This window comes from Mya arenaria, chromosome 7, assembly GCF_026914265.1.
Source record: "Mya arenaria isolate MELC-2E11 chromosome 7, ASM2691426v1".
NCBI classification, from domain to species: Eukaryota; Metazoa; Mollusca; class Bivalvia; order Myida; family Myidae; genus Mya; species Mya arenaria.
This window is the reverse complement of record NC_069128.1, coordinates 22,792,941-22,850,399: the sequence shown is the minus strand read 5'-3', so window position 1 is coordinate 22,850,399 and position 57,459 is coordinate 22,792,941. Positions and strand designations below refer to the sequence as shown.

Below are 57,459 nucleotides of genomic sequence, written 5' to 3'. Positions count from 1 at the left end.
GCATACATCAAATATCATGTTGTTGTGTTTATTGACAACTTTGCATTGATATTTCTTTTCCCGAAGATTCCAAAATTGTATTATTCCACCTACTTCTATATTTAACCGATGCGACGATAATCTTAACTGGCTTAAAGCAATTCTGAATTTCTGTACATTAACACACTTAAGATAGGGTTTGAATTCAAAATCAGAAATGTTTCTATGAAAAAAAAGCTCTTGAGGAGTCTGACAATCTGCTGTTTAAATTTTTAACATAAATGTCTCGTATTCTTTACTTCAAATATCACAAATTCCTTGTGCAAGCCAGACGTGATGAAACCCCATATTACTCAATATTGTTTAACATGTACTGCCCTGTTTGTTTTATTTGGGAATTTTACAATATCATTTATCATTACATTATATAGATGATTCTTACACATTTATCTGCATATACAAAGTCATTTTGTGTTTTAACCGAAAGTACATATTTTATGAAATGGCTGTGTTTCCTTTTAATTGGCAGTCGTTCTGAAAATACACAAACTACTGAACCATATAATAGGATAGGTCTAGTTAGTTTGTCTAAAAGTTCAAATTTAGGTGTTATATTAGCAAATTCGTTCATATATATATATTAATTTAAAAATTGCTTTATATGCATGTCCAGATAACTTTTTGGTAGCATGCATAAGTGAACCCTCAGAGCTAAAGACTATTCCTTAATATGTAAACTTGTTTACAACCTCCAATGGCGATCCCTGGTGCATTTTGCTGCAGCGACATATTTGTTATGCTTATCGATTCTGTTATTGCAATATTTTAGTTTAAAATTTCATATTTAACAACAAATGTGAAGAAAGGTATGATAACTTATACTAAGTCACATTTATTGGCACGATGCTGCGTGCTAGTGTGGCCTAGTGTAGGAGAAACTGGAGTACCAGGAGAAAACCCACAAGTCCGGCTTGGTGACCACTAACCAAATTCACATCCGCCCAGGCCGGGAATCTAACCCGATCGCCCTGGTGAGAAGCGAGTGTGCTTACCACTGCACAAACCGGATAGCCATAAAGGTTTTGCAATATTTTAACCTAACCGTTTTATAACCATGTTTTTTCTAGTGTCCATCGATCCCATTGGTGTCGTAGTATGATTGTATATGTGCCTTTCACGCTGGACTTTTTTCAATGCATTTTTGTAAAAAGTGTCATATACAGCCGAACATCGTTGGCTCGAACTCCTAGAGACCGGCGAAAATACCTCGAGACTCTGGTAATTCGAGCCAAGCAGGACTGCTTACCTTCAGTGTTAAGAAATCGGTCCTTTAAATTCAGTTCGAGTCAACGAGGATATCGAACCAAGCGAGTTCGAGCCGACGGAGTTCGACTGTATAGCTATTAGATAGGGAACCAATTGTCATTGATACGTGTGTGATTGCTGAACTTTCTTTGGATATCGGATGATAAAAAAAAAGATTTCAGGTTAAGTGTCGGTTTCAACGTCGCTATTTTGGCACTTCAGACTCATCTATTTGAACGTTGGTTTAACTTATCATGTACTTGAATGATCGTTTGTTTTGCCAAGTGCAAAACAAACGATACTAAAGAAGTCATTGTTGAACATTATCAGTCAAATATCATTGACATATCAGCAAGGACACTTCCGATTATCTAAAACTTGGCTTCAGAAACAATTATATCTATTGTGCTCATGGGAACGTTTCAACTACTTGGTTTGTAGATTGAAATATCCATGGTAGGGCTCAAGCAAAGAATTGACTATACTCACTCGCTGGCAGTTATACTGTATTCCTTGAAAGATTTATATTAATTGGGAACGAGTTGAAGTACATATAAACGAATAGATATGGATTTAAAACTTTATATTATTTTATTTCTTATAAAGAAATCAAACCAATTCTTAGTCGATGAGCCGACCGTGCAGTTATTGGTAAGTTATATTTACAGTTATCGCTCACAATTAGCATTAGCTAAACTCACGGCTGTGGTATCTCTGTACAGCAGGATTCAATTTATCTCTATAAACCGACAAATACTGCATTGTAATCACTTAATATTAGCGGTACATGACATTCAAATAATTCCTATTTTGAAAGAGCTGTACAAACTATCATAACGAATGCCATCTTTGGAAACAGCCTAGCCGCATATTTTATTTCAATATGACTCGTTATACAGAGCAACGAAGTGACAAAACTAAAGGTAGATAACCAGGCTCTTACTTCGGAACTCACTTCATTGAAAAACAGAGTTTCACGCCTTGAAGATTGTGCAGCAGATATTTGTGGTAAGAACGATAATAATAATAATTGAACCGTTTTAAACATAATTAATGTGATTTAAGGTATGTTCTTGCCTTTGAACAGCTACAAAACTAGATAGTTAATATGTATATTCACGCAAAACAAAGCTTATTTCTGTTCAATGTCTCAAAGTTATGAAAATAGCGGCATAAGCTTTATTGCTTTTGCTTGGAATTCTGCAAAATTGATAAGAGCGAACTCAATTTCTTGTTATTTAAGAAATTCATTGGCGGATGTGGTCAGAATGGACGGTGTGGTCTAACTGTGCTGGGCAATGTACTGGTGGGTACAGTACAAGACACCAGACAAGGACCAGAACCCGGGTGTGTAATATAAATGACCCACAAGGACAATTGTGTCACGGTGACACATCACAAAACGAGACAAGACCGTGCAGCTCAGTTGAATTACATGGTAAATTTTATGAATTATAGACATATACATGTGTGAACTTCAAGCTAACTGTCAATCGAAACCTTCACTTCGTACAATCATCTGAATTCTTTACACGATTGTCCGATAATCGAATTTTACATCCCCATTATAAGAAAGATGCTTTTTCTAAACGTCGGATGTAGCCTGTATTAAACTTCAATAGAGCTATCTTAAATGACTCTTTATAGACTTTTGCTAAAGATTTTTTACTTGTTCTCCGAGATCACTGAACATGAATTCATTGTTTGAAAACAAATATAACACCGCTTATGCCAGCGTCCAAAGTGTCGACAGTTCTGCTACTTCATTACTGTCATCAGTGTCAACCATAACGATTCTGCTGCTTTTAGGCTTTTGATGCAGTGTGTTGTTTGAGGTTTTGTCCTTTCGTAATGTTTTCTTTTTTTACTTTTGTTACCTGTTTCGTTTATTATTACGTTAACAGGTTGCCTGAATCCACAAAATGCAAAAGACAACAGCGACCCCTATGCGTATGGTGTGGCGTACAACTTCAGGGACGAGTTGGCACAGAGCACGTGCGCCGGGCTGTTAACAACACCTTCACATGTTGCTGCAATACGGCGTAATTGCTACAGCGGGCAGGCCGCACAGTGTTCTACTATCTGTCATAACAATGGGTATGTTCAACATAGACATATGCATTTGTTGGTTTTGCAAATAAAATCATGTATATTCGATTTATTTTTCCCTACTTTTGTTCATCAATAAATAATACCATAAGTTACTAAAGAGTAATAGTGTGTCTTTTCACACATTAAGAGTAAAAGTGTTAATCTGATTCGGAATTAGTTTTAATAATTTTTGTTTAATTATATTGATACGTGTTAATAACTCACTTGATATTTACTGACACAAAATTAATTTAGTTTGTAAAATAATCATTTTGTCCCGAAGTAAAGTACACGACGTTTATTCCTAACTGCTTTTGGTTGTATTCGACTAGAGTGACTTTTTCAGACGAGGTGCTAGTCGAATGAAATCAAAATCTGCAAATATCCAGGAAAGTTGAATAAAAAGACACACGGCATTAAAAAAATGTAATTTTTATGACGCACTGTTTTGACGTCATTTTAAAAACGCACGATAAAATTACTTATGACTTGACGTCGGCAGAGTGGAATACAGACTACCGTTTTTTGCCATATGCATTTCATTTGGATGTATGATAGGTATATCTTATTAACGGGCTGGGGTAAAATATTTATATCGTTTATAGGAAACAGACAAAAAATACCGCGCGTTTTTGGTAAACATCTTCGTCACACGAAAGCTATTGATCAGAAATATCTAAGTTAAAAAATGAAATTGAACGTACAAACTGTTCAAACGACTTTGTTGTAATTTTGATTGTTCATTATATCGTTTTAATGCCGATTCGTATAGCTTGTGCCACTATTTAATTAGATAAATATTTCCAGAACAATGTCTGATAAATGCACCAATACTTGGGTACCCTGATGAGAAAGGAGGTGATTTTATACTAGATACAGATGCAAGTTTGGATACAATTTCAGGAGTATTATCACAAATGCAAAATGGGGAAGAGAGAGTTTTAGCTTATGATAGTAAAACATTCAATGCTGCCCAGCAAAATTATTGTACCACAAAAAGAGAGTTATTAGCAGTGATTCTTTTTTTGTGTATATTAGATTTTATAATATTGGTGATTAGTGTATTTTTTACGAAGATAGCATCCATAAAAGTTTGGCTTATCCCAATAGTTTTCATTGTTTCTATAAACAGTTTTAAATTGTAGGTATGCATGTGTTGATGAGCTGCACGTTTACATTCCTGGAACAGTTTTAAACCCCAACAAAACTGAGGACACCCATGTAGGGCTGTCCATGTACCGTTATTTCTCATGCACATTTGGTGATGGGCATTGTGGTCCAAATTACTGTTGCTGTACATGGCCATAAACATCTCAGTTCGGTGAATGAAACTGCAAAGCACTATAGAAAAACACAATATAAAACACGTATTTCAAATTTGTTCTTTTTTTCCATCAGAAATAAATCTTTTAACCATCGAATGTGTGTATTCAATGCATTGTATACATGTATATGTTCATATAGTTATTTCATTGTCATTATTTGGTAGTCAATATTTAACTATTATTACTATATTGTGTTTGAATGCCTGGTGCTATTTGTGTGTTTTTTTCTGGTAATAATATGATTACGTTTAACCATGCCGTATCCGTGTATCTAAATTTGTACATGATCGGTATGTTACCATTTGCAATGATACCAAAACCTGTACATCCAATTTAACATACGCAAACAGGAGTCGTTTGAATTGTTGCAACCATAACATATTTCTTGGAGCCTGTTTATAACATTCTTTTATTATTACTATTTCAAATGAAATTGATGACTAGCTGTGATAGTATATATGAAGCTCATGCCCTGTCCTTCCAGTCCATTTGTTGATTCTACATACTTCTTAAGTATTCCGTAGTAAAGATGGCACGCAGTAAGCAGCAACGATTGGCAATTTTAAAGAGCAGTCTAACAGAACTGTTCGTAGAACAGCATTTCGCGTAAAAGTAAAAGGAAACAACGATACTAACAGGGGGGAGGGGGGCGGGGTCACTGTTTTTATAAAGAGTATAATGTCTATGGTCCCCTGTTAACCCGGAAATGAAGATTTTAAGAATAATAAATTTGACAGACAGGCAGACATAATAGTTTATTGTCGTAAACATGTAAGTAACAGTTTCTCACAATGAAACATATAAAAAGAAAAAAAACGTTTTAAGACCACTGGTCTCAGTCTCCGTCTTGTAGGCGCTCCTTTGTCGCAATTACTTGATAGCTGTGATGAAAATCCTTTCCTTAACGCTTCGTACTCTTTCATTGTTTAATGCATGAAAGCTTACTTCACTTAGTAGAATTATGATTGTTGTTAAGGCATATGTACAGTTCTTAATGACCTTTAGCATATGTTGCTGTTTGCCGAAACACAATTGTAATATATTCTCATGTCTTTAAGCAACGTTTGATTACTGACTCAATCATGTATTGTAGATTGTATATTGACTATACGTACATAGAAATCTTATACCATCTGGATATTGCACACCGGTTGAACGTATAGTGTTTTCTTTCTATTGTAAACGTGATTTATCCTGTGGTCATTCCGAATACCTTTCGTTAAGATATTTATCACATTGATTGCCTTGTATAGTTGCCTCATATTTAATATTTGGTTCATATATAACCAACTAACAATAGTTTATGTATATCGTATCTGTAATCGTATGTTTATTCAGCAATGACTTTAGTTCAATAAACCTGTACATACTTCTAATATAGAATGGTTTTTAAGCACAATATGGATTTTTTTCAAGCCAACAGAGTATGGATTTATCCACACATAAGAAAATAATATAAATATCTAACAAAGGGTTTACTTAATCATATCATTGTAAAGCTTATTTATAATAATGTCAACTGAAGAAATAGCCTTACACCAGATTATTGTTATTTACATATAATGGGTATCTACCTAGTTCACCGTAAACGGCCATGTAACATGAGCTCGATTCACCTCAAGTATATTTTTGCACATTTTTAAAGGAATACGCTCTATTCCTCGATTTGTACCCCCCCCCCCCCAACACACACTCACAGACACACACACTTCATATCCATAAGTGAATTTGGCACTTGCAAAAGCGTCAAACATTTGGCACACTTAGTATTATTAATAAGTACATTTAGAGTCTAACGACCCTTACCTTCAATGTTTTTTTCTTGGTTTGAGACAAAAGATCCGGTAATTAAGTTAAACACAAAGGCACAAAATTTCGCAATGTCAATACTGCTGATTAACTGCTCATTTTCTGTGCATAAAAATATTTGTTTTCATATTCTTTAACTTTGTCTTAACATAAAACACCTTTTGTAAAGAATAACGTGACTAGTAGTTTATATGCTTACATTTGTACAGCTATTTACACTAAACTTATATCAGTATCAATTTAAATTGACTTGCAAAACATGGTAAATTAAGTCTCATCAAAACCAAATGATTGCCAGAACAGCTTCACATAAGTTTAATCAAAGAATTTATTTAGTGGCATATACCTTCCAGGTGAATGTTTTGAGTGACAAACATACACTCTTTAAGACACGTTTTACGGCGTTGACCGTCGCAATTCGCAATTTTCTGCAAAAAAAAAGTCTGGACGGTGTTTCTTTACCTTTTTAGAGTTGGAATCATTTCTCTATATATTATCTGATATGTATCACATGTCGACAATTCAAACCATTCGGACACTAGTTGTGCCGCTGGTTGACCACGACTGAGTACCCTTTTTAAAGAATTTCTTGGTTTTGATGCCTTTATTTGCCGCCGTCTTTTGGGTTATTTTGAGGGTTAAAGTGTGTGTGACTGTTGTTTCTCCAATGTCTCCTTTTATGATGTACATACATATCCAATGCATTTATAGTCCATGTAATTGATTAATCAACACTATTATTTGATATTCGAAGGCGATGTAAAAATGTGTATATTTTCGGTAAAGCCGTTTCGCAACCTAAGCACAACCCGTGCGGCTTTTCGTTTGATCATTCCTACATTACAAATAGTTTTGTTTTTTAATACATCTATGAATTGATTGGGTTTGTTTGTGGTTGAGTTGAGTCAACAGTTTTTTTGTTTTTAATATTGACGAACGTTTCGCATATAAAGTTAAAAAATGTCCACATAAAGTCATCTTTACAGTCATCACGACATTAGTACTACACGCACTTACGTATCTGCATTTTCTCATGAAAATGTTCACACTTATCACGTTCTGGGAGTTTATAAGTTCTTGTCTTATTTATTGCCTTTTACATGAAGTCAACACAGTTTGACAAACTTACGGACTATATCTTTGTTTTGTTTTAACTTTCCCGTGAAGAGACTTGGAACTGTGAAACTTCTACTTCTTTAGCATTAGTTGGCATAAGTGTTTGTGCTTACACTAACGCTTTTCGGGTATCTAAACTTGTGAATTGTATGTTGATGAAACAAGAGCTGTCACAAGAATGCGACGAATTCATCAGATTTGGACTAGTCAGTGTTCTAACCAGTTGACCTCTTAATATGATCTTGACATGTGAGGCGAAAACACGACATTTTTGCGCCACATGCTTTCCCATTCTTATGTACATGTATATACACCTTTGTCAAAATTCAAATAAATTTACGTGAGAAACACGATTGTGGCCAACAAACGAACGAACGGACAATGCATAAACAATATGCATCCGTTCGGTCCATAAACACCCCCTACGATTATTAGCATTACAGCGGTTCGCGATATTTTTAAATTTCACCTCGACAGTCGAAGGAGCAAAACAAATATTTCGTTGGAAATACTACAACTTCCCCCAAATATTTACTTTACGATTTCTCCAATTGACTTCAAGACAATACAACTAGATAAAATCGCCTTGTTCATTTATTGCATATCTTATTCAGCTGCAATGCATTTTCAGCTGCATTGCGTATCGATAGATTCATGTTAAGCACCAGAGGCTTTGCACTGAATCATGTCTGCAACAAACAAGTGTGCACTCAGCTATGACTGTAGTTAACTTTAAACCCAAAGTTGTGACAAGTTATTCCGCCTGTTAGCCGAAGACCACACTTGTTATTATCTGTATTTTTAGCGTCATATTGACCCTTATATGGTGTTTAATTTTCAAACTGTTCCTATGCAAAAAGTAACATGCAGCTTTATCATTGATCCGGCTTTCAAAATTGTGTAATAATACATAACCGTCATGTCGTGATATGGCTACGAAAAAACAATTAACATACTTCCAGAGGGTGAGATTTGTTCTACATTTACACTTCAAACTTTCATTTTGATACATAAACGCAGACATTTTTTTTGTATCAACATGGGCAGATAACTATGGTGGTGAGCCTGTTTACAAAGTGATTGATTGAGCAATCATCATTATACATTCCTGTCTAGCTTGTTGATCCTAAATGTAACCGTACATTTTATTACATTGTACCTTGTCGATGCGAAAAAATGTTTTACAACAACTTACAAGCTCTTGAAAATCAATTTGTTGTTCGCAATTATTTGTCGACTCATGAACGTCGAGGATTATCTTATTTAAGGTTACTTATACAAGGTACAAATTACAATATACAAGATTCAAGAACCTTTATTTAAAGCGGGTATCTGATAAGATAAAAATATTGGCTACATGAACTTCTTTCCGACATGGGTACAATGCAAATCCATTTAGATGGAGATTGACGGTGGAGACATTCATTTGTTTATAATATAATCACCGCTAGGAACCTAGATTTCTTCTAGCTGAAATAACAATATCAGATATGTTGCCATTCACCATAAAGTCTCAACGTGATGGTCGCTGTTAGTTGTTAAAAAAGAGCTTTTTTAATGGGTTGAATTGTAAAAGTCATTGTCTTGACCACTCGAAGATTTTCTATTAATCAGTTTTAATTGTAGTTTTCCTGTAATTAGTGTAAGTAGAAAAAATAGAAATGGTATGCATATATCTACCTTAAATTGTAAAAAAAACAACATGATTTTAGAGAGTTATTTATTGTTAATTATAGATTATTTCTTCACAAATATTTTGAAAGTGAGTATTAAATTGTTGAGCAGCCCTAGCACCATCCTGGTGACCAGTTGCCGCCGAAGTTATTTGGGTCGGAGGCGGGGTCGGCGGGCGGATTATTGGCGGGTACCGATGTCGCCTTGTGGAAACTGAGGCGGCCCAGCATTTTGGAAACAACATCTGGATGGTCACTTGCTATGTCATGGTGCTCCGTCGGGTCCACTGTAAAATGAATATTTGTATTCTATATGTCATTAAAAACAAATCGCGTTTAGAAAAAAACATAAACACCGTAGGAAAGTTTTTTTGTAAATTAACATCTAAAACAACGAGTGCTGATTCAAAAAAACTCTTGTCTTTGTCTGGGAAATGCTGTGTACGAAAATTACTTGATGACTTACTAATTATTATGGCCTTATAAATGTTTGGAAAACCAGATAGGGCGGAGGGCGTGGTCTGGATGCACGCCAAGGCGCTCTCATTGGGTATCTTGTCCAACTCTAGCTTATCGAAAATCTACACAAGTTTTATCCCCAAACGCGATACGAAAATGATCTATATAAGCTATGCTTTCGATCAAATTCTTTGTTTTTCATTGATGTATATATGTTGTCTTGTGTTTTTTTCCTCAATAAATATGTTTAAACTAAACGCGATTGGGCAAAACTTTGATAGGTTTATAACAAGTTTAAGTTAAAATATTGATGGGCTTACCTTGAAGGTCGAACAATTGATGCTCTGGAAAGGGCCCATTTGATAAGGCCGAATCTGCCAGTGGCGGCAGTGGCGTCCATCCGTTAAAGATGCCCGGAGAGCCTTCAATCAGCTTATATTGGCCAACCCTGAAAGGTGTGACTAAATATATATATATATATACATGTTTATAGAAATATCGTTCTAGCTGTATTCCAACAAGAGGTTATGGTGGGGGGGGGGGTCATATGGTATCCCCAATCCACCGTTAATTGTCCAAGTTAAGTTTTTAGGTCAATATCGGGTAAAACAAGAAAAAACAAAGAAACCAAAAACACCAGTTCAGACTTAACGTATCTGAACTGTTCTATTGATAGGATCCTCAAAACCTCATTATCTACAATTAACTCATATTTCGATACTCAGGGAAGGGCTACATATACAACAATGCGCCCCCCTCTTACGCCAAATACTGGAGCCACCACTAATATCATCATTCTTTACAAGTATAAAATTTTACAATTTGCCATCACCCTCGGAAGTTTTCAAATAATACTCGTAATATCTTTTAAGAATTGGAGAATGTTTACCCTTATGCAAACTTCTAACTTAGCGAGAACAATAATCGGACCTGATGGCTGCATTCTTGGCAATTTCGTCGATGTTGTAGACAAACTCCGAGCGAGCGGATGGAGCTCCGGAACTGACGGTGGGCCACTGATTCACGCCGTCCATACCTGCGTCTACGGGAAAAGTAAGAAAATGAAAAACAGTCTTATAACAACAAGAAACAAAAAAAATCATCCACAACAACATAATTATCTTTTTGTCATTGAAATTAGAGTTTTTATAATTTTTAACATACCTTTTTAAAAAAAACGTATGCATTCAAAGAGAATGAGATATTACGAGTATATTAAAATAAAACTGTTAGTGTAAAAAGTGTTGGAAACCAGTCAAATATTGTTACACTTATTAAGAAAGAAATACCGGGATTTCCTCCTGCCAGTGTAAGAAGTGTTGGGAACCAGTCCACAGCATGAATCATTCTGTAAAGAGACAAGTAAATCAATCGATAAGGTATATACTGTACAGTGAGACTTTCCGAAGTTTGCCGAAGTACATGTATGTTTCTCGACTTTAGTCATAAATCTGTTGATGTCAGTAAATTTTTGTCCTAACCAGGCTTCAAAGTTTGACCTTATGAACATTGGATACTTTGAAAAAAAATGGTTCACAATTTTCAAAGAAAATTATAAAACAACCCGACCCACATGAATGTGAATTTAGGATGCCTGTTGACCCATATTATTATAGTTCAAGCCTTCACTGATTGCAAAACAACTGCAAGTATCATATTATTGTAGGTTCAAGCCTTCAATGATTGCAAAACAACTGCAAGTATCATATTATTATAGGTTTCAAGCCTTTACCGATTACAAAACAGCTGCAAGTATCATATAATTATAGGTTTCAGGCCATCACTGATTACTAAACAGCTGCAAGTATCATATAATTATAGGTTTCAAGCCTTCACTGATTACAGAACAACTGCAAGTATCATATAATTATAGGTTTCAAGCCTTTACTGATTACAAAACAGCTGCAAGTATCATATAATTATAGGTTTCAAGCCTTCACTGATTACAGAACAACTGCAAGTATCATATAATTATAGGTTTCAAGCCTTCACTGATTACAGAACAGCTGCAAGTATCATATAATTATAGGTTTCAAGCCTTCACTGATTACAAAACAGCTGCAAGTATCATATAATTATAGGTTTCAAGCCTTCACTGATTGCAAAACAACTGCAAGTATCATATAATAATAGGTTTTAGGCCATCACTGATTGCAAAACAACTGCAAGTATCATATAATTATAGGTTTCAAGCCATCACTGATTGCAAAACAACTGCAAGTATCATATTATTATAGGTTTCAAGCCTTTACTGATTACAAAACAACTGCAAGTATCATATAATTATAGGTTTCAGGCCATCACTGATTACAAAACAACTGCAAGTATCATATTATTATAGGTTTCAAGCCTTTACTGATTACAAAACAACTGCAAGTATCATATAATTATAGGTTTCAGGCCATCACTGATTACAAAACAGCTGCAAGTATCATATAATTATAGGTTTCAAGCCTTTACTGATTACAAAACAACTGCAGGTATCATATAATTATAGGTTTCAGGCCATCACTGATTACAAAACAACTGCAAGTATCGTATAATTATAGGTTTCAGGCCATCACTGATTGCAAAACAACTGCAAGTATCGTATAATTATAGGTTTCAAGCCTTCACTGATTAGAAAACAGCTGCTAGTATCATATAATTATAGGTTTCAAGCCTTTACTGATTACAAAACAGCTGCAAGTATCGTATAATTATAGGTTTCAAGCCTTCACTGATTACAAAACAACTGCAAGTATAATATAATTATAGGTTTCAGGCCATCACTGATTACAAAACAGCTGCAAGTATCATATAATTATAGGTTTCAAGCCTTTACTGATTACAAAACAACTGCAAGTATCATATAATTATAGGTTTCAGGCCATCACTGATTACAAAACAACTGCAAGTATCGTATAATTATAGGTTTCAGGCCATCACTGATTGCAAAACAACTGCAAGTATCGTATAATTATAGGTTTCAGGCCTTTACTGATTACAAAACAGCTGCAAGTATCATATAATTATAGGTTTCAAGCCTTCACTGATTGCAAAACAACTGCAAGTATCATATAATTATAGGTTTCAAGCCATCACTGATTACAGAACAACTGCAAGTATCATATAATTATAGGTTTTAAGCCATCACTGATTACAGAACAAATGCAAGTATCATATTATTATAGGTTTCAAGCCATCACTGATTACAGAACAACTGCAAGTATCATATTATTATAGGTTTCAAGCCATCACTGATTACAGAACAACTGCAAGTATCATATAATTATAAGTTTCAAGCCATCACTGATTACAGAACAACTGCAAGTATCATATTATTATAGGTTTCAAGCCATCACTGATTACAGAACAACTGCAAGTATCATATAATTATAGGTTTCAAGCCATCACTGATTACAGAACAACTGCAAGTATCATATTATTATAGGTTTCAAGCCATCACTGATTGCAAAACAACAGCAAGTATCATATAATTATAGGTTTCAAGCCATCACTGATTACAGAACAACTGCAAGTATCATATAATTATAGGTTTCAAGCCATCACTGATTACAGAACAACTGCAAGTATCATATCATTATAGGTTTCAAGCCATCACTGATTGCTGAACAACTGTAAGTATCATATTATTATAGGTTTCAAGCCATCACTGATTGCTGAACAACTGTAAGTATCATATTATTATAGGTTTCAAGCCATCACTGATTACAGAACAACTGCAAGTATCATATTATTATAGGTTTCAAGCCATCACTGATTACAGAACAACTGCAAGTATCATATTATTATAGGTTTCAGGCCATCACTGATTACAGAACAACAGCAAGTATCATATAATCATAGGTTTCAAGCCATCACTGATTACAGAACAACTGCAAGTATCGTATTATTATAGGTTTCAAGCCATCACTGATTACAAAACAACTGCAAGTATCATATTATTATAGGTTTCAAGCCTTCACTGATTGATGAACAACTGCAAGTATCATATTATTATAGGTTTCAAGCCATCACTGATTACAGAACAACAGCAAGTATCATATAATTATAGGTTTCAAGCCATCACTGATTACAGAACAACAGCAAGTATCATATTATTATAGGTTTCAAGCCTTCACTGATTACAAAACAACAGCAAGTATCATATTATTATAGGTTTCAAGCCTTCAATGATTGCTGAACAACTGCAAGCATCATATTATCATGGGTTCAAGCCTTCACTGATTGCTGAACAACTGCAAGTATCATATTATTATAGGTTTCAAGCCTTTACTGATTACAAAACAACTGCAAGTATCATATTATTATAGGTTTCAAGCCATCACTGATTACAAAACAACTGCAAGTATCATATTATTATAGGTTTCAAGCCATCACTGATTGCTAAACAACTGTAAATATCATATTATTATAGGATTCAAGCCATCACTAATTGCAGGGCAACTGCAAGTATCATATTATTATAGGTTTCAGGCCATCACTGATTGCAAAACAACTGCAAATATCATATTATTATATGTTTCAAGCCATCACTGATTGCAAAACAACAGCAAGTATCATATTATTATAGGTTTCAAGCCTTTACTGATTACAAAACAACTGCAAGTATCATATTATTATAGGTTTCAAGCCTTCACTGATTGCTGAACAACTTTAAGTATCATATTATTATAGGTTTCAAGCCATCACTGATTACAAACCAACTGCAAGTATCATATTATTATAGCTTTCAAGCCTTTACTGATTACAAACAACTGCAAGTATCATATTATTATAGGTGCCTACTCTTTACTGATTACAAAACAACTGCAAGTATCATATTATTATAGGTTGCAGGCCATAACTGATTGCAAAACAACTGCAAGTATCATATTATTATAGGTTTCAAGCCATCACTGATTGCAAAACAACAGCAAATATCATATTATCATAGGTTTCAAGCCTTCACTGATTGCAAAACAACTGCAAGTATAATATTATTATAGGTTTCAAGCCATCACTGATTGCAAACCAACTGCAAGTATCATATTATTATAGGTTTCAAGCCTTTACTGATTGCTGAACAACTGTAAGTATCATATTATTATAGGTTTTAAGCCTTCACTGATTGCAGGGCAACTGCAAGTATCATATTATTATAGGTTTCAGGCCATCACTGATTGCAAAACAACTGCAAATATCATATTATTATATGTTTCAGGCCATCACTGATTGCAAAACCACTGCAAGTATCATATAATTATAGGTTTCAGGCCATCACTGATTGCAAAACAACTGCAAGTATCATATTATTATAGATTTCAGGCCATCACTGATTGCAAAACAACTGCAAGTTTCATATTATCATGAGTCCAAGCCTTCACTGATTGCTGAACAACTGCAAGTATCATATAATTATAGGTTTCAAGCCTTCACTGATTGCTGAACAACTGCAAGTATCATATAATTATAGGTTTCAAGCCTTTACTGATTACAGAACAACTGCAAGTATCATATTATTATAGGTTTCAGGCCATCACTGATTGCTGAACAACTGCAAGTATCATATTATTTTAGGTTTCACGCCTTCACTGATTGCAAAACAACTGTATGTATCATATAATTATAGGTTTCAAGCCTTCACTGATTGCTGAACAACTGCAAGTATCATATAATTATAGGTTTTAAGCCATCACTGATTACAAAACAACTGCAAGTATCATATTATCATGGGTTCAAGCCTTCACTGATTGCAAAACAACTGCAAGTATCGTATAATTATAGGTTTCAAGCCTTCACTGATTACAGAACAACTGCAAGTATCATATAATTATAGGTTTCAAGCCATCACTGATTGCAAAACAACTGCAAGTATCATATAATTATAGGTTTCAGGCCATCACTGATTACAGAACAACTGCAAGTATCATATAATTATAGGTTTCAAGCCATCACTGATTGCAAAACAACTGCAAGTATCATATAATTATAGGTTTCAAGCCATCACTGATTGCAAAACAACTGCAAGTATCATATTATTATAGGTTTCAAGCCTTCACTGATTGCAAAACAACTGCAAGTATCATATTATTATAGGTTTCAAGCCATCACTGATTGCAAAACAACTGCAAGTATCATATAATTATAGATTTCAAGCCATCACTGATTGCAAAACAACTGCAAGTATCATATTATTATAGGTTTCAAGCCATCACTGATTGCAAAACAACTGCAAGTATCGTATAATTATAGGTTTCAAGCCATCACTGATTGCAAAACAACTGCAAGTATCATATTATTATAGGTTTCAAGCCTTCACTGATTGCAAAACAACTGCAAGTATCGTATAATTATAGGTTTCAAGCCATCACTGATTGCAAAAGAACTGCAAGTATCATATTATTATAGGTTTCAAGCCTTCACTGATTGCAAAACAACTGCAAGTATCATATTATTATAGGTTTCAAGCCATCACTGATTGCAAAACAACTGCAAGTATCATATAATTATAGGTTTCAAGCCATCACTGATTGCAAAACAACTGCAAGTATCATATTATTATAGGTTTCAAGCCATCACTGATTGCAAAACAACTGCAAGTATCGTATAATTATAGGTTTCAGGCCATCACTGATTACAGAACAACTGCAAGTATCATATTATTATAGGTTTCAGGCCATCACTGATTGCAAAACAACTGCAAGTATCGTATAATTATAGGTTTCAAGCCATCACTGATTGCAAAACAACTGCAAGTATCATATAATTATAGGTTTCAAGCCATCACTGATTGCAAAACAACTGCAAGTATCGTATAATTATAGGTTTCAGGCCATCACTGATTACAGAACAACTGCAAGTATCATATAATTATAGGTTTCAGGCCATCACTGATTGCAAAACAACTGCAAGTATCGTATAATTATAGGTTTCAAGCCATCACTGATTGCAAAACAACTGCAAGTATCATATTATTATAATTTTCAAGCCATCACTGATTGCAAAACAACTGCAAGTATCGTATAATTATAGGTTTCAGGCCATCACTGATTACAGAACAACTGCAAGTATCATATAATTATAGGTTTCAAGCCATCACTGATTACAGAACAACTGCAAGTATCATATAATTATAGGTTTCAGGCCATCACTGATTACAGAACAACTGCAAGTATCATATAATTATAGGTTTCAGGCCATCACTGATTGCAAAACAACTGCAAGTATCGTATAATTATAGGTTTCAGGCCATCACTGATTGCAAAACAACTGCAAGTATCGTATAATTATAGGTTTCAAGCCATCACTGATTGCAAAACAACTGCAAGTATCATATAATTATAGGTTTCAAGCCATCACTGATTGCAAAACAACTGCAAGTATCGTATAATTATAGGTTTCAGGCCATCACTGATTACAGAACAACTGCAAGTATCATATAATTATAGGTTTCAGGCCATCACTGATTGCAAAACAACTGCAAGTATCGTATAATTATAGGTTTCAAGCCATCACTGATTGCAAAACAACTGCAAGTATCATATTATTATAGGTTTCAAGCCATCACTGATTGCAAAACAACTGCAAGTATCGTATAATTATAGGTTTCAGGCCATCACTGATTACAGAACAACTGCAAGTATCATATAATTATAGGTTTCAGGCCATCACTGATTGCAAAACAACTGCAAGTATCGTATAATTATAGGTTTCAGGCCATCACTGATTGCAAAACAACTGCAAGTATCGTATAATTATAGGTTTCAAGCCATCACTGATTGCAAAACAACTGCAAGTATCATATTATTATAGGTTTCAAGCCATCACTGATTGCAAAACAACTGCAAGTATCATATAATTATAGGTTTCAAGCCATCACTGATTGCAAAACAACTGCAAGTATCATATAATTATAGGTTTCAAGCCATCACTGATTGCAAAACAACTGCAAGTATCGTATAATTATAGGTTTCAGGCCATCACTGATTGCAAAACAACTGCAAGTATCATATAATTATAGGTTTCAGGCCATCACTGATTACAAAACAACTGCAAGTATCATATTATTATAGGTTTCAAGCCATCACTGATTACAGAACAACTGCAAGTATCATATAATTATAGGTTTCAGGCCATCACTGATTGCAAAACAACTGCAAGTATCGTATAATTATAGGTTTCAGGCCATCACTGATTGCAAAACAACTGCAAGTATCATATAATTATAGGTTTCAAGCCTTTACTGATTACAGAACAACTGCAAGTATCGTATTATTTTAGGTTTCACGCCTTTACTGATTGCAAAACAACTGCAAGTATCATATAATTATAGGTTTCAAGCCTTTACTGATTACAGAACAACTGCAAGTATCATATTATTATAGGTTTCAGGCCATCACTGATTGCAAAACAACTGCAAGTATCATATTATTATAGGTTTCAAGCCTTTTCTTATTGCAAAACAACTGCAAGTATCATATTATTATAGGTTTCAAGCCTTCACTGATTGCAAAACAACTGCAAGTATCATATTATTTTAGGTTTCTAGCCTTTACTTATTGCAAAACAACTGCAAGTATCATATTATTATATGTTTCAAGCCGTTACTTATTGCAAAACAACTGCAAGTATCATATTATTATAGGTTTCAAGCCTTCACTGATTGCAAAAAAACTGCAAGTATCATATTATTATAGGTTTCAGGCCTTCACTGATTGCTGAACAACTGCAAGTATCATATTATTATAGGTTTCAAGCCTTCACTGATTGCAAAAAAACTGCAAGTATCATATTATTATAGGTTTCAAGCCGTTACTTATTGCAAAACAACTGCAAGTATAATATTATTATAGGTTTCAAGCCGTTACTTATTGCAAAACAACTGCAAGTATCATATTATTTTAGGTTTCACGCCTTCACTGATTGCAAAACAACTGTATGTATCATATTATTATAGGTTTCAAGCCTTCACTGATTGCAAAACAACTGCAAGTATCATATTATTATAGGTTTCAAGCCTTTACTTATTGCAAAACAACTGCAAGTATCATATTATTTTAGGTTTCACGCCTTCACTGATTGCTGAACAACTGCAAGTATCATATTATTTTAGGTTTCACGCCTTCACTGATTGCAAAACAACTGCAAGTATCATATTATTATAGGTTTCAAGCCTTCACTGATTGCTGAACAACTGCAAGTATCATATTATTTTAGGTTTCACGCCTTCACTGATTGCAAAACAACTGCAAGTATCATATTATTATAGGTTTCAAGCCTTCACTGATTGCAAAACAACTGCAAGTATCATATTATTTTAGGTTTCTAGCCTTTACTGATTACAAAACAACTGCAAGTATCATATTACTTTAGGTTTCTAGCCATCACTGATTGCAAAACAACTGCAAGTATCATATAATTATAGGTTTCAAGCCATCACTGATTGCAAAACAACTGCAAGTATCATATTATTATAGGTTTCAAGCCATCACTGATTGCAAAACAACTGCAAGTATCGTATAATTATAGGTTTCAGGCCATCACTGATTACAGAACAACTGCAAGTATCATATTATTATAGGTTTCAGGCCATCACTGATTGCAAAACAACTGCAAGTATCGTATAATTATAGGTTTCAAGCCATCACTGATTGCAAAACAACTGCAAGTATCATATAATTATAGGTTTCAAGCCATCACTGATTGCAAAACAACTGCAAGTATCGTATAATTATAGGTTTCAGGCCATCACTGATTACAGAACAACTGCAAGTATCATATAATTATAGGTTTCAGGCCATCACTGATTGCAAAACAACTGCAAGTATCGTATAATTATAGGTTTCAAGCCATCACTGATTGCAAAACAACTGCAAGTATCATATTATTATAGGTTTCAAGCCATCACTGATTGCAAAACAACTGCAAGTATCGTATAATTATAGGTTTCAGGCCATCACTGATTACAGAACAACTGCAAGTATCATATAATTATAGGTTTCAAGCCATCACTGATTACAGAACAACTGCAAGTATCATATAATTATAGGTTTCAGGCCATCACTGATTACAGAACAACTGCAAGTATCATATAATTATAGGTTTCAGGCCATCACTGATTGCAAAACAACTGCAAGTATCGTATAATTATAGGTTTCAGGCCATCACTGATTGCAAAACAACTGCAAGTATCGTATAATTATAGGTTTCAAGCCATCACTGATTGCAAAACAACTGCAAGTATCATATAATTATAGGTTTCAAGCCATCACTGATTGCAAAACAACTGCAAGTATCGTATAATTATAGGTTTCAGGCCATCACTGATTACAGAACAACTGCAAGTATCATATAATTATAGGTTTCAGGCCATCACTGATTGCAAAACAACTGCAAGTATCGTATAATTATAGGTTTCAAGCCATCACTGATTGCAAAACAACTGCAAGTATCATATTATTATAGGTTTCAAGCCATCACTGATTGCAAAACAACTGCAAGTATCGTATAATTATAGGTTTCAGGCCATCACTGATTACAGAACAACTGCAAGTATCATATAATTATAGGTTTCAGGCCATCACTGATTGCAAAACAACTGCAAGTATCGTATAATTATAGGTTTCAGGCCATCACTGATTGCAAAACAACTGCAAGTATCGTATAATTATAGGTTTCAAGCCATCACTGATTGCAAAACAACTGCAAGTATCATATTATTATAGGTTTCAAGCCATCACTGATTGCAAAACAACTGCAAGTATCGTATAATTATAGGTTTCAAGCCATCACTGATTGCAAAACAACTGCAAGTATCATATAATTATAGGTTTCAAGCCATCACTGATTGCAAAACAACTGCAAGTATCGTATAATTATAGGTTTCAGGCCATCACTGATTGCAAAACAACTGCAAGTATCATATAATTATAGGTTTCAGGCCATCACTGATTGCAAAACAACTGCAAGTATCATATTATTATAGGTTTCAAGCCATCACTGATTACAGAACAACTGCAAGTATCATATAATTATAGGTTTCAGGCCATCACTGATTGCAAAACAACTGCAAGTATCGTATAATTATAGGTTTCAGGCCATCACTGATTGCAAAACAACTGCAAGTATCATATAATTATATGTTTCAAGCCTTTACTGATTACAGAACAACTGCAAGTATCGTATTATTTTAGGTTTCACGCCTTTACTGATTGCAAAACAACTGCAAGTATCATATAATTATAGGTTTCAAGCCTTTACTGATTACAGAACAACTGCAAGTATCATATTATTATAGGTTTCAGGCCATCACTGATTGCAAAACAACTGCAAGTATCATATTATTATAGGTTTCAAGCCTTTTCTTATTGCAAAACAACTGCAAGTATCATATTATTATAGGTTTCAAGCCTTCACTGATTGCAAAACAACTGCAAGTATCATATTATTTTAGGTTTCTAGCCTTTACTTATTGCAAAACAACTGCAAGTATCATATTATTATATGTTTCAAGCCGTTACTTATTGCAAAACAACTGCAAGTATCATATTATTATAGGTTTCAAGCCTTCACTGATTGCAAAACAACTGCAAGTATCATATTATTATAGGTTTCAGGCCTTCACTGATTGCTGAACAACTGCAAGTATCATATTATTATAGGTTTCAAGCCTTCACTGATTGCAAAAAAACTGCAAGTATCATATTATTATAGGTTTCAAGCCGTTACTTATTGCAAAACAACTGCAAGTATAATATTATTATAGGTTTCAAGCCGTTACTTATTGCAAAACAACTGCAAGTATCATATTATTTTAGGTTTCACGCCTTCACTGATTGCAAAACAACTGTATGTATCATATTATTATAGGTTTCAAGCCTTCACTGATTGCAAAACAACTGCAAGTATCATATTATTATAGGTTTCAAGCCTTTACTTATTGCAAAACAACTGCAAGTATCATATTATTTTAGGTTTCACGCCTTCACTGATTGCTGAACAACTGCAAGTATCATATTATTTTAGGTTTCACGCCTTCACTGATTGCAAAACAACTGCAAGTATCATATTATTATAGGTTTCAAGCCTTCACTGATTGCTGAACAACTGCAAGTATCATATTATTTTAGGTTTCACGCCTTCACTGATTGCAAAACAACTGCAAGTATCATATACATCGATCCGACCTGTCAATCAAACTAATCATTATTGACCAATGAGAAAGCTGCAAATTATTCACCGAGTCCCGTCCGCCATCTTTACCCACAAACACAGCAGCGATAACTGTTTACAACCGGACATTTTATTGAAGTTTTAAGACTGATTTGTGAAAAGGGTTAAACGATGCGGATGGGGAATATGTTATGCAGATTAAGGTATCCGGAGGGACTAAATGGAGGCCGATTTAAACGATTTCCGACGTATAATCCGATATTGAGAAGTGCAAATGCTGGATTAAAGCCTGTGGACGGCCACAAGAGAAACTAAATGTCAACAGGATAAACAAGCACGAAGATGTCTGCTCGAAGGTTAGTAAATTAAAATTTGGTTTCATCGTAAAACGATCAAAATTCAATCATTTCAATTATAATTCTGAATTCTGCAAATCATGCCAAATGTTTATTTTGTTTACTTTCTTGTGTCCTAAATATTGACCTCCATATGGAGATCATGCTAGTTGACAGTTTCCATCAGGTTATGAATGTGTCAAGTTTAAACTACTGTTTTATTGTATAATATGTTACTGACTGGCATTGTGGAGTCTTGTCACACTAATTATATTTTACTATTATGCATATTTAAGCACTTTCATGGAGGAAATGGACCATCTAAAGTGTATCCTGACCCACCATCAGCTGATGGCTGGAGAATAACATCTTCAAGAACACTCCCCACAAAGCGGTCACTTGGAAAGGAAACTTATGGCAGCATTTATACACAAAATGCAAGTGTATGCATTTAATACAAGATATCACATGCCTGTGCGTTAGAGTTTTATTTATCTTTATGGAGTGCGCGGAAGACTTGAATAACATGTACCATGTAGGATAAATTGCAAAACTGAGACTGTATTATTTTGTAGACTTCTACTCATTTTTAAAATGCCACTGTTCCTTTTTCAATACAAAACAACAGCATTATAGTTACATATATTTTAATACAAGTATTTTGTATGTTACAGAAAAGAACACTCAAAAGAACTGAAGAAAACATTATTACACGGAAATTACACAGTTTTTTTTTGTGTGTAAATTTGCATATAAATATATCAACATAACAATAATTTCTTTCAGAGAAAAGCTGGTTCAGGATCCTGCAGACACTGTACCAGGAGTAGAAACACAGACCGAATGTCCATGTAAGTGAAACCAACACTCTAACAATGCCTATGATCTTGTTGTCAGTTCTGTTTTACTTGGGTCTTCACAGGTTGTGTGGTATTTAACGGTGTGAACTCTTTCGGTAAATCAATAGGTGCTGCATTTCAAACAGAGGTATTCCCACACTCTTGAGAAATGGTAGGAGTCAGTTTTAAACATCTTGTCTTAAATGTAAAATTTATTATGCATTTATTTTCAGGGACGTCACCTTTGGATGTTTGCACTTACCGCTCAAAATGCTTCCCTAAAAGAACAGTTGTCACAAAAAGAAGTCCAAGTTGAAGAATAACAGTCTGCACTTTCATCAAAGTGTTGTGAAATTCAGATTTTAAAGCAACTGGTGGGAATTTAAACAAACTGTAAATGTCGATATAGTTCTGCTCAAAGAAGCAATAGTTACAATTTGTTTAAATATTATACAGGAACCATATGATTTTATTTCTGCTTCTTTGATATAATTGAATAACTGTTAGTTTATTCATGTTTGGAATAAAGCATTGTAAAGTGAATTGTGTGTTTGTAGTTCATTTATTTAATTAGATTTAAAATTTGTAAACTTGGTCTGTGTATCTATCTGGCAAAGGACAGGTTTCCTTTACCGACTGTGCTACTATGACTTGGTTCACTGGAACTGGCTTGATCTTTGATCCCTTTGGCACATTCCATTGTTGGGGAATACTTGTGTAACTTTGTTGATCAGGAACATGGGTGAAGTTGTGCAACTTCCTGAAGTGATTTGATTAAGCCAACCACGTGTGAACAATGACCGCTCAATCTATAAAAAAAATGAAAACAGAGATTGTTGACAAGTTATCAAAACAAAAGCATGATATCATGCTGTGAAATTGGCATGTGTTTATCCTACACTGACCCATGAAGTATCATTTGACTTTCCAGATGTTAAATGTCTAAAACGAGGCAGTAACTAGAAATATGAAAACCAATAAATTGAAATACAACATACAGTATCTTACTTCTTTCTCTACTCGACGACTTGAAAATATTTTTTTCGCATTCCGTATTACGGCATGAAATGTAAATGACATGGCGATCCAAAATTGCTTATAATTCACAATGTATATTTAAGAATAAAATTACTAGTATAATAACATTTGTTAAATACAATTGGAAATTCACATACCCTGGTTTTCATGAGCAATACCTATATCGTATGGAATCCCTCTCCACATCGACACTTAACATATGATGCTTGTCGTTTTTTCTCATTGAAGGCCAGCATCTCGCGGTAACATGGCAGATATTTCCTCTTCCAAAACTTTAATGTCATGAATATAACCTTGTAGAAAGTAATTTAATCCCTTTTCTTACACCTTTCCCGATAATTTGGCTTGATCCGGTAAATATTTAACTGATATATTGTCCGAAATCTTCGCGAGAGAATCGGATTCTGATGCTATCGTAGCAGCGCGTGAGCCGCCATTTTGAATTTACGCTTGGGGCGCATAGTAACAATATCTAAGGGGGCGGAGCTTATCTTGGCATCTCGGATCGATGTATTATTATAGGTTTCAAGCCTTCACTGATTGCAAAACAACTGCAAGTATCATATTATTTTAGGTTTCTAGCCTTTACTGATTACAAAACAACTGCAAGTATCATATTACTTTAGGTTTCTAGCCTCCATAATAGTATAATAATGTAGATCTTTCTTTATCATTGATTTACTATCAACTTTTTCCAGTTATAGTGGTACAAATATCTAGGGTTCAGAATGGACTCAAGTCTGAGACCTTTTTTGGGGTTTTAAATCACGTGATCATCTTTTGTTTGTGTCTAATAAGTGAAGTTTGTTGAAACATTGCCATAGAAAAATATTCCCAGGATGTTAAGTATGCCTACTCGTTGTTTGTGTATCCGGTTTTCTGGAGGAGGTAGTCGCTGTAGACGAAAGCCGCCCCTCGGGTGCCACCCTCCCACAGCGTCGTCTTGCCGCCCCGAAGCGGCAGGTTGTTCGCGCCCGCCCACGTCGCTCCGCCGTTCTGTTAACGGAATTCTTATCAATATTAGATACATATTTGAAAAAAAAGACTTTTAGCTTTAAAAGAGGTAAAAAATACGTGATTTCAGACTTTGACATGAGATCAGTAGCAGTCCAATTTGTAAATATATTAAATCAATGTAACTAAAACCAACAACAATTGAAGGGATCTCGAACCCACTCACGTCAGTGGTGAAGACGATGAGAGCATTGTCCATGAATCCCCGGTCTCTCAAGGCGTCAGTTATGTTCCCGACCGCCTCGTCCAGTGCAGAAACCATGCCTGCAAAACACAACAGATTCAATGGGAAGATGTTTCGCAAAGTTTGTTTAAACTTTTAATAATCATGCTTGGAAACCTAAAACACATATGATTTTTTTTCATTTTGACTTTAATGTTCTATATACATTGATAATACATAACCCAACTGCCAAATCCCCCCTTTAGCATGTAAATAATACAATAAAACATCGTTAAATAAATAATTACAAAAAAGGAAACAAAAGCAAGGGTTGTTTATACAAAAAACTGAATGCGAGAGGATAAAAAACTAAGACAAAAATAAATCGAGTCAATGCGAAATAAGAGTGACAGAGATGACTCCTCTCCTATTATTTATGAAGCAAAAAACACATTTTAAATAACTTTTATTTTTCAAATCTTATAAATAAAATAGCTTTAGTGTCCCAAGCGGGTTCCCCAGCGCCTTAAACTGACCAGGGTATAAATACACCACAATGCACAATTTTATATTAAATAAGCAAGCGAAACTATGCGAGCCTTTACGTGAAGGCTTCTTTTTCTGGGGTGGAGGCCGCGCGATTTGTGACGCCCAAATAACATCAAATCCCGGACTTGCCCCTAATTGAACATGCACTTAGTTAAATATAGTCCGAAATCGCTTTAACAATTTTTTCACGTGATATAGATTTTATAGGTGCGATCATTTTATTTTGAAACTTTTTTTATGAAAATAATAATAAATATTTCAAACTATACATACCACAGTAGGTACGCCTGCTCTTGGTTGAAATATTTGCATAAATGCTTTCATAGCGTTCAGGAACCTACAATAACGAGAATTATGCCATAATGATTTCGGCCATAGATAGTTCTCACAAACTTTGCAATGCTTTTTAGAATATGCTTTCCGGTGGTTTATAAAGATTAATCTGTGAAATAAAATTAATATTTCACTAAAAGCCCGCTTTCTGTTCTTAATCAAACGTCAGCGCTCACAGGGTTGGGACACAATTCGACGACGTCATTTTCGAAATGTCGTTGCGTGCGCATACAAATGGGTGCGTTTAAATGACTTTTAATTGCACTTTATGTCATTTATTTAAAATCAAAAAATGTTTCAGTGTAAAATAGCAATATATATAACTGAACAATCTTGTATAAGAGATCTCTCCTGCTTCATAAAGGTATATTGATCTTGTAAATGAATTGACAAAAAACACTTTATTAGAATGGGAGTGGACTGGCCTTATACTTAGGCTGTGTGCTTAGGTTAAACCACGGGTAATTCTGGTTGTCTTTCAATGTACACACAAAACAACCCTGAGTTTAGGACTAACGAAAGGTGTTAACAGCTAGTGTTTCCGCTTTGGTTCCCCGCTTGCAAAACAGGATTACACAAAACAGTAACCGTGAGCGACTGTTAACGTTGAATGAACGTATGGCTGGTTCATAACTGCGTTCTTCACATTTGCTTAGAATGCAGTATCAGTTCCATTAGATTAAAGGTTGAAGCTAACGCTAGCATACTGTATTGAGTTGTAACCCTGTTGTATTTCAGCGCAGACACTGCAATTGGTGGATCAAATCGCTTAACATTAGCTGTACATACTGTAACAGCAAGCAGGGCTGTGATCACAATCGAGATGTATTTGTAGTTTTGTAAAAGTACAACCGTAGCCCACTTGTCCAGCTTGATGACAACCAACCAAACTCACATGCACTCAGACTCGGATTTGAAGCGCTAACCTCTGCGTCAACAGGGCAACCAACTTCCAGGTATTCTCAGTCGAGATAAATGTGTTTGTGTTATTTTAAAGAAGTATTACACCAAGCTACTTCATGAAGGTTAAAGAAGATTTACCTCAAGAGGTGCGTGCACGGACTGGAATGGCAGATAGAGGTAGAGCTGTTCATTCACTGGGTCTACAGTATCAAGAATCTCAATTGCACGCGCAGATATCACATTCTGGAACACCAAACGCACGTGCATTAAAAAGACCCGCATCAGTTAGAACTAATTAACAAACTTATTCAAGTTGTTAGTTTTAATAACATATGACTTGGCAAAAAGTAGCAATATGTTATGTCTTATAGCAATGCTATGTTGGCATATTACTCCAGTAAGATAACCTGATAACTGCTTCGTATTAAGCACTTAGTTTTCGCGATAATTATCTAGTTATATAGTTAATATTCTCACAACATTTTTGGTAAGATAAATAGCATCAGTCTTAAAACAGACATAAGTGCCCAGACTGCCAACTTGGTGGTTTACACGAAACAAGTCACGAACGTTATCAGGTTTCTGACGGCAGTAATATGCCACCAAACATTGTATATCATTAACTGCGTAAATGTACAGCCTAAAAGAATGTGCTTGAATCGGGAATTCTATCAAAAGCTAATAAGAGTGAGGTAAAAATAAAATTATATCAAAAATTCGAACCAAATTAAAGATTCTACTTTGACACTTCAAATAAATACAACTTTGTTTCGTCATGTCTATGAAGAAACCCTGGCAACATAAGAACTGTTTTAGAACACCTTCATAAGAGAACTGACTATAATACAAAATACGGAATATATTCTATTTTGACAAAGCAGTTTCTATTCCAATAAAGGACTAGAAGTTGACATAAAGACAAACAAAGATAAATAAATAGGACTATGATTAATAAAAATGAAATGATAAAATAATATAATTTTATATGATAAATAAAATATAACGATAAATATAAACAAATATATAAATTTCAAAAACACGTTCAACATTATAACGCAGATCGAAAACACCCTCCACGGGTCTTTCACAAATTAAGAAAAAATAGGTTAGTCTCTAAAATCTGAAAATTCATAACTCACGGCCGAATACTCGCCTTCCGGGGGATGGTGCACGGATTGGTTGAACCAGAAGTCATATCCGTTATCTGAAAAAATGTATGTTTGTTTTCCTGTTTTAAATATATCAAGCATGGTACTCTTGCATTGTTGCAATCTTTAATGACATCTTATCTTTCATCAAAGGAAAGTTTGTACATTTTGCAATATGCTTAAGCTTTTTTTCAAAGTAATAACATACTGCGGGTTGTAAACCGTTCACCTGATGCATGTGTCCGCAGCCAGGATTATCCTAACATCATGCTTTTAAGAAATTGTAATCTACCTCAAATTAATTAGTAGATATGCCAGCCGATGCGATACATGACAATGGTATCTTTTTACAATGTTGTGCATGTAAATGAATATTTTGCATTAGAGAAGACATTACCCGGGATATTTTTGGTTGTTAACATCGAACAAACACAGTCGGTCCCAATAGAAATACCTTACAGCATTACGCTTCCTATTTACCTCTTATATGTGTATTATAGTCCTCAGCGCCGCTGAAAAAGCCCATAAATGAGTCGAACCCCCGGAATGTAGGCGTGTACTTCCAGTTACAAAATCCGAGGTGCCACCTGTAGCCATAACAAAAGCTGCAATTGCTGGTAAGGTTACGGAATATAGAGCAGAATGCCTGCAAGGGTACGCATTAAATTCATCAATACGTAATGATTTGTATTCAAAATAAATCATGTCAAATAGCTTGAACAGCCGAATCTGTCAATGATTGAGACGACTTTATTGATAAATAAATGTATACTAACATAGAAGCAAAAAATATACATTTTGAATATAAATCTTACTACGCGATTGGTAAGTAAGCTGTGCTTCTCAGACAAAGGCACATAATATATGGTATAGCCAATTTACAGCGAATTGACTGTACAGCGAATTTACATATTCTCCGACCATACGGCGATTCTACGTATTGTCGGACCATGCAGCGATTCCACATATTCTCCGACCATACAGCGATTCTACATATTCTCCGACCATACAGCGATTCTACATATTCTCCGACCATACAGCGATTCTACATATTCTCCGATTATTTGGGTGTTATAGCTATAATAGTCAATTTGCATACATTCTGTGCAAAAAGCCGTAAAACCAACTCCATACATTCCAACTTTATGGTCTTATAACCAACAACGTACATTCCGACCATATGGCCGTATAACCAACTACATACATTCCGACCATAATTATTACGTTTAACCAACTACATACATTCCGATCATATGATCGTATTACCAACTACATACATTTCGACCATAATTACGATCGTATAATCAACTACATACATTCCAACTTTATGGTCGTATAACCAGCTAATACATTCCGACTTTATGGTCGTATAACCAACTACATGTACATACATTTCGACCATATGGTCGTATAACCAACTAATACATTCCGACTTTATGGTCGTATAACCAACTACATGTACATACATTTCGACCATATGGTCTTATAACCAACTACATACATTCTGACCATATGGTCGTATAACCAACTACATACATTTCGATCATATGCTCGTAACACCAACTACATACATTCCGACCATAATTATGATCGTATAACCAACTACATACATTCCAACTTTATGGTCGTATAACCAACTACATAACATTCTGATCATATGATCGTATAACCAACTACATACATTCCAACTTTATGGTCGTATAACCAACTACAGTGAAACTGCGTTCTCTCAAACAAGCGTTCGTTCGAGAACCGGCGGTCCCTCGAGGTCGGAGCTTGGTCCCGAACTTTTTTCCTTCTAATTCCATATAAAATATACCCACGCTGCATCGAAACCTAATTATGTCGAGCAGTCGAGCAATATCCTCGGTCCATAACATTCTGATCATATGGTCGTATAACCAACTACATACATTCCAACTTTATGGTCGTATAACCAACTACATAACATTCTGATCATATGGTCGTATAACCAACTACCTACATTCCAACATTATGGTCGTATAACCAACTACATACATTCAAACTTTATGGTCGTATAACCAACTACATACATTCTGACAATAATTATGATCGTATAACAAACTACATACATTCCGACCATATGGTCGTATAACCAACTACATACATTCCGACCATATGATCGTATAACCAACTACATACATTCCGACCATATGGTCGTATAACCAACTACATACATTCCGACCATATGATCGTATAACCAACTACATACATTCCGACCATATGGTCGTATAACCAACTACATACATTCCGACCATATGGTCGTATAACCAACTACATACATTCCGACCATATGGTCGTATAACGAACTACATACATTCCGACCATATGATCGTATAACCAACTACATACATTCCGACCATATGGTCGTATAACCAACTACATACATATCAACAACATAGTTGTATAACCAATCTACATACATTCCGTCCATAAGTTATAAAACCACACTTTCCGACAATATGGTTATTTTAACTAATCTACATACGTTCTAATCATATAGTTATTACAACCATTATAAAAACGTTCTAACCATATGGGTATTACTATAAAACTACATACATTCTGACCATATGGTTTTATATACAATCTTCATACGTTCTGACCATATTGTAGTATATTTAATCTACATACGCTCTGACCATCTGGTCGTATCACCAATCTACAAACGTTCTGACAATCTGGTCGTATCACCAATCTACAAACGTTCTGACAATCTTGTCGTATCACCATCTACATACGTTCTGACAATCTGGTCGTATCACCAATCTACATACGTTCTCACCATCTGGTCGTATTACCAATCTACATACGTTCTGACAATCTGGTCGTATCACCAATCTACATACGTTCTGACCATCTGGTCACATCACCATCTACATACGTTCTGACAATCTGGTCGTATCACCAATCTACATACGTTCTCACCATCTGGTCGTATTACCAATATACATACTTTCTGACAATCTGGTCGTATCACCAATCTACATATGTTCTGACCATCTGGTCGTATCACCAATCTACATACGTTCTGACCATCTGGTCACATCACCATCTACATACGTTCTGACAATCTGGTCGTATCACCATCTACATACGTTCTGACAATCTGGTCGTATTACCAATCTACATACGTTCTGACAATCTGGTCGTATCACCAATCTACATACGTTCTGACAATCTGGTCGTATCACCATCTACATACGTTCTGACAATCTGGTCGTATTACCAATCTGCATACGTTCTGACCATCTGGTCGTATCACCAATCTACATACGTTCTGAAAATCTGGTCGTATCACCAATCTACATACGTTCTGACCATCTGGTCACATCACCATCTACATACGTTCTGACAATCTGGTCGTATCACCATCTACATACGTTCTGACAATCTGGTCGTATTACCAATCTGCATACGTTCTGACCATCTGGTCGTATCACCAATCTACATACGTTCTGAAAATCTGGTCGTATCACCAATCTACATACGTTCTGACCATCTGGTCACATCACCATCTACATACGTTCTGACAATCTGGTCGTATCACCATCTACATACGTTCTGACAATCTGGTCGTATCACCAATCTACATACGTTCTGACCATCTGGTCGTATCACCAATCTACATACGTTCTGACAATCTGGTCGTATCACCAATCTACATACGTTCTGACCATCTGGTCGTATCACCATCTACATACTTTCTGACAATCTGGTCGTATCACCAATCTACATACGTTCTGACAATCTGGTCGTATCACCAATCTACATACGTTCTGACAAGCTGGTCGTATCACCAATCTATATACGTTCTGACCATCTGGTCGTATCACCAATCTACATACGTTCTGACAATCTGGTCGTTTCACCAATCTACATACGTTCTGACAATCTGGTCGTATCACCAATCTACATACGTTCTGACAATCTGGTCGAATTACCAATCTACATACGTTCTGACAATTTGGTTGTATTACCAATCTACAAACGTTCTGACAATCTGGTCGTATCGCCAATCTACATACGTTCTAACAATCTGGTCGTATCGCCAATCTACATACGTTCTGACAATCTTGTCGTATCACCAATCTACATACGTTCTCACCATCTGGTCGTATCACCAATCTACATACGTTCTGACAATCTGGTCGTTTCACCAATCTACATACGTTCTGACAATCTGGTCGTATCACCAATCTACATACGTTCTGACAATCTGGTCGAATTACCAATCTACATACGTTCTGACAATTTGGTTGTATTACCAATCTACAAACGTTCTGACAATCTGGTCGTATCGCCAATCTACATACGTTCTGACAATCTTGTCGTATCACCAATCTACATACGTTCTCACCATCTGGTCGTATCACCAATCTACATACGTTCTGACCATCTGGTCGTATCACCAATCTACATACGTTCTCACCATCTGGTCGTATCACCAATCTACATACGTTCTCACCATCTGGTCGTAACACCATCTACGTACGTTCTGACCATCTGGTCGTATCACCATCTACGTACGTTCTGACCATCTGGTCGTATCACCATCTACGTACGTTCTGACAATCTGGTCGTTTCACCATCTACATACGTTCTGACCATCTGGTCGTATCACCATCTACGTACGTTCTGACCATCTGGTCGTATCACCATCTACATACGTTCTGAACAAAATGGTATAATAACCAATCCACATACGTTCTGACTAAAAGGGGTATTATAACCAAACTACATACGTTCTGGCCATAAGTGTATAATAACCCAATTACACATATTTCTGCCGGATTGGTGTTGTAAAGTAATGCCTTTATAGTAGGTATTACCAATAGATATTTTTTTTTATTATATCTATATTATTTATAATAATAACAAAACTACACACGTTCAGATAATATGGTGGTATAACAGATGTACATACTTTCCGACCATATGGGTGGTATAGCCAATCTCTTTCAGCTTTTGTGGGAGGGTGGTAAAATTTGACGGCATGAATCCAGGGTGGTTTGGATGAATTGTGCCATGCTGAAAAAGAAATATGCAAAATGTGTTTTTATTTATGTTGTGATTATATACTGTTGATTCACATTCAATTAATAGTTCGTTTTGCGTTACCTGGACACATATCTTATTCATATGACAATAGGGTGATATTTTGGCCATGTTTGCCTTTAACCAAAGTCGGTTACCAACGATAGACCTATTCCTTTAACTTTCACTAGACATCTATCCCAGACACAGGGCAAATAAAGAATCACTTAGATCCCCACCCAACTCTAGTATAGTTCAAGTGATTTTTTCATGTCGAAATGGTATAGGGAAATATGCATAAACTACGCCAAAATGATATATCCTGAACCCGCCCTGTTCGTTTAATGGAATGGGTCAGTCGTGGGTATTTGGCGATGACCTCTGATATAAACCATTAAAAAATCTTGAAAAGGCGGTCTATGACGAAAACACAAGCCACCCTATTGGTCATGAGCTCTTTTTTCAACCAGTATGGCGAGACGTGGTAAAGTTTATCGGCAGCCTCCCAGGATGGGGCGGGTAAATGACGTCATGTTAACCACACCAGTGTCAGCGACATCTTGGATGGGGCGGGAATAAAACGTCATGATAGCTACACCAGCGTCAGAGACATCCGGGTTTTGGCGGGTATATGACATCATTTTAACCACAACAGCGTCAAAGACATTCGGAGTGGGGCTGGTAAAAGACGTCATGTTAACCACACCACCGTCAGAGACATCCGGGATGAGACGGGTATATGACGTCATGTTAGGATGGGAATATAACGTCATGATAGAACATGTTTATGACGCCGTGTTAACCTAAATTGCGTGCGAGACATCCGGGATAGGACAGGTATGTGACGCCATGTAAGGGCGGTTATATGGCATCATTTTAATACGGGTAAAAGACGTCATGTTGACAACACTTGCGTCAGAAACATCCGGGATAGGACGAGTATATGACGCCATGTTAGGACGGTTATATGGCATCGTTGTAATACGGGTAAATGACGTCATGTTAACCATGCTAGCGTCAGAGACACCCGGGATGGGACGAGTATATGACGCCATGTTAAGACGGGTAAATGACGGCATGTTAACTACACTGGCGCATTAGACATCCGGGATGGGACGTGTATATAAGGCCATGTAAGGACGGGTATATAAAGTCATGATAGTACTAGTATATGACGCCACGTTCACCACACCAGCGTGTAAGACATCCGTGATGGTACGGGTATATGACGTTATGTTAAGTACACCAGCGCCAGAGACATTGCATTTCAATTATTAACTCGATATAAACTGCTGTTGGAAGCATTTACAAATGGATACATTAACGTGCGTATAACGTTTTTGCATAACTCTTTATCATGATTAAACAGCGTAAACAGCTGCATATCAGATTTGATTCTACTCAAAAAGCCCTATTGTTTGCATGTTTAATATCGCACTAATATATAGTTTAAAACAATTGGTGTACATGTTCTACTGCAATATAAAACAAATCGGCAAAGGTCACCTGAAGTCCAGTGTGAAAGGGGTAATATCCAGTCATGAAGCAGTTTCTTGACCTGCAACGTAAGATCTGTTATGAATCTGTCAATATTGAGATCGTAATATGTATCGAAATGTTTGAATCGTGGATGATCTGAACTAATTAATACATATATGTTTGTTCATATTTGTTCTGTATAAAAGTTATTCATCTTTTTAGCCTTTTGGTACACAACAAATATTAGATATAAAATAGTATATATTAAGTTATTTGCCGAAAAAATAACTGAAAATTAGCTGTGTGAAGTTAGCTTAACATACGACATTGCACATTGGACATTCAAAATGAATGTTGTGCTGGCACGACATTGGACATTGGACATTCAAAATCGAATGTTGCGGTGGCACGACATTGGACATTGGACATTCAAAATCGAAATTTGTGCCAGCACGACATTGGACATTGGTCATTCAAAAACGAAAGTCGTGCTGGCACGACATTGGACATTGGACATTCAAAAATGAAAGTCGTGCTGGCACGACAGTTAACATTTAAAATGTTATGTCGTGCTGGCACGACATTTGACATTTGACAGTCACAAACTTTTATTGTGTACGGTTTATATGAAGTGTTGCAGATGTCAGCACAAATCAATTGAAATATATATCAGTACATATTAAACATTTACCATGATTATTTCAAAACCTTACTATTGTTATGCAGGCGGCTTATCTGTGTATTATGCACTGCTTTGTATTTAGAATGATGTTTATTGTTACAAATTATACATGTATTTACATTTGGAACATTCTGGAACATTGTGGATACTTTAGGTTTAAGTTTTAGAATAGTGTGGAAACTTCTGGAATGTTTGTTACTTATCAAGTATATTCTAGAAGAAGATTATTCTAGAAATTTTCAAATGACGCGCAAGAACGATTCTCACTTTTGAATGTCAATTGTCCAATGTCGTGCTGGCACGACATTCATTTTTGAATGTCAAATGTCCAATGTCGTGCTGGCACGACATTCATTTTTGGATGTCAAATGTCGTATGTTTTTCTAACTTCACTCGGCTGAGAGAAAAGTTTGAGTTGCTCATTTTACCGTTTGATCTTCAAGAGATTCGCTTATTGTTTGTAAAGTGCACTTTTAACGGAAACATTTAAAAAAAACTTTCAAATATGGCAAAACAGTAGGAGTGTCGAAACTTAGATATTGACAGCTGAACCCTTCAACAAATGATGCTATTTGTTTAAATACTGTTCAAAGACCAATTTAGAATACAGTTGAACGAATAGCATCATTTGTTGAACGGTTATATCCATCAACCAATTCGAATGCAATTAAGCAAATAATTGTAGCGTGATTGGTTTTTAACTTTAATTGTAATTTCCCTGCAATTTCGTTATCAAAGAGTAAAATAACTATGAAATAAGTGATTTAGATTTATAACCGGGAAAGGGCAAGAGCGAGTCCCCAAAGCAGAAAGCGTGTATGTGTTCTATTGCGACCAACGCGCTCCTTTTGTTTCTTATTTCATTCGTGAAAGTCGTAATAATACACGCCAGAAAATGTTCAGACTTACGGTGTGCAGACGGGCTGTATGTATGAGGAGTTTAGGATGACGCCTTCACTGGCCATCTTATCCAGATTGGGCGTGAACATCTGGTTATTATTCCAGCCAACATCGTTCCATCCTGGAAACACATACTCAAATTATAGTAAATTATTCTTTTTCACCGGCCTCGAGAAATCCAACACGTTAATCCTTATCTCTTAACTGCTCACCCATTCAGTTTTTGTTGTTGTTTTACAATATATTCTTAAGGTCACAGTGTGGAGCAAAATATGCGTACTGCAATAAAGGTCCTTATATCTGTTTATATCTCATAACATATGTCCCCAAAATGGTTTAAGTCAGCATTATAGAAACACTTAATGAGCCAAATGCCTTCGATTTATACTAATAATTTAGTACACGCACATCACACTTTACCAATACGTGTCCCCAGCATAATAATATGCAATATTTTAAACACTCCAGTAAGCGAAATTCCTTTGCTGGTGGCTTTCAGTTTCATAAACGTGCTTTACAATTAGATGTGTTCTAAATTGGGTCTGATATCGATATAGCTAATCGGATTGCATGATATAAATAATAGATTATTGGTATTTGACCATATGTTGAGCTTAAGTTACATAGCTTACATAGTCAAGTTTCCCCAAGATGGAAAACTTTAGACGCTTTCAATGAGACTAATTCCTTCAATTTTAACTACTAGTAACAGTTTGATACACGAATTGTACGGTGAGTTTCATATTGATAAACAAAACTGTGATAATTACCCAAATCGTCGGCCACAATGAAAATGATATGTGGTGGTTTAGCAGCTCCCATGACGACCAGGTGCGCCAGAACCGCAATGACCAGGAGGGGACGGGACATTTCCTGAAGAAGGAAACAATATCCATGGATGGAATGTGTGTGTATAATTCTGGTAAAAAGGGAGTATTTTATAGAGAAAAGAAGCGTTCGTACATGAAAGAAATGGAGTCAAACGTTTATGTGATTGATGAACACACGGTTAGTACAAGCACAGATAAAGTTCACCAAAATGAACAATTTCAGCCCAAAACTACTTCCATACCTACAGTTAGTAATATTAGAGATTAGTTAAAGATTGTTTATATGCACATACAAAACGAATGGTTTGATCAGACCCAGTCGCATAAGCACTTATTTTGCATGTATACAATGTATATATTTTAACATTGTTCTGTACAATACGGATATATATTTGGACGAGTACAAAGTCATATTGGACGAGCCGCTAGGCGAGTCCAATATGGATTTCCAAGCTGTGTTCGAGTCCAAATACATTTCGTATTGTACTGAACAATGTTAAATATATACAATATATACATGCAAAATAAGTGCTTATGCGACTATACCTATAAATATAATCCCAAATATAGTCTGTATTGTACAGAAAATGTTAAATAATAATAATAATAATAATAATAATAATAATAATAATTATAATAATAATAATAATAATAAAAATAATAATAATAATATTAATAATAATAATAATCTTAATATTAATAATAATAATAATTATACAGAAGCTTTATCGTAACGCTTCATCTATAGCGCCTGTTGATTCGGATTTTCATTCGGAACCTTTTCACGGGTTTCAGTCTTTATCATAGGTTTAACATGGGACCTGTGGTTCGTACAATACGGAAAAAATATGGGATTTTTGTACGCGCGAGCGTCCCAATAAGGAAATATATTGTTAAAAAAATAGTTTGTAAACTACTCACTAAATTGGCAACAAATGTTTTGAAATACTAGTAGTTGAAAATACTGCGGGCTCATGTCCACAAATGTCTTCACCCTCTTACACCATATTCTTGCACGATACTGATAAGACAATCTATTTATCTTCACTTATGCCACCTTTAATATGCAAATTGCTACATGTGTTAAAAGCTTACTTACCATATCGACGAATGGCACTGGTAATAAAACAATTACGCCTAGTAAGCGCAACTATTAAACAATCCATTTATTACGGGTATTTATAATTTCTGTACCAAAGTTCCAGCTCTTAACTCCAATGAATCATCACCACATGTTAAACGATGGGCTCAATATGTAATGTTATCCGATAAAATAATTGATGACAATATATCTGCACTGGACGTTCATTTAACAATCCATTTATGACGGGTATTTATGACTTCTTGTTCAATAGTTCCAGCTCTTCACCCCACTGAATCATCACCACATGTTAAACGACTGGCTGCCTATGTAATAGTATCCAATAAGATAATTTATGACAAAATATCTGCTCTGGATGTACATAGAAATTGTGCATCAACTGACTTAATATATCCATCAAAACTTGTAGAATTACGATAATTCGCGTTTATTCTCATTTGAACAAGGACATAATACAGCAAAAACCAAGCAGCAGTAAGAAGATGAAATTGCAATCGGTGTTTCAGATTGTATTGAACCTTCATGTGACTGAAAATAGTTCGCATTAAATATATGTTGTTTTCAAGTTGTACTTTTTGCTACGTATGGAGAAGAAGAAAGGTTTACTTAATAATACTACCGCCCTGTTTATACATATTCAAACAACCAACATGACCCACGATCTAACTCATGTGGTGAATGTCTTGTCAAGTACATTTATCTTTGTGGGTATCGACATTACTTTAAGTATTGCAATCGGTATCACTAACCGGGTTAAACAGGTAGTTAATAGCCTTGGATTAAATAGATACCTGTCAGATAACCGCGTCTCTTTTTTGCGCCAAGCTAAACAGAAAACGATAAATATATAAATTTTTATATTAGCACAAGCGATGACAAATTCTTTACGGTTTAGGATACCTTTAGAGGGTTTATTGTATGTATGAAACCGTTTAAATATTGACTATGGTCAAAACGAATAACCTGTTTAAATCATTATCTTTATTATTCTGCCTTTTTTCATTGCGCAACAGTTCACCTACGACATGTTTAATGTGATTTCACCTTTATCTATATTCCAATTGTATATCAGTACATTTCTAGTGCTCTTGTCATCATCACATTATTGCATATTGCAATTCCCTTCAAGAGCCAGTTTTAAATGAGATAGCCTTATGTTTATTGAACCTTCTTAGCCTTACATTAGTTCATGAAATATGGGACTCATATTTATATAACGCAATCCGATAAGCGTTATAGTTCTGAGACCCTACTAAAGCCAATATAATATTAATTGTACAATACGTGTATCAAACGCCAAATATTTACATTAACAATTCATTCCTTAACGATGGTTGTTGTTTATCAATTTCACATTATTTCTGGATAAAGTGCAATGGCATGTCCCATCGAAATGGCCTGCGTTTGTTCGATACTTCTGTCCTGTCATTGGGCGCAAGAATACTAATGGGCGGGGCATATTTACTACGGAACTATTTTTTTAATGAAATTGTAGTAAAATTATTGGCAACCTGCAAAACTAAAATCTGCAGTAAACCAGTTAAAACAAAATATGCAACGATAATTTGATTTTAATGTAGATGATTTCATGATGGATGGAACAGTTGAAGAAATATTAAATGAAAATGATAACAACTTATTTCGGAATTTGGAATTGACATTAGGTAAAAATAAAGCATCTGACAAAACATGAAATCGAGGAAATGAAGCAATAACATATTGTAGTGCACCCAGCCACGTCTAGAAGAAGGGCTCAGTTCAACACTAAGTATTCTCGCGTCCCCTGGCTTTCCTTCCGCGAAAGTTCCCATTGCTAAAAACGTTACCCCACCCGCCACTGTCGTTTCATCCAAATTGAATGTTAACTTCCAAGGAAATGACAATGCACTTCATGATTTGTCAAACATCGTATTCCAAAATGTTTCATACACCAACTGATTCTTCAAAATAACGCTCAACAAGAAAATTGACTTGAATTTCGCTCCAATTTGAACACTCGTGACTAACAAACGCTAGTATCGCGTATTATCGCGAGATATAATGAGAACTTTGTAGGTGGCGATATTTTTGTTGTTTTCTTGTTAATGTTAATTTCATAACTCCAGCCGTATTTTTCTAGTTGTAATACAGTTATAATACGTATTTATAATATACTTGTCATTGAAAATATAGAAATAAAAGAAAAAAGAGAAATTGCTTTTGAATAATCTATTTATTTTGGCAGAAATGCAGATTTAAATAAGTGTAAATATAAGTATTAAAATTCGACATGTTGCATTTTATTGGGGTATTTTGGACTTGATTTTGAACTGCGCCATTGCATACCGTGCCCCAATAAAATGCAACATGTCGATTTTTTATCCTTAATTCTAACGCAACGACATACACTGATAAATTGAGATGAACGGGAACGTGAAGGTTTACTTCAGGCAATGGTGGTATTTAATATCAAACTGAAATCAAGAATGCAAGTTACACCAATTCGAAAGTGTTTACGCATTGTTACATAGCCTATTTTATTAAGATATGAAAGTGAATCAAAATATTTTTTTCCATATTAATTCATTGGCTACTTTCAATTTTACTTTTGTTAATACACAAATGCATGTGCATTCTCTGACATATTGTCTGTTGTTGTTTTTGTTGCTGTTTTTTTGTTTCTTTTCGTCTTTGTACGTTTGAGAATGCTTTTTCCCTTTCAGACTATTAACTACTTTCCATCTTTCTGTCGTTGCTGTTGTTTTGATTCTTCTTTGTACGTTTGAGAATACTTACTGACCACACCATTTCTTTACTGCTTTTGATAATTATCATTTTCGTTTCCTCTCTAAATTTTAACATGTATCGGTACCTCGTCAGGGGTAGTACATGACTTAGTTAATTCTTCTATACGGTTAAACGTTAATGTTACATGCAGCGCAACTTTCATGCGATGTGATCAAGTTTCCAATGTCATCTCATCACATGAGGAAAACATGTCGACGCTGTCGGTTCAATTCGGATGATAAAAATATAAAAAATAAAAAATAATTCTGTCGCAGTAGTTGTTGGACATATATTTCGCATCGACCAAAGCATATAGTTCTGGTTGGTTCATTTTCTACAATAGTGGCCTCGTATACTTTACATTTAATTTGTTTACTTTTCCGACAGTGGTATTTCTCGTAATAACAGTCGGTTTAGGTCCGATTGTGTATCTTCGATTGCTATTGTGTTCATATCAACTGTACAGCCATCTGGTAATTGATTTTCAGTTGGTTTATCTACAGTCACTTTTGTTCAAATGTAATCCTAATAACATTATTGTTTGATTGTTATTGCAGTGGTTTTCATGTCAACTATGCAATAATCTGGTAATGTAGTTCTGGTTGGTTCATCTTCTGTTGCAGATGTTTCAATGTCTACTGTGCAGCGATCTGGTAATGTAGTTCTGGTTGGTTCATCTTCTGTTGCAGATGTTTCAATGTCTACTGTGCAGCGATCTGGTAATGTAGTTCTGGTTGGTTCATCTTCTGTTGCAGATGTTTCAATGTCTACTGTGCAGCGATCTGGTATTGTAGCTCCTGGATGTTTATTTTCCATTGCAGTGGTTTCCGCGTCAAACTTACAGCTATTCGATGATGGGTGTTTTGTTGATATATTTGCAGTCACTAGGATTTTCATGTTATTTTTATAGCGATATGATAATAAATGTAATTTTGTTTTTAAATTCCGTGGTTTCCATGTCATTTTTTCAGAGATCTGGTTAAGTATTTCTGATTTATTTATCCATTAACGACTCTTGAAGAGTGTTATAGGCAATAACCTTATAAAAAGCATTTAAGCGGTTGTTAGGTTCGTATTTAGCGTTAAATGACCTTCAAATGAAACTTTTATACATTTATGTAATATATTAAGAGCAGTGGTATGCTTGTTACTTTTGTTTATATATATAATAACGCAGCTTTTGCATACTTAAAGATTTAAAAGATACAAGAATGCAAGATTCAATAAAACTTTATTTAATTTAAAGTCGGGTATATGCTTACAAAGAACATTAGCTCAATGAGCTATTTTTCGACATAAATAACAAACATACATAACATAATTATCAAAGCATGGCAAAGAGCTGGTGACATGAAATAAAACCATACAGTTTTAAATATGTACACTATTTGTTATTTACAAACACCTGGTGACATGAAATAAAATCATATAGTTTTAGATAGGTAAAATATTGGAACAATTATTTACAAAAGCCGTTAGTAAGAGCACTGCATAGAGTGATAACATTTACTAGTTTTCCCGGTTGTACGGGCAATCCACACGCGCACGGTTCCTCTAGTTTACATATCACTGTAAAATGGTTATTTCTTCCAAGAGGATAAATTATAGAAAATCGTATCCATTGAAGTAGCAAGAATTGACAGTGGTATTATGTACATGGGAAGTACAGAATGGTACAGTCATGTGTATTTGGTATTATGTACATGGGAAGTACAGCATGGAACAGTGATGTGTATTGGGTAAAAATGTTATAATAATTCAGCTTGCTAGAAAAAAAAATCTTCAAAAAGTATTGCTCAGCAGACAGACTTAATTAACCAAGTAATCTAAGAACTACTATTTTTTTCGGATATTATCAGTAATAGTAGCGAACAAAGGCATGGTTGCTCCTAAGATTTGGCCAATCAATACCTACAGGTAACCATCCAAGCTTCTCATCTACCGTCCTGACAATATCAGCAACTTCCACTGTGTACGAATAATAATTGCAAATGCATAATCGTAACACCCTAACAAACACAACTATGTGATTAACATATTTTAATGATATACAAATTTGAAACTGTCATGAATATATATTAGCCGTTATATTTAGTTTGAAAGAAAGCTGCTCAAATGTGTTCATGCTGGAGCTATTTATATATTTTGAATTATGAATTATCTCTACACAAACATTCTGAACATGAGTATCAAGTTGTTTTGCAGTCCTAGCACCATCCTGGTGACCAGTTACCGCCGAAGTTTTTGGGGTCGGACGCGGGGTCTGCGGGCGGGATATTGGCAGGTACTAATGTCGCCTTGTGAAAACTGAGGCGGCCCAGCATTTTGGAAACAATATCTGGGTGCTCACTCGCTATGTCATGGTGCTCCGACGGGTCCACTGTAAAATGTATATTTACAGTAAACTATTTGTCAATAAACAAATTGCGTACGGAAAAAAAATATCATAGAAAATGTTTGTGTCAATTAACATCTAAAACAGCGAGCGCTAATTGATTTTTTTTTTCTTTGTGAAATGAAAAGTACGTAAATAACTTGATGACTAACTAATTATTATGCTTATTTAAATGTTTGTCAAAACAGTTAGGGTGGAAAGCCTGCTCTAGAAGTACACCCCGGTGCTGAAGTATAAGAAATCTGAACTTGTAAATTAGTTCCAGTAAGACGGTCTTATCAATATTAAACTTGTCGCAAATTTACAACATTTAAATTACTCCCCAAAGCATTGATAGGTTCAGAACACGGTTTAAGTTTAAACTATTTATGGGCTTACCTTGAAGGTCGAACAGTTGATGCTCTGGAAAGGACGCATTTGACATGTCCGAAGCTGCCAGTGGCGGCAGTGGTGTCCATCCGTTAAAGACACCCGGTGAGCCTTCGATCAGCTTATATTGGTCAACCCTGAAAGGTGTGACTTATATATGTTTCTTGGATTTAAACTAATAACTATCTATCAATCTGTTCTTTCAACTAAACGTTATGTTGTTGTTGTTATGTGTTGTTGTTGTTTTATTTTGGGGAGGAACCATCTGGTGTCCCCTCTCCAAACCGTACACATAATTTATATTTTTATGTCAATATCGGGTAAAACACGTGAAAATAAATAATTAACAAAAAACACCTGTTCAGACTGAACGTATCCAAACTGTAATATTGATAGGACCCTGGAAGCCTCTCTACTATCAATTAAATTATATATCGGTTATCAGGGAAGAGACACATACTCAAAGCTTCGACACCTCTAACGCCAAATACTGGAACCGCCACTTATATCACCATTCTTTATCAATATCAAAGATAACTCTTTGCCATCGCTCTTGAAAGTTCAAATAATACTAGTAATTAATATATTTTAAAATGGGGTAATGTTTACACCTCGATTTCTGCAACTTATAAACACGTTATCCGAACATAGCGATACCAATAATCGGACCTGATAGCTGCATTCTTGTAAATTTCGTCGATATTGTAGACAAACTCCGAGCGAGCGGAAGGAGCTCCGGAACTGACGGTAGGCCACTGGTTCACCCCGTCCATACCAGCGTCTGCGGGCAAAGTACAAACATGAAACTCAATCTTATAACAAAAAGAAACAACAAATATCAACAACAAGATAATTATATTTATTATTGGAATTAGAGAAGCTTTTTTTAACATACTTATTCGGAATTTTTTTTTATGTATTCACAGAAAACGAGATATTTCGATTGCACAAAAAAATACCTGTTAGTTTAAAAAGTGTCGGGAACCAGTCAACTATTGTTAAACTTATTTTTTTAAAAATACCTGGTTTTCCTCCTGCCAACGTAAGAAGTGTTGGGAACCAATCCACAGCATGAATCATTCTGTAAAGATACAAGTAGCTCAATCGATAAGGTATATATTGTACAGTGAGACTGTCCGAAGTTTGCCGAAGTACATGTATATTTTTCGGCATTTGTCGTAAATCTTTTGATGTCAATAAATTTTCATCCTAATTAGGCATCAGAGTATGACCTAATGTACAGTGGATACCATAAGAAAAGGTGTTTCTCAATTTTCAAGGTAAATTATTTAAGAACCCGACCCACAATAAATGTAAATTTATGATATCTGTTTACCCATATTATTATAGGTTTCTAGCCTTCAGTCATTGCAAAACAACTGCAAGTATCATATCCTTCATGTCTTTTATTTAACATAAAAGTAACCAGGAAGGCAATTTTTTAAATGATACCAAACCAATATTGTGACACCTGAAATCAAAATTTAAAATCAAGTTTAATGGAGCTATCAGAAAACAAGTTTATTTCTGGATTTGATTCCAAAATAGTATATTAATGTAGATCTTTCCCTATCATTTTTGTACTATAAAATATTCCCAGGTATAGTGGTACTCGTTATCTTAGGGTCAGAACTGACTCAAATCTGAGAAGCTATTTGAAGTTTTGAATCACGTAACTATCTATTGTTTGTGTTAACTAAATGCAGTTTGTTGAAACATTGCAATCTGAAAACATTCCCAGGTTGTCAAGTATGCCTACTCGTTGTTTGTGTATCCGGTTTTCTGGAGGAGGTTGTCGCTGTAGACGAAGGCCGCCCCTCGCGTGCCGCCCTCCCACAGCGTCGTCTTGGAGCCCCGAAGCGGCAGGTTGTTCGCGGCCGTGTACGTCGGTCCACCGTTCTATCAGTGGAATTCATATCAGTATTAGATACATATTTGATAAAGCTAATTAATGTTTTAGAACACGTGTAAGGTGTGTGGTTTCAGACAATGACATAAAAAACATTAGCATTCCAATATATAGAATACAGTATACATGTAATTCAAAAAACAACAATTCAACGGATCTCTATATAGGCGAACAAACTCACGTCAGTGGTGAAGACGATGAGAGCATTGTCCATGAATCCCCGGTCTCTCAAGGCGGAAGTGATGTTCCCAACCGCCTCGTCCAGTGCAGAAACCATGCCTGTAAAACACAACAGATTCAATGAGAAGATGTTTCGCAAAAGCAGGAGTTTGCTCAAACATGACATCATCATGTTAGAAAGTCTTTAAACACATATGATGATTTATTTCTTTTTATTTTGGCTGAAAATTATATTCATACTTTCTATATACACAGATAATACATTAAACAAGCAGCCAAAGTACTCCTTAAACATGTAAATAATACAGTACGACATATTTAGATATATTATTAGTAATAATATATCTAAAGATGCTATTTGATTTTGTTTGATTTTATTAGTAATAATTTATTATTAATAAAATCAAACAAAATCAATGAGTTATTAAATATAAACGGACGGCAAGAGAATACAATCAAAGAAGAAATCAAGCGAATTTGAAATAAGAGTGACAGATATAACTCCTTTCTTATATAATAATGCACCATTTTATATTTAATAAGCGAAATTATCAGAGCCTTTACGTGAAGGTTATATGGAGGGGGCCGCGCATCCTAAGTTTTGACCCCCCCCCCACACACACACACTAATGTCAAATCCTGGATCTGCCACAGATGGAACCTGCACTTAGTTGAACATATTCCGAAAGCGTTTTAACATTTTCTCATGATAGAGATGTTATGGCTGCAATCATTTTATTTGAAACCCTTTTTCTGATTACTATTATATATATTTAAAACTATACATACCACAGTAAGTACGCCTGTACTTAGTTGAAATATTTGAATAAATGTTTTCATATCGTTCAGGAACCTGCAAAAACGAGAATTATGTGAACATTTTCGGCCATGTAGTTTTCACAAACACTGCAATGCTTCGGCTTTTTATACGACAAATGATGAGTTTTATCATATGCTGGTGGTTTAAAGAGACTGATCAGTGAAATAAAATTGATATTTCATTGTTTCAAACGATGAACATATTTATTTGATATTTTTCACTGTTTTGAAATTGAAGTCCGCTCTCGATTCCAAACCAAACGTCAGCGCTCATAGGCTGGGACACAATTTCAACGACGTCATATCCGAAAAGACGTTACGTGCGCATACAAATTGCCGCGTTTCTTTAAAAAGTATTATTTATGACTTAGAATTCCAATTGATGTTTATCTTATTGTAAGATATTAATATTTTTCACCTCGTGAATACCAAAAGTGAATATTTCACTCGTGACAACGCCACTGGTGAAATAACAGTAAATGTTGGTGCTCACTCCTTGAAATATATAACGATCTAAGATTCAAACAAACAATTATCCTCTGTATATTGTTGGCTCTCTTAAAATTTCTTTGGTTTCTAAAATTTACAATCGGTATACCGAGTTTGATAAAGGATCGGGGTATTTAGGTAATGATGAAAATAAATATGACAAGAGAAAAATTCAGTATAAATGTAATTGTTCATGGTTGTCCTATATCCGTAGCACATCGTGTAACAAACTTCACACATTATTTCATTATGATATTATATTTGCGCTTTCGGTGGCGTTCAATTCTATTGTTTACTATATTGAACAACTTAAGCATTTTCTTGTTTTTCTAGGAACGTTTAATCATAGGGTTAAACGACATTGACGTTATATTGGCGCATGGGAAGGGTTCAACTAATGTTGTTATAACTTGAAGCCCAACCAATTTGACCTCTTTGTTTGATTTGATTTTAAGCGTTTGTGTAAATTGTATCTTATTTATACTCTTTCGAGAAAAGAACAATAGCATATAGTTAAACTTAACTAAACGAATTTCAGTTTTAAGCGTTTGCAACAGTGTTATTTAATGGAATATATAAAACAATAAACTATTGCTCAAAAACGTGTTAACAAACTATAGTTAGAAAAATTCTTATATAGATGAACAATGTTGTGACAGAGATCTCCCCTGCTTGATAAGGAAGATTGATCTCGTCAATGAAATAGATAAAACTCTATCTTAATAATGAGAGTGGACTCGCCTCACACTCATCTGGTGTGTTCAAGTCAAACCATGGACATGTCCTCCTGGTTGTCTCTCAGAGTAGAAACAAAATAGCCCTGGGGTCAGTTAAAGCTCACTAAAGGTGTTTGCGGCTAGTGTTTATGGTTTGATTCCCCGCTTGCAGAACAGGGTCACACAAAACAGTAAACATGAGTGACTGTTATCGATGACTGAACGTATGGCTGGTAAATAAATATGTTCTTCATATTTGCTTAGAAAAGCAGCATGCGTGCCATTAAGGTTTAAGCTAACGCTAGCAAACTGTATTCAGTTGTAACCCTGTTGCATTTCAGTGCAGACACTGCAAGCGGGGGACTAAATCGCCTAACATTAGCCGTACATACCTTTACAGCAAGCAGGGATGTGATCACAATCGAGCTGCATGTACTTGTATTTATATAAAAGTACAACCGTAGCCCACTTGTCCGGCTTGGTGACAACCAACTAAACTTGCATGCACTCAGGCTGGAATTCGAAGCGCTATCCTCTGCGCCAACAGGGCAACCAACTTCCAGGTGTTCTCAGTCGAGATTTTTTTTTGTATTATTGTAAACTAGTATTATACCTTCTTCAGGAATGTTTAAGTGGTTTTACCTCAAGAGGCTCGTGCACCGACTGAAATGGCAGATAGAGGTAGAGCTGCTCCTCCACTGGGTCTACAGAGTCCAGTATCTCCAATGCACGCGCAGATATCACATTCTGGAACACCAAACAATGTTCGCACCAAATATAAGGTTTTACTACGACACTTTGTTTCGCCATGTCTATTTAGAAACCCTTGCAACCTGTTTTAGAACAGATAACTGACTATAAATGCAAACTACGATACCAAACAGGTATAAAAACATGTTTTGCTTATCCATACTTGCAGAAACGTCAACTGAACGTCCGTAAACGAATAGAAGTAGGCACCAAAAGATAAGCATTTATATAAGGTTCTGAAACACGTTCAACATGCTTGCTGATCTGAAACACTAACCACGGAATTTTTAAAAAAAGCACAAATGGGTAAATCTCTAAAATATACAGAGTTGTGCTTAGATGCATAGTAAAATTGATAACTCACCGCCGAATATTCTCCTTCCGGTGGATGGTGCACGGATTTGTTGAACCGGAAGTCATATCCGTTATCTGAAAATATGCATGTTGTTTGTAATCTTATATTTAATATATCTGGCATGGAACTCTGAACATTTGCATGTGACATCTTCGCCAATTGGCTGAACGGCTTTATAAGAACAAAAAAACATTACTGGCAATCTGTAATGTGAGCTAATCTGTCATCATGGGCAAGTTTGTTCATTTTGCAATATGTTTCAACTATTTTTCAAAGTAGGAGAATACTGAGGGTGTTAAACCGTTCTTATGAGGCATGTGTCTGCGCCCAGGACCATTATTAACATCAAGGGAATGAATTAAGAAATTGTACACTACCTCAAACCAACTAGCAGATATGCCAGCCAATTCGTAACATGACAAGGGTATCATTTTTACAATGTTGATAGATGTTAATGAATATTTTGCATTTGAGAAGACATTTACCCGGGAATGTTTTTGATTGTTAACAGGCACAATAAACCAACCTAATCGGTCCCAATAAAAATACCTCACACCATTACGCTTCCTATGCAATACCTGTGTTTACCTCTCATATGTGTATTATAGTCCTCAGCGCCGAGGTAATAGCCCATAAAGGAGTCAAACCCCCGGAATGTAGGCGTGTACTTCCAGTTACAAAATCCGAGGTGCCACCTGAAGCCATAAAAAAAGCTGCAATTGCTGGTAAGATTAACGGCATATAGAGCAGAATCATATCAAATAGTTTGAACCAGCCGAATCTGTAAATGAGTGGGACTACTTTTATTGATTAGTAAATAATTATATACTTAAATCTATGCCAGAAAATCTTTTTTGGATATAAAATTACCACCGTGATTGGTAAAAAAGCTGTGCATTTCAGCAAAAGACACATAATCTGTGATATGGCAAAATTACACTTTGTCCGACCATAAAGCGACTCTACATATTATCCGAACATACAACGAATCTACATATTGTCCGACCATACTACGAATCTACATATTGTCCGACAATATTGGTGGTAAAGGTATAGTCAATTTACATATATCGACCATAAAGTCGTATAACCAATCTACATACGTTCTGACCACATGGGTTATATAACCAATGTACATACGATCTGACCAAAAGGATATTATAACCAATCTACACACGTTCTGACCATTTCGGGGTTATAACCAATCTATTGCTACATACGTTCTGACCAAAAGAGTATTATAACCAATCTACATATGTTTTGACCATTTCGGTATTATAACCAAACAACCTATGTTCTGACCATAAGTATATGGTTATTGGTATTATAATTAATCTACACACATAACGACCGTATGGGTACTTTAACGAATCTAAACACATAACGACCATATGGGTAGTTTAACCAATATATTCACATAACGACCGTATGGGTACTATAACCAATATATTCACATAACGACCGTATGGGTACTATAACTATTATATTCACATAACGACCGTATGGGTACTATAACCAATATATTCACATAACGACCGTATGTGTACTATAACCAATATATTCACAAAACGACCGTATGGGTACTATAACTAATATATTCACATAACGACCGTATGGGTATTATAACTAATATATTCACATAACGACCGTATGTGTACTATAACCAATATATTCACATAACGACCGTATGTGTACTATAACCAATATATTCACATAACGACCGTATGGGTACTATAACCAATATATTCACATAACGACCGTATGGGTACTATAACCAATATATTCACATAACGACCGTATGGGTATTATAACCAATTTATTCACATAACGACCGTATGGGTATTATAACCAATATATTCACATAACGACCGTATGGGTACTATAACCAATATATTCACATAACGACCGTATGGGTACTATAACTAATATATTCACAAAACGACCGTATGGGTACTATAACCATAACGACCGTATGGGTACTATAACTAATATATTCACATAACGACCGTATGGGTACTATAACTAATATATTCACATAACGACCGTATGGGTACTATAACTAATATATTCACATAACGACCGTATGGGTACTATAACTAATATATTCACTTAACGACCGTATGGGTACTATAACTAATATATTCACATAACGACCGTATGGGTATTATAACTAATATATTCACATAACGACCGTATGGGTACTATAACTAATATATTCACATAACGACCGTATGGGTACTATAACTAATATATTCACATAACGACCGTATGGGTACTATAACTAATATATTCACATAACGACCGTATGTGTACTATAACTAATATATTCACATAACGACCGTATGGGTACTATAACTAATATATTCACATAACGTCCATATGGTTATTAAAACCAGTCTATACACATAACGACCATATGGGTATTATAACCAATCTACACACATAACGACCATATGGTTATTATAACCGGTCTATACACATAACGACAGTATGATTATCATAACCAATCTATACACTTAACGACCATATGGTTATTATAACCAATCTATACACATAACCACAATATGGTTATCATAACCAATCTATACACTTAACGACCATATGGTTATTATAACCAATCTATACACATAACCACAATATGGTTATCATAACCAATCTATACATTTAACGACCATATCCTTATTATAACCAATCTATACACTTAACGACCATATGGTTATTATAACCAATCTATACACATAACAACCATATGGGTATTATAACCAATCTATACACTTAACGACCATATGGTTATTATAACCAATCTATACACATAACGACCGTTTGTTTATTATAACCAATCTACTCACAATTCGACTCTATTGGTTGTAATACAATGCCTATATAGAAGGTATTACCAATTTACATACTTTCCGACCATATGGGTGGTATAGCCAATTTCTTTCAGTTTTTGTGGGAGGGTGGTAAAATTTGAAGGCAAGAATGCAGGGCTAGTCGGAGAAATAACATTATGCTGAAAAAGAAATATGCAGAAAGTGTTTTTATTTATGTTGTATTATTTTTCTCTTGGGTCACATTCAATAAATAGTTCGTTGTGTGTTACCCGACCAATGATTGGAACAAAAGGAAGGTAAGTATGAGGTTGCTGTTTTTTCTTCCTAACCTATCAATTCCGTATGAAAAAGAACAGACTAAAACGCTTTCGAGTCACGGGTGTTTTTTCCAGTTGCTTGCTTAACATGATGTAATTTTTATTATTGGCCTATTTTACGTGTTAATCTTTCACCATTCTATAAATGCACAGTTTGCTAGTGTGCAGGGTCCTATTCATGGACAAAACTCTTATTCATATGACAGGAGGGGTGATATTTGGTCCGTGTTTGCCTTTGACCAAAGTCGGATACCAACGAGAAACCTATTCCATTAACTTCCGAAAAACATCTCCCTATACTTGGGAAATTGAGAATGACTTCGATCCCCACCCACCTCTAGCATAGTTCAAGTGAACTTTTCATGTCAAAATGGTAGAGGAAAATATGCAGTATCACGCCAAAATCTTATATCCTGGACCCGCCCTGTCCGTTTAATGGAATTGGTCAGTCGTGTGTATAAACCATTGAGAAAAAAAATGCGTCTTATGACCAAACACATGCCATACTATTGGCTTTGAGATCAGTGGGCTCATATTCATTCAATAACTGGCGTAATGTGGCAAAGATTATCGGCAGGTTACCGGGATGGGACGGGTATATGACGCCATGTTTACCAAACCAGCGTCAGAAACATCTTGGATTGGGCGGGTATATGACGTCATTTTAATCAAACCAGCGATAAAGATATACGGGATGGGTCGGGTATATGACGTCATGTTAACCACACCAGCGTCAGAGACATCTGGTATGGGGCGGGTATATGACGTCATCTTAACCAAACCAGCGTCAGAGATATCCGGGATGGTTCGGGTTTATGACGTCATGTTAACCACAACAGCGTCATAATCATCCGGGACTGGGCGGGTATGTGACGTCATGTTAACCACACCAGCGTCAGAGACATCCGGTATGGGGAAGGTACATGATGTAATTATAACAACACCAACGTCAGAGGCACCCGGAATGGGGTGGGTACATGACACCATCTTAACCACAACAGCGTTAGAGACATCAGGGTTTTGGCAGGTATATGACGTCATGTTAACAACAATAGCGTCAAAGGCACCCGGGATGGGGCGGGTATATGACGTCATCTTAACCACAACAGCGTCAGAGAAATCTGGGATTGGGCGGGTAAATGACGTCATGTTAACCACGCCAGCGTCAGAGCCATCCGGGATGGGGTGGGCGTATGACGCCGAGTTAACCACACCAGCGTCAGAGACATCCGGGATGGAACGGGAATTTGACGTCATGTTAGAACGGGTATTCGATACCATGATAGTACGGGTATATAACGTCATGTTTTCTACACTAGCGTGCGAGACATCAGGGATGGGACGGATTTATGACGCCATGTTTGGGCGAGTATATTGGGTCATGATAGTACGGGTATATGACCTTATGTCAACTACACTAGTGTCAGAGACATCCTGGATGGGACGGGTATATTTCGCCACGTTCACCACACCAGCGTCAAAGACAGCCGGGATTGGACGGTAATATTTCGCCACGTTCACCACACCAGCGCCAAAGACAGCCGTAATGGGACGAGTATATGACGTCATGTTTACCACACCAGAGTCAGAGATATTGCATAACAATTATTGGTGATTTTATATATACTGTTGTTTGAAGCATTTTTAACAGCTGCATATCGGTTTTGATTTTACTTACAATATACTGTCAACATGACAGCCCTATCTTTTGCATGTTTATATAGCTCCAACATGTAGTTTAAACAATATTAACAGTGCAAAAATCGGCAAAGGTCACCTGAAGTCCAGTGTGAAAGGGGTAGTATCCAGTCATGTAGCAGTTTCTTGACCTGCAACATAAGATCTGTCATAATGCTGTCAACATTGTAGCCATTTTAACTGAAATGTTTGAATCATGGATGATATTGAACATCTATGTTTGTTCATATTTGTTCTGAATAAAATTTATTCATCTTCTTAGCCTTTTGATACATAACAAATATAAGATATAAGTAGTTTATCGTTAGCATTTTGCTAAAAAGAAACAGAAAATTGTTGAGAAAATAAACATGTTTTAAAAACAGTATGAGTTGCTCAGTTGACCGTTTGATCTTAAAGAGATTCGCTTATAGTTTTTAAATTGCACTTTTTACGGAGTCATTTAAAATCATTAAAATGTGGCAAAACAGTAGTAGTGTCGAAACTAAGACATTGACAGCTGGAACCCTTCAACAAATGTTGCTATTCGTTTAAATACTGTTCAAAGACCAATTTCGAATACAGTTCGTAATGCAATTTAGCATATATTTGTAGCGTGATTGGTTGATGGAAGATGTTTCCAATGAATTTGGTAAAGTAGATCATATGTACATCATATATTGTATAGGTCTTTGGGGTGAGTAAAGAAGGCGTCAGTGTTCTAAAAACGGCGTTGGTTCCCCCCCCCCCCAATACAACCTGAGTATTACTTTATATACTTTAATTGTTTTTCCCTGCAATTCCGGTATCAAAGAGTATAACAACTATCAAATAAAGGATTTTAAATGTAAAACCGGGACAGGGCATGAGCGAGTCCCTTTAGCAGCGAGCGTGTATGTGTTTTCTAAGTACTATACCGACCAAAGCGCTCTTTTTGTTTCGTATTTCATTCGTGAAAGTCGTAATAATACACGCCAGAAAATGTTCAGACTTACGGTGTGCAGACGGGCTGTACGTATGAGGAGTTGAGGATGACGCCTTGTCTGGCCGTCTTGTCCAGATTGGGCGTGAACATCTGGTCATTGTGCCAGCCAACATCGTTCCATCCTGGAACCACATACGCAAATTATAGTAAATTATTCCTTTTCACCGACCTAAAGTAGTCCTACCCGTTAACCCTTGTATCTTATCTGCTTACCCATTTAGTTTATTTAAATTTAAGATATATTTTTAAGGTCACACAAATGTGGAACAGCATATGCGTACGGCAATAAAGGTCCATATGTCTGTTTATATCTCATTACATAATATTATGTCCCCAAAATGGCGTAAGTCAGCATTATAGACACACTTAATAAGCCAAATGCCTTCGATTTATATTAATAATTTAGTACACGCACGAAAAGGTATTACTATTTTGGTATATAAAACATTATAAATAATATAATCGACATTTTAAACGTTTGCATTCATCACAATTTATCAATACGTGTCCCCAGAATAATAAAATGCAAGGTTTTAAACACTACAATAAGCCAAATTCCTTTACTGAGGACTTTCAGTTTGATAAACGTGCTATACAATTAGATTTGTTATAAATTGTGTCTCAAATTGATAAAGCTAATCGGATTGCGTAATATAAAAATAAATAAATAATAGATCATTGATATTTGACAATAAGTTGTACTTAAGTTGCATAGCCTTCATGGTCAAGTTTCCTCCTAGATGGAAAACTTCAGACACTTTCAGTGAGACTAATTTCTTAATTTTTTAAACAACAGTTGTATACACGAACTGTATGGTGAGTTGCATACTGGTTAACAAAACTGTTATTAATACCCAAATCGTCGGCCACAATGAATATTATGTGTGGGGGTTTAGCAGCTCCCATGACGACCAGGTGCGCCAGAACCACAATGACCAGAAGGGGACGGGACACTTCCTGAAGAAGGAAACAATAGCCATGGATGGAATGTGTGTGTACAGTCTTGATCAAAATAAGGAGTATATTTTACAGAGAAAAGAAGCTCATGTCCACAAACGTCTTATCCCTCTTACACTTTATTCTAGCACGGCACTGGTTAGACAATCTATTTAGCTTCACTTATACCATCATTTATATGCAAATTGCTACTATGCATGCGTTAAAAGTTTACTTACCATATCGACGAAACACACCGGTGATAAATCAGAGCTTGTAAATCAATTACGCAATATAAGTGCAACTTCTGAACAATCCATTTATTATGAGTATTTATAATTTCTGTATCAATGTTCCAGCTCTTCACTCTATGAGTCATCACCACGATGGTCTATACATGTAATGTTATCCGATAAGATAATTTAGGACAAAATATCTGCGCTGGACGTACATTGAAATTTCGGTGCGTCTGCTGCGTCTGCTGACTAAATATATCCATCAAAACTTGTAGAATTACGATAAATTTCGTTTATTTTCATTTAAACAAGGACAAAATACAGCAAAATCCAAGCAGCAGTATGAAGATGAAATTGCACTTGGTGTATCAGATTGTTTTAAACCTATAAATGACTGATTTTTTTTTTTGCATTATATATGTTTTGGTATCAAATTGTACGTTTTGGGTACGAATGAAGAAGAAGAGAGTTTTTAGAATATTACCGCTCAGCATAAACATATTCAATTAAGCCAACTTTATCCACTAGCTAACTTATGTGAAATATATCTCCGTAAGTTAATTTATCTATGGATATCGAAAATACTCTAAATATAGCAATTTGTATCACTAACCGGGTTCTTGTCGATTTTGAATAAATTCGAAAGCACAACTATTCATTACACCCAGTGCTCAAGTAGTTAATAGCGTTTGGTAAAACAGATTCCTTTCAGATGACCGCGTCCGAATTTGGGGCCAAGCTACACAGAAAACGATAACTAGATAAACGTTCATATTAACAAAACCGCTGACAAGTTCTTACGGTTTAGGATAACATTTGTAGAGGGTTTATTGTATGTATAAAACGGTTTAAATATAGACTATGGTAAAAACGAATAACCTCTTTGAATCATTATCTTTATTATTCAGCCTATTTTTCATTGCCAAACATCTCATCAGTTCACCTGTTTGACATGTTTAATGTGAGTAATTTCACATCCATCTATATTCCAGCTGTATATTAGTACATTTAGTGTGCTCTTGCCATCATCACATTATTTCATATCGAATTTATCTTCAAGGACCAGTTTCAAATGAGATAGCCTTATGTTTATTGAACCTCCTTAGCCGTAAGTTCATGAAATATGGGTCTCTTATTTATATAACGCAATCCGATCATCTTTATCGTTCTCGGGCCAATATAATATCAATTCTACACTACGTGTGATAAATGGGAACGTGTAGGTATACTTCAGGCAATGTTGGTATTCAATATCCATCTGAATTCAATCTTATGATCACTAGTCATTGACTTAATTCATTGTAAAGGTCCGGTCACGTATCTGATTGGCTACATTGTTCTTAGAGGGTAAATACACCAATGGAGAAAATGCGACAGTTCTCGCGACTTAAACTGATTTCCTTGCATTGGGACACGTGGTCGGTTTGGCACGAGAATTTG

At 35.4% G+C, this 57,459-nt stretch overlaps 3 protein-coding genes and 1 long non-coding RNA gene across 6 annotated transcripts; 2 read left to right on the top strand and 2 right to left on the bottom strand.

Moving 5' to 3' along the window:
* The first annotated feature begins 2,188 nt into the window (after nt 1–2,188).
* Nucleotides 2,189–4,796, top strand: LOC128241819 (uncharacterized). Its single transcript, XM_052958914.1, has 4 exons — nt 2,189–2,292; nt 2,528–2,722; nt 3,189–3,381; nt 4,521–4,796. The coding sequence occupies exons 2-4, from the start codon at nt 2,542–2,544 to the stop codon at nt 4,681–4,683; spliced, it is 537 nt and encodes a 178-aa protein (XP_052814874.1). The 5' UTR covers nt 2,189–2,292; nt 2,528–2,541; the 3' UTR covers nt 4,684–4,796.
* A 4,504-nt stretch (nt 4,797–9,300) lies between these two features.
* On the bottom strand, nt 9,301–38,875 carry LOC128241906 (arylsulfatase B-like). Of its 2 annotated transcripts, none has more exons than XM_052959036.1 (15): nt 38,284–38,875; nt 37,125–37,227; nt 36,364–36,475; nt 34,800–34,851; nt 33,184–33,287; nt 28,716–28,822; nt 28,227–28,291; nt 27,226–27,330; nt 26,125–26,188; nt 25,306–25,403; nt 24,982–25,121; nt 11,047–11,105; nt 10,688–10,799; nt 10,078–10,205; nt 9,301–9,585 (listed from the first exon to the last, which is right to left on the bottom strand). In XM_052959036.1, exons 1-15 carry the CDS (start codon nt 38,284–38,286, stop codon nt 9,413–9,415), a joined length of 1,425 nt encoding a protein of 474 aa, XP_052814996.1. In that variant the 5' UTR covers nt 38,287–38,875; the 3' UTR covers nt 9,301–9,412. The 2 variants fall into 2 exon arrangements, with proteins under 2 accessions (XP_052814996.1, XP_052814997.1); XM_052959037.1 differs by having other exon boundaries at nt 38,379–38,875.
* LOC128241908 (uncharacterized) lies at nt 21,947–23,459 on the top strand. 2 transcript variants are annotated; one of them, XR_008262517.1, is made up of 4 exons: nt 21,951–22,269; nt 22,545–22,722; nt 22,923–23,099; nt 23,321–23,459. It is a non-coding gene; the product is annotated as an uncharacterized LOC128241908 (long non-coding RNA). The 2 variants fall into 2 exon arrangements; XR_008262516.1 differs by having other exon boundaries at nt 21,947–22,269; nt 22,545–23,099.
* Nucleotides 38,876–43,164: 4,289 nt separating the features above from the next.
* On the bottom strand, nt 43,165–56,138 carry LOC128241907 (arylsulfatase B-like). Its single transcript, XM_052959038.1, has 15 exons — nt 56,023–56,138; nt 55,702–55,804; nt 54,858–54,969; nt 53,963–54,014; nt 51,944–52,047; nt 49,623–49,729; nt 49,044–49,108; nt 48,572–48,676; nt 46,695–46,758; nt 45,907–46,004; nt 45,576–45,715; nt 44,839–44,897; nt 44,486–44,597; nt 43,826–43,953; nt 43,165–43,432 (listed from the first exon to the last, which is right to left on the bottom strand). The coding sequence occupies exons 1-15, from the start codon at nt 56,023–56,025 to the stop codon at nt 43,260–43,262; spliced, it is 1,425 nt and encodes a 474-aa protein (XP_052814998.1). The 5' UTR covers nt 56,026–56,138; the 3' UTR covers nt 43,165–43,259.
* Between the last annotated feature and the right edge of the window lie 1,321 nt (nt 56,139–57,459).

Coding starts and splice junctions, on each gene's coding strand:
- LOC128241819 (XM_052958914.1), top strand. CDS start 2,542: ATGTGGTCAGAATGGACGGTGTGGTCTAACTGTGCTGGGCAATGTACT. Junction 2,723..3,188: donor CAGCTCAGTTGAATTACATG/GTAAATTTTATG, acceptor TTACGTTAACAG/GTTGCCTGAATCCACAAAAT. Junction 3,382..4,520: donor ACTATCTGTCATAACAATGG/GTATGTTCAACA, acceptor TTTAAATTGTAG/GTATGCATGTGTTGATGAGC.
- LOC128241906 (XM_052959036.1), bottom strand. Junction 28,823..33,183: donor ACCACCCATATGGTCGGAAA/GTATGTACATCT, acceptor TTATGGCTACAG/GTGGCACCTCGGATTTTGTA. Junction 27,331..28,226: donor CGGAAGGCGAGTATTCGGCC/GTGAGTTATGAA, acceptor TTGGTGTTCCAG/AATGTGATATCTGCGCGTGC.
- LOC128241907 (XM_052959038.1), bottom strand. Junction 44,898..45,575: donor ACCGGATACACAAACAACGA/GTAGGCATACTT, acceptor GTATCTTTACAG/AATGATTCATGCTGTGGATT. Junction 43,433..43,825: donor TCAACTGTTCGACCTTCAAG/GTAAGCCCATAA, acceptor TACATTTTACAG/TGGACCCGTCGGAGCACCAT.